Source organism: Nycticebus coucang, chromosome 13 (genome assembly GCF_027406575.1).
Source record: "Nycticebus coucang isolate mNycCou1 chromosome 13, mNycCou1.pri, whole genome shotgun sequence".
Taxonomy (NCBI): Eukaryota; Metazoa; Chordata; class Mammalia; order Primates; family Lorisidae; genus Nycticebus; species Nycticebus coucang.
This window is the reverse complement of record NC_069792.1, coordinates 76,297,243-76,369,331: the sequence shown is the minus strand read 5'-3', so window position 1 is coordinate 76,369,331 and position 72,089 is coordinate 76,297,243.

The window sequence follows — 72,089 nt, the reverse complement described above, 5'->3', positions numbered from 1 at the left end:
ATCCTGTTCAGAACATCTTGTTTCACCAACTGTCATGCATAATAAAAATCAATAGGAAAAATAATACTTGTCAAGAAATTTACTCTAAATCAAAATTATAATTATCAATAACAATAAGATCAAATAGTAAATGTAGAATTAGTCAAACATTAACGTAAAGAAGATGTCAAGCTGTTCTAAAAAGATAATAAGAAACTGAGATAGGAGGAAGCGGACAGAGTTGACTAATAACCACCACCCTCCGGAAGCGGAACGTTAAAACATAACAATGCATGATAAATCACACTTGTAAACGCAAAGATAACCCACACACGTAAGCAAAAAGATTGCATTATGTAAGCTCTGTAAAAATGTATAAATACCAACATGTATACCCAATAAATTCACAGCTGCTTCCTTCATCACATGCAGTGTGCCAGACTGTCTTTCCTGCGCCGACCTCTCAACTTTCCTCGTTCCTTCTCCCTACACTCCCTCGGACTGAAGGCCCATCGACTGGCGGTCCGTTACAGATAATGAATAAAAATGGTAAAAGGTTACAATTTCCATGTGCAGAGTTTGTTAAGTGAAGTGGTATTGAAAGGGAGGGCGAAAGGAATCAGAAGGAAAAAAAGGAAAAAGAGGAAAGAAAAATACAAGGACAGGGAGAGGGATTGGGGGCGCTAGAGAGGCGCTTGTGATGAACATTTTTATATTTTAAACAGGGAGATTAGAATCGGGCTCACTGAGAATGTCGGAGTTGAACCAATATCTTAAAGAAACCAGAGAGGTAAAAATGCAGATATCTGAACAAGGAGTCTTCAAGGTGGAAATAATAGTTGATCCAAAGACTCCAAGACAGACAAATTTCCGGTATGTGAGAGAAGCAGCAACAAGGCTGATGTTGTCCCTGCTGTTAGAGGCGCTGGGGCTGGCCCCTCGACCTGTTTTCAGAAATAGGATTTCCATGTAACTGATTTTTGTTTCGTTTGAAGTTAGATTAGCGTTATTCTGAACATGATAATTTTCCAATTAAAGTCTTTGAAGTTTGTTTTTAATTTCTAAAGTAATTTTTTTGCAGGATAAACTTTGGATTCAGTTACTTTTTGAAGACAGTTTTTGAGATGAATTAAAATTAATACTAACAATATATACTAAGCTAGGCCAATATTTTATAATATTGGAAAATATATAAATATAATTCATAGAAAATCATTATTTCATATTAGACAATATTGGCTCAGTGCCTGTGGCTCAAGCAGCTTAGGCGCCAGCCATATACACCTGAGCTGGCTGGCGAGTTCAAATCCAGCCTGGGCCCACCAAACAACAATTACGGCTGTAACCAAAAAATAGCCAGGTGTTGTGGCAGGGGCCTATAGGCCCAGTTTCTTGGGAGGTGGAGGCAGGAGAATCGCTTGAGCCCAGGAGTTGGAGGTTGCTGTGAGCTGTGATGACACAGCACTCTACCCAGAGTGATGGCTTGAGGCTCTCTCTCGGGAAAAACAAACAAACATATGAGACAGTATTTTTTATACATTCTTAACATATCAAATAACCTTAATATGTCTTTCTGAGACTTTCAGTGGTCTTAATATTTCAAAAGGACTACATTTAGAGCTTTAATATGAAATGTTTGTCAAATACTGAGGGCTTAAAACATTTGTTTGAAAGATTTTAAGGATAAGATATAGTCAATTGGATCGTATATAAATTATTTAATAAACTTTTTATTATGAATTTATTTAATTATGCACAAGTAATTTACAAATATTCAACATTTTTTGGATTGCCTTACCTATTACTATTTCAAATAACTGCTTTATTTTAGAATAAAATTGATTATTTAAGTTTTTTTCACAATGCCATTTTCTTTTTTTCTCAATTTTTCTTACTTTTAAGAAATCATTTATCATAAAATAGGATTGCAATTTACTCTGAAGTTAATTATTTAATTGGCTAAACTGATAATTAGAAGGTTTAAAAGACAAGAATCTCATTTTTTGATAATGACTCAGTTTCTCAAATGATTTAAATAATCAAATTATTATCTATTACAATTGAAAGACAATTTATGGAATATAACATTCATACAGGCTTTTCCCACTCAGGGGTAGACAGGGACTCCCCCATTTCAGGCTTAGGTGAGCTTAGAAATCAGACTTCCATCTCTAGGTACAGACAGGCGGTAGGCTAAAGGCCACACCCTCTGAACTCTAGTTCAAACTTTTGACACTTAACATCTAAATTCCACATGTCAGTCCTGTAGTCTGATCCCCACACTATAGAAATCATGCTAAAACAATTGTGACAATGCTGATGTCATTGGTGTCAAGAATGATCAGTGACATAAGAAATACATATTATGAAAATGATCCGGCACATTTCAATTTTGAAAAAATTGTTATTTTTCATAAAAAAAAACTGATAGAAGAAACTTGAAGAAGGATTTTCAAAAGTTGGGATTAAGCTACAAGAAATGAAACAAATTTGAACAGGAGGAGTTAAGGTTAAATACAATGTAAGTGTTATAAATTTCAGGGATATGAAGATGATAGAGGTCCTGTCCCTGGAAACCACCAGCAGGAGAGCAGCCGTCTGTTCTATTGCTTAAATACCCATCTTCTACCTAGCAGGGCTTAGTTGGTCCCTTGAGGTTTTTCAGCTCTGGTTCACTGATCTATGCTTAGTCAATAACTCATTCCAGGGCTCCTGACTCGTGTTTGGGTTTGTAGTCTACATGGCTCAAGTCAATGATTTTTAAAAATGTATTTACACAGAGAAATTCAGAAAATCTATAATAACTGGATTACATTCCATTTAAAATTTTATTTATTAAAACTTCTAATTAAAAGCAGTTAAGCAGTTGTACCCAATTAAACTTTTAAATCATGAATGGCTCACCATATTTTTTTCACATGGGTAGTTACTTCAGTACATTAATACAGTGTTTTTCTATTGAAATAAGTATTCTTGTGCCAGTACTGGGCATTTATTTAAGCCTTTCATTTTTATAAATAAATGACCATGATGTTGGTAGCTCTGTACTGACTTTGGAGAAAATTTAAAAATGTGGAACTTCCTATGTAAAATGTACATTAAATACATTATAACACATGTTATCATCTACGTATCATCAAAATGACTCCACACTCTTCAGATCTTTTGACTTTTTAAAGTTTTGATTAATGATGAAATATTTGTATATGACATTTCAAATCGTAATGGCATAATTGTAATCTCAGAAAAGTGATATTTTGTTATATGTAATAGGACAAGATATTATAGTTTTGCTGCTTGTAAATTTTATATGATACATATTAATAGGTATCTATAAAATTTGTGTATATAGGGCGGCGCCTGTGGCTCAGCGGGTAGGGCACTGGTCCCATATGCCAGAGGTGGTGGGTTCAAACCCAGCCCCGGCCAAAAAAAAAAAAAAAAATTGTGTATATATTTTAAAATGTGAATACTGTTAGATTTTTTATAGTCAAAATTAAAAAAATATACTCTGTATCTGATTTGTCTTTTACGCTTTCAGAACAATTAAAGAAAGTTGTAAAGTTAATAATCAGAGGAAAAAGTTATTAGTCTACTAGTAAGCATTTGCAACTTCTTATGTTTGAAAATAACTGTATTTTCTCAATAGAGTAGACAAAACAAAATATACAATGGGACTGAACTTCATAAAAGATTGCACATTTCATTAATAGGACTTCATATCAAATGTTTGCTCTCAAAAAGACTTACTCTTATTGATTTACTGTGATTGTTTTCTGCTGCTACGTAAATCATTACTGCAAACTTCATGGCTTCATGCAACTCTCATCTATTTGCTCATAGTTCTGTGGGTCAGAAGCCCATGGCAGCATGACTGTTTTTTGACCTAAAGGTATCACAGGATAAACCCCAGTTTGTAAACCAGACTAAATTCTCACGTAGACTCTCTGAGGAAAATCCACTTCCAATGCAATACTTGCTATTTGCAGATCTCAGTTCCTTGCAGTTGTTTGATATCTCTGATGCCTTGTTGGGTGTCCATAGGCTCATCTCGCAGCTCCTGGAAGCTATCATGTTTCTTTGCCCTCCTCATCATCAGAGCCCACAATAGATAATCTTCTATGTCAAACCCCACTCATGATTTGGTCTTTCTCCGGGAGTATTCCAGTCCCTTTTCAGGGATTACACAATTAGGTAAAACCCAGTGAGGATTAACTTCTCTATTAAGGCAACTGATTTGAGGCAATAATTGCATCTCTAAAATCCCTCCACACAGAGCTAGATTAAAATTTGATTGAGGAAATGGGAAAGGTGTATATATACCAGAGCATGGGGAATCTTACGGGCTCTTGTAGACTTCTGCCACCATTTTTTTTTTAATTTATAGAAATAAAATTATGCATGTTTACTCATAAAAAGAACATTTTTCTTTCTGTGTTATATTTAATCAAGTGTGCAACTGGTTTAAAAATATTTAATAGTTACATATTTTAGGAGATATTTTAATAAACAATTTAGGAGAATACTTCTGTTTGGAAAAAGAAAATATGTCAAAATACTGATCTACTTCAGACAGCTAACTCGTACAAATGTTAGTGATTAGTCTACTATTAAATTAATGACCTTAAGCTCACATTTTCAATTCCCAATATTTTTTTGCTCTTTCAAGGCTTCCATCCCTCCTAAGTCTCTAATTCGTTGAGCTTCAGTCCAATAATGTGAATCAATATTAATTATTTTTTATCAGAGTTATAATTCTTAAGGATTTATATGGTAGTCACATCTTCAAAAATAGTAATTTGCTCCAGCAAATAATTTATATATAAAAATATTAGATTTACAGAAGAGTTACAAAGATAGCAAAGAGATTTCTCAGATATCCTTCACCAATATCAACTAATGTTGCCATTTCACATAACCATGGCTTATATACCAAAAACCAGTAAGTTGATATTGGTACAATTCCAATTAGACACTCTATTCAGACTGCCCCAATTTTTCCATGTTCCATGATGGTCTTCTCTGTTCCAGGATAATATCCTAAATACTAAGTTGAATTTTTTAGTTGTGTTTCCTCATCTTCTTCAATCTGCCAGAATTTCTAGATCATTCCTTGTTTTAATGACCTTGACACTTTTGAAGAGTAAAGATGAAACATGTTAAAGAATGTCACTTAATTTTCATGTTTTCTAAGGTCTCATGATTACACTGGAGTTATGAGTTTGTAAATCCCTTTTATTATTTATTAGAGGAGTACATAATATGAACATAAGTTTTAATTTAACTTAGACCATAGGCTTAACATGCTGTTAGAGGGTCCTCCTCTCTAAAACTGTGTTTCCCTCTCCGTGATCTATGCTTTAGAAGACAGTCACTAAATGTAGCATATATTCAAGGGGGGGAGTGAAGCTCTACCTCCTGATGGGAAGAGCATAGAAGAATCTGTAGACATCATCACAGTGATTAATAAATATTTGTGGGAGATACATTCAAAACATGCAACGATCACTCTTCTCCTTAGGGTTTCAGGCCTGCAGCAATTCTTACTGTGCTATTTAAATTGTGATTTAATATTTTCCCTATTTCTTCTAAATCATTTCACTAAAATGTTTCTGTAAGGCAGATTTCATTCTTCTCTCCAATTTATTTAATTAGTCATTCCTGTTTGATTAATTATTCTTCTTCTCATATATTCTCAGATATTTAATTATTCATTTATTTTCATTTTCTCACATAATCCAATACCGTCATCTGTTATCTTTTGTTCGTTTTGTTCTAGCACAGGTCGTTGGTTGTTCTTCCAAGGAGTGTCCTTATGCCCCATTTCCGCCTCCTTTTTGAGCACTTCCTCACTTTCTGGTCCTCAGAGATGTTCCAGGCTCCTCACTCCTCCTGAGTTTTACTTTTCCTAATCTCAGAATCACCATTTATCCAAGGAGACCTGGACTCGTGGTGTACTAAAGGTATCCACAGCAGCAAAAAACTTTAAATCCAGCCCAATTCTAAGTACATTACCACAAACTCTTACACTACAGGAATGGAATCATTTGCTAGAGTTTGTTTTCAATTTCTGCCACTGAATTGTCTTGGGTCTCCCTTTTCCACCAATAAAACCTATTGCTTGCAACTCTCAGACCTACGATCCACTTGTATTTTCTTTTTTTTTTTTTGTAGAGACAGAGTCTCACTGTACCGCCCTCGGTAGAGTGCCATGACGTCACATGGCTCACAGCAACCTCTAACTCTTGGGCTTACGCGATTCTCTTGCCTCAGCCTCCCGAGCAGCTGGGACTACAGGCGCCCGCCACAACGCCCGGCTATTTTTTTGTTGTTGTTGTTGCAGTTTGGCCGGGGCTGGGTTTGAACCCGCCACCCTCGGCATATGGGGCCGGCGCCCTACTCACTGAGCCACAGGCGCCGCCCGATCCACTTGTATTTTCACTTGATACAGTTAACATGGTAGTGGATGTGCGACTGGGAGAAGGTGGTGTTCTCTGACGTTCAGATTAAGCCACAGTCTTAGGCAGGGTCTAGGAGCCTTGATCCCAGGCATGTGAGCTTCATGAGTGTTCCTGCCCCCTATCCAGGTGGAGTGGTCGGCCTGACACAGATTCCAGCCTCTCAGTAGCCGTAGCACTTTTCCCCCTCTGATGTCTACTGCCAACTTCTCTGTATTTCTAAGACAGTATCTGTGTTCCTCTCCCTAGAGGAGAAAGGGTCAGAGTGGAGGCTCTGATGGGCTGCTGTTTCCCTACTCTCTCGGGAACCAGAGAAGCTTGTTCAGAATGCCCTTTGTAAGTCCCTGGTGGGCTCCTGAGTGTGTCCCCTAGTGGCTTCACACTCACCTAGTCCACACCTTTAGCAATTTGTTAAAAGAAAAGTTTGTTGCAAAATCTTTTGCTAGTTTATTTGCATCCTGTAGGCATCTGCTCCAGGTAAGCAGATGTTCAGGTCCCGTTTCCCTCTTGAGCTGCCCATGTCTCACTGGACTTCTGGTGAATCTGATGAGACCTCACTACTCTGAAGAATTTTAGAAAAGTCATTAAATTGCCATTTGTTCAACTTTTCCTTGCTGTGAGTGTGGGAAAGATGCTCTTTTCAGCTCTGCCTCTTGGAGCTAAAACAGCTCCAAAATTTATTTTGAACAAATAATCTGAAATAAGGAACAATAGGATTACGATATACAAACCGTGAATCAAATAAAAATGTCTGTAATATGTAATTGCCTTCCATGTATTTGATATGGGTGATTATAAGATTAATAGCCTTGTATATCCTTAGTATCAGTACTTGTAAGTGCCCAGAGTTAATTTTCTAATATCCTAAAATTATACAATTTGGAAGACTTGGAGAAGGCATTATTTTACATTTGAAATAATAATATACCATTGCAACTATTCATTGAAATATTTCATGAATGTATTGATTCCAACGCAACTTCCAGTACAATTATCCAATTATTAAATTGCCTAGACCAATCTCAATGATATTCATATTGCAAAACCATAAATTTTATCGACTATCAAAAACATATAAAATAATGAATTAAAAACTTCTGAAACTTTACCGACCTCATGTATTTAATTAAGATCCTATTTCATCAAGTTGTAAGAGAAGGAGATACTATTCATCTGAATCCAGATTGCTCGAAAGTGTGATTTTAGCGTTAACCATTGAAAATTAAAGAGAACATCACACATGTAAATTTGTATCTTCGTAATGACAACAGCTGCTATGAACTAATGATTATTTAGTACCTATTGTTTTGTGGCCGAGCATTTTTATTAGTGGGTGAAAGACTGGAAATGAGCATGCTTAACTTGCACTAATGTAATTTCACTGAGCATTTGCACACAATCGCCATCGGAAACCAACTGCAACTGCTCTCAACTTCAGTACAGTTCTCTCTTTTATCTCTGCTCCAGCCAGTAAACACAGCAGATCAAAGCTCTCAGAACTTTTGCGCATGTAGCAACCCCTGACAGGTTGGTGGAGTATGAAACAGGTCATCTAACAACCAAGATAGAGACTACTGCATTTGAGCCAGAGTTTGAGAGAAACTGTCAGAATTTTTTTAATCCTTCGGATATGTCTTTTTGCAGAAATAGAAAGCCACTGGACTGTAACCAGTCAAAAAAAGGATTAGTTTTGAATTATGACAATGTTAATCCATGACAACCAAAAAACTCTGACATTTGAAGCACGAAGGAATTTCATCATTTTGAAGCCCAAGTTAAAGAAAAATGATAACCAGAAAAATCACTGTAAAAAATCATAAACAAATCAATGTAATATATTTCACATTGAATTTTATTTAAATCTTTTCTTTATTTTTTTCTCCAAAGAGGTTAAATTGGAAAAAAATAGGACTTTTCCTATAATTGTCACAAGCTAATTAATATATTCAGTATTTTCTTCCCCAGCATGGAAAACAGTTATTATCGTGAAATCAATGAGGCAATAATTTTGCTTTCAAGAAGATACAAACCTTAAGAGAAGAAAACTTCCACATGTTTGTTTTATTTCATATCTTGCAGTAATAAAAGATATCACTATTTTCCTTTGACTAAGATTTTAGTTTTAATATTTCCTATATTTCTTTTTTTTTTTTTTTTGTCTTGGACTCTCATTTTCCACTTAACTTGAAAATTTGCATTTTCAAATTGCTTACCTCCTTTGTGTTATGGATGGTGTGAAAATATCTTGATCTGGCATCATGATGAATTCATTTAGAATCCTGCAAATTCTTTAGTTGTTTTCTGGGGCAAAATTGTGCTGTTATATTACCATTCCACAATATTGGAATGGAGGCAATAATTTCAGAGCCAAAACTTCTGAACTAGAAGATAAATTCTATAGCACAAAGAAATCAAATAGATTCCCTGCAGAAGTATATTGGCCCTTATATATGTTAGTGGTGGTAGAATGCTGTTATTTTTCATTACGTAGGATCAGAATATAATGGCTAATACAAAAAGGAGGATCAGATTTAGTAAAACTGTGCCCTTTTCACATGGGATGTTTCCTTAACTACTGGGATATATCCACAGAGGTACGATTTCCAAGGCAATTGCTATGATTTAATTATTTGAGGGTCAAGTGCTTCACCACCAGAAACAGATAATTATATTTCTAAAGACTAGTAATTAATTTTGGTAGATTCTAACATATATTTTGTGCTATCCGGAACACATGTGTTTAGAATTTTATAATAAATTTCAGTACCACAAGTTCATCTACCAATATGCTTGAGTCTCCTCATTTTCAAACATTGGAAATTATAGTATGCGATATGGAAAAATGTACTCATATTTCATTGTTCATATAATATTATTTTTTTATTTTTTATTTTTATTTTTTTGTAGAGACAAAATTTCACTTTATCACCCATGGTAGAGTGCCATGGCATCACACAGCTCATAGCAACCTCCAACTCCTGGGCTTAGGCAATTCCCTTGCCTCAGCCACCCTAGTAGCTGGGACTACAGGCGCCTGCCATAACACCCCGCTATTTTTTTGTTGCAGTTTGGTCAGGGCCGGGTTTGAACCCACCACCCTCAGTATATGGGGCCGGCACCCTGCCCAATGAGCCACAGGTGCTGCTCTGTTCATATAATATTCACTGTTCTGAATATTTCACTTTTCTATAATATATATACAATTATGACAAATTAATACTAACACTTTAATAATACAAAATAAAAATATTTATGATCAAAATACCCACCAGTATGGTGCTTTATGAAGACATAATTTCTTTTTTTTTTTTTTTTTTGGATACATAGCTTTATTTATTTATTTATTTTTTATTAAATCATAGCTGTGTACATTGATATGATCATGGGGCATCATTCACTAGCTTTACAGACTGTTTACCAAGTTTCACATATACCCTTGTAAGATGCACCACTGGTGTAATCCCACCAATCCCCTTCCCTCTACCCACCTCCCCCCTCCCTCCCCTCCCCTTCCCTGTTCCCCCTATTCTTAGGTTGTAAGTGGGTTATAGCTTTCATGTGCAAACCCTAAATTAGTTTCATAATAGGGCTGAGTACATTGGGTACTTTTTCTTCCATTCTTGAGACACTTTACTAAGAAGAATATGTTCCAGCTCCATCCATGTAAACATAAAAGAGGTAAAGTCTCCATCTTTCTTTAAGGCTGCATAATATTCCATGGTGTACATGTACCACAATTTATTAATCCATTCATGGATCGATGGGCACTTGGGCTTCTTCCATGACTTAGCAATTATGAATTGAGCTGCAATAAACATTCTGGTACAAATATCTTTGTTATGATGTGCTTTTTGGTCTTCTGGGTATATGCCCAGTAAAGGGATTACAGGATTGAATGGCAGATCTATTTTTAGATCTCTAAGTGTTCTCCATATCTCTTTCCAAAAGGAATGTATTAATTTGCATTCCCACCAGCAGTGCAAAAGTGTTCCCTTTTCTCCACATCCGTGCCAACATCTCTGGTCTTGGGATTTTGTGATATAGGCTAGTCTCATTGGAGTTAGATGGTATCTCAAAGTAGTTTTGATTTGCATTTCTCTGATGATTAAAGATGATGAGCATTTTTTCATATGTCTGAAGGCCGTGCGCCTGTCTTCTTCAGAGAAGTTTCTCTTCAAATCCCTTACCCAGCCTGCGATGGGATCCCTTGTTCTGTTCTTGCTAATGCGTTTGAGTTGTCTGTGGATTCTGGTTATTAAACCTTTGTCAGAGACATAACCTGCAAATATCTTCTCCCATTCTGAGGGCTGTTTGCTTGCTTTACTTACTGTGTTCTTGGCTGTGCAGAAGCTTTTTAGTTTGATCAAGTCCCAGTAGTGTATTTTTGAAGCTGCTTCAATTGCCCGGGGGGTCCTCCTCATAAAATACTCGCCCAGACCGATTTCTTCAAGGGTTTTCCCTGCACTCTCTTCTAGTATTTTTATAGTTTCATGTCTTAAGTTCAAATCTTTGATCCAGTGAGAGTCTATGTTAGTTAATGGTGAAAGGTGTGGGTCCACTTTCAGTCTTCTACAGGTTGCCAGCCAGTTCACCCAGCACCATTTATTAAATAGGGAATCTTTTCCCCACTGAATGTTTTTAATTGGCTTGTCAAAGATTAAATAACGGTAAGTAGCAGGATTCATCTCTCGGTTCTCTATTCTATTCCAGACATCTACTTCTCTGTTTTTGTGCCAATACCATGCTGGTTTGATCACTATTGATTTGTAGTATAGTCTGAGGTCTGGTAGCATAATTCCTCCTGCTTTGTTTTTATTTCTGAGTAATGTCTTGGCTATTCGAGGTTTTTTTTCTGATTCCATATAAAGCGAAGTATTATTTTTTCAAGATCTTTAAAGTATGACAGTGGAGCTTTAATAGGGATTGCATTGAAATTATATATTGCTTTGAGTAGTATAGACATTTTAACAATATTGATTCTTCCCAGCAATGAGCATGGTATGTTTTTCCATTTGTTAATATTTTCAGCTATTTCTTTTCTTAAAGTTTCATAGTTCTCTTTATAGAGATCTTTCAGGTCCTTTGTTAAATAAATTCCCAAATATTTCATCTTCTTTGGCACTACTGTGAATGGGATAGAGTCCTCAACTGTTTTTTCAACTTGACCGTTGTTGGTATATATAAAGGCTACCGATTTACGAATGTTGATTTTGTAACCTGAGACGCTGCTGTATTCCTTGATCACTTCTAAAAGTTTTGTAGTAGAGTCCCTAGTGTTTTCCAGATATACTATCATATCATCTGCGAAGAGAGAAAGTTTGATCTCTTCTGACCCTATATGGATACCCTTGATCGCCTTCTCTTCCCTAATTGCAGTGGCTAAAACTTCCATTACAATGTTAAAAAGCAATGGAGACAATGGGCAGCCTTGTCTGGTTCCTGATCTGAGTGGTAATTATTCTAATTTAACTCCATTCAATATGATATTGGCTGTGGGTTTGCTGTAGATGGCCTCTATCAGTTTAAGAAATGTTCCTTCTATACCGATTTCCTTGAGTGTTCTGATCATGAAGGGATGCTGGATATTATCAAAAGCTTTTTCTGCATCAATTGAGAGAATCATATGGTCTTTGTTTTTTAATTTGTTTATGTGCTGGATTACATTTATAGATTTACATATATTGAATCAGCCTTGAGATCCTGGGATAAAACCAACTTGGTCATGATGTATAATTTGTTTGATGTGTTGCTGGATTCTGTTTGTTAGGATCTTGTTGAATATTTTTGCATCTATATTCATTAGTGATATCGGTCTATAATTTTCTTTTCTTGTTGGGTCTTTTCCTGGTTTGGGGATCAGGGTGATGTTTGCTTCATAGAACGTGTTGGGTAGTCTTCCTTCTTTTTCTACCTTTTGGAACAGGTTGAGTAATATAGGTACTAATTCCTCTTTAAAGGTTTGGTAGAATTCAGACGTGAAACCATCTGGTCCTGGGCTTTTTTTTTTAGGGAGGTTTTGTATGGTTGATGCTATTTCCAAACTTGATATGGGCTTGTTCAACATTTCCACTTGATTCTGGTTAAGTCTTGGAAGGTGACATGCTTCCAAGTATTGGTCAATTTCCTTCAGATTTTCATATTTCTGAGAATAAAGTTTCTTGTAATATTCATTAAGGATTTTTTTGATTTCTGAGGAGTCTGTTGTTATTGCATCTTTGTTGTTTCTGATTGATGAGATTAGAGATTTTACTCTTTTTTTCCTGATTAGGTTGGCCAAAAGTTTATCTATTTTATTGACTTTTCGAAAACCAGCTTTTTGATTTATTGATCTGTTGTATTATTCTTTTGTTTTCAATTTCATTTAGTTTAGCTCTAATTTTGGTTATTTCTTTTCTTCTACTGGGTTTAGGGTTGGAATGTTCTTCCTTTTCCAGTTGCTTGAGATGTCCCATTAAGTTGTTAACTTCCTCTCTTTCCGTTCTCTTGAGGAAGGCTTGCAGTGCTATAAATTTCCCTCTTAGAACTGCCTTTGCAGTGTCCCAGAGATTCTGCTAGTTCGTGTCTTCATTGTTGTTTTGTTCCAAAAAATTGGCGATTTCTTTCTTAATCTCATTTCTGACCCAGCTATCATTCAGCATAAGTGCGACAGCCGTCTTTTGGTGACAATACGGCCAGGCATAAAACTGTGTAAAGCTCTGTGTGTTCTCTGCCCACAACCCCAGGCTCCCAGCGCTCCCCGCACTCCCCTCTGCTGTTGCTCCAAGGTCTGGAGGCCTGTCCCCAGGGGTCCGGACTCTTGGGCGATTGTTTGAGGGGTGTAGACAGTGCTGGGCTGCAGCCTGTTGGTGCAGACTCTGGGGTACGGGAGCGGAGAGAGGACTATTGGCCGGAGGGGAGCTACACGGGAGCGGCCGTTGCCTGAGCCATAAAGCAGCGGCCCTCTTTTGCTAGCAATACGGCTCACTACCGAATATTCTGAAGCCAAACCCCCTTGCCCCTTGCTCTTCATCATAACTGGTCTTGATCATATCCAATGGTCTTGAGCATTCTCTTAGGTTGTTTAGTGTATTCCATATCTAATAATTATTTTTAATATGGTTGCTGAGGAGAGCACAGAAAGATTTTGATGTGCATAAAGAGATATGCTAATCTTCTACTTAGAGGTTTTCAAATTGTGCTCAACTGCAAGATATCGCATTGATGCAGGAACTATGTTATGATGATAGGCTTCTGTATGAAAGAAAATGTCCATTGTAGTCAAGATTTTAAAACCAGCAAGTATGGGGATAATATCAAATGAATTCTGCAGCTCAGAGGCAAAGGGCTTCTCTTCTTTCTCCTTTTTGTGTATTTTTCTCCTCATCAATGTCTTCACATCACTTGCAATCCTGGTTCTCTTCATATCTTGACTTTCTTTCCCAGTTAAATTCAACCTGTTTAAGATTGTCATATAATACACAGTAAGCTAGCATTAATAGAAGAATTCTTTTCTCCCTTTCACATGCCTTTATCTAAGGCATGCCACCTTAGATAAAATGGTGAGCACCTGGATCTTTGCCAAACTTTACACTTTTCACTTATTCTATGGTGAAATTCCGCTCACCATCTTTCATGTTTTGTTTTTTTCTCACAGTTGATAACAAGTTTCACAGAAAGAGCGGCAAGATATTAGTTAAACTCGGGAGGCCCTTGGCACAGGTCTGTGGTGACCTCTTCTCCTGTATGTTAAATTGAATGGAATGAGCTTTGTGAATTTTTGTAACTGAAGTATTTGTTTCAAATATGGCAGAGCAAGCTGTTCATTTGTTACAGGTTTCCTGGTCACTTGACAACGTTTCTTTAGGCGGAATTGGCTTTGCCTCTTTGCATAAACTCTGATAATTCTTCTAAAACTCGGCCTTGGTTTAATTTTTTGCACCAGTCCTCTTCAGCAAGTAGAAAAATTTCAAAAGAGCAAAAGCAGAGAGATCCTTGACTGAAACATTCCCAGTGGTCTCACCCTCCTCATCCTACATTTACTGCAAGCTTCTTGCCTGCGAGTTATATAGAAACAGCCGTGTCTGACAGTAATCAATACACAGCAAGAAAAAGCATGATTAATTAATAAGATTAAAGATCATTTTGATTCTTAGTTAAAGCTCATTGTGTTCATATTTAAATTTTAATTTCTTTATTACCCTGAAGTAGCAATTTACAACATTCTGCTCAGTGATCTAGAAAATATTGTTTAAAAAGCCTATGTTGTCATTTTGTGCCCAAGGAATAACCTTTAGGGTTAGTGCTGTAATTTCTGGGTGGACTATTTAACATAATTATATTTGTATTCAATAGGGAATCTTTCAGAAAATCACTCCCTGGAATGCAGTTCTATAAATGTTGTATCTGGAGCCAAATTAAACAAGTAAAATGCCAAGTTCTCAATCTAAGGAAAAACGTTTCCATCTGCTCTAATTATATGGAATGGGAAAGATAGTAAATGTATCCCCATTTATTGAACACAAAAGAGATACTTATTTTGAGACAAATTACTGGGCTTTGTTGGTTCAGTTAGTGGTATTTTTGCTCAAGCAGATTAATGTGTGCATGTATTCAGAGTTACATATTAGGTAGTTAGCTGTACTTACATTTTACTAAAACCATGTAAATGTTCTCTGGCCAGAGAGAGCAATGGGACATTATTCTCAATCAGTTACAAATACCCAGATTGGCAGTTTGTTTAAGTGAGAGTTTATTTGGGATTTAAACATTTCTCCAGTGAGGTACAAAGGCAGTTTCACTCAATTCAAAATTTATACTTAAGGAATTTGCACTTAAATTAAAAAATAATGATGCCTTTTCTCCATTTTTCGAATTCTGAAGCAATATATGCAGCACATGTTTTTGTAAACTAGTCTTAAATTTCTTTGATTGACAATGTCTTCCTGCAAAGATGGGAGAAATGAAATATTGGCTGAATTCAAATAATACCTATCTATATATAAAAGAGTTAGACTTTATTAGGGGAATATAAATTATTCAGACTTTACTAAAAATAAAAATAGTAAAAGAAAATCACTACTCGTCCCAACCCTGAAGCAGGCCTCTGATTTACACACTTCCCATATCAAAATGAGGAATGGATCTCAGCAAATCCACTGTACTTTACTCTGAATGCCACCTGGCATTTCTTTCTTAGCAATCTTGGCTGTTTTCATTTAATAATTATATCTGCAACATAGTGTTTCTCGCTTTTATACTATAAGATGCATTATTTATGTGCACACCAATTCTGTTGTTGGAAAAATAAGTTAATTTTTAGAGTTATTGATTTTACTTTGTCAAACGTATGTTGTTTTCTTTTTTGTAACTAATCCATAAAAGAACACATGAAAGAAGACAAAGGGAATCAATGTCCCTCTTTTAACTATGTCATTTAAAAATTACATGGTTTACCAAAAAAAAAAAAAAAATTGGTTCACGGAAATGCAGGAAATGAGGTAGAATAACATGAAAATCCAATGTTCTAGGCTCCTTCCTCCAAAGTTGTCCATACCCACCAAAACTCTGCCTCTGATAAGTACCCACGCCTGAGGGCTCCAGCCTCTCACATTGCTTTATGCTTACCTCATTTATCCTGATTATTACTGTGCACACGTCTTCACTGTTCTGTTTATTTATTGAGGTTGTTTGCATTATTTATATTAGAATATACTATCCTGAACATAAAAGAAAGAATGTTTGTTCATTGTATTTGTGGTGAACTTTTGAATTCAGTCATAATGGGTATATTATTTTAGTTTCTTTTTTAGATTGATTCTTACTGCTTTTCTGTATGAACTTTGTTAAGTCAGAATTTCTTCCTACTACTTTAGTGTAGGAAGAAAGTTTTGAAATAACTTTAGGGAATTACAGGGACAAAAGGTGTGGGAAACACATCTTAGACTGGTCTGATACAGGCTGAGGAATAAACTGCAAAAGACTAATAATAAAAAAAAAATATATAAAAGTTCCTACTGAGTACTTACCTTGAGGCAAATGGCTGTAACACCTGTTGTAACAGCCTGTTCTGGTTAGATGATTTAGGTTGAGGGCACTTCCTGGTCGCTTCCTGGTTTCATCACTGGTCTGTGGAAGAAACAGCAACTTGCTTCTTTGCCTTTGGGATCTGCTACATTTCATCCTGCAGAGAACATGAGTTCCCAGTTGCTCTGTGCAAAATCTTTAGTTTCAGGACGGAAGGCAGTAAGTTTAATTTAGGGAAATATTAGCATGTGATATAGTGGGCTGAAGATTTTAAAAAACAGAAAACAAATCAATTTGTTAACAAAGTAAGGGGAAACTTGATCTAGGGGAGTTTAACTTTTAGCAATTGTTTAGTAAAAGTAGAAAATGCAGGGTTTTTTACCTTTGCATTTTGCAAGGCCAGTGCTGTGCCACAACTATGTTTAGAGTCATTCTTTTGTCCTACCTATCACAGACTTGGCCAGTGACTCTAACAAAGGAGAACCTTACCTACACATGAGAGGTTATTTTTACACAGGTGAATATCTATTTTTACACAGACATTGGAATTACTAGAAACATAACAAGTTTATCAAAAGTATGGGTCTTAGTGTGTGAACTGCTCTGCTTGACTTGAAACTGTTTAAGTGTAGTCATTAAAATATATATGTGTGTGCTGAGATTTGCTAGTATGCCAAGGAAAGTCTAAAAAAGGATTTAAGTTACAATGGGAAAAAAAATGTTATTCCACATTTTTAGACATTGGGAAATGCAACAATTAGTTGCTGCTTTATTTTGTTTTTCAGTTCAAAATGCAGACAGGTACACTAGCTGGTTTTTATTCCCTGAGCACTAGTTTGTGATATTTTGAATTCAGGTGGAGCTGGAACACCTGAGTGAAATTCCATTCAAATTTTGAGGAAAAAGAGGGGCATTACTAGGGCATGTTTTACCCTTAGTAGCTTGTCCAGAGGCATCCCTCCTTCTTCTATAAGATCAAGTTGGCTTTGGGTTGTCAGCTAGATATGTTAGGACTCTTGCCCACAGCTATGGAATTTGGCAACCTAAATTATACAGTCTTCGAAAGCATGAGGGAGAACTGGACATATGCTTTCAAAACAGCCCAAAACAAAAATATTAAAAACAATTTTACTTTAGGAATCTGCCAAAGATTATTCCAAGCTGATATATTATCCAATGGATAAGAGTGAGCCTTTATCTTAAAGGCAGGCTCCACACACCTAATTATGTACCAGAAGGAGGGGCATATGAAAAAAAAATTACTAAAAGAAACAGTGCTATGTAGATAGACTGAGCTTATGCTCAATTTGATTATGGAATTCTAGAAACATAGAGAAAAGCGAGGCAGTGGATATTAACATTAAGTGATTTCAACCAGCCACATAAAAAATAGAGTCATTTCAAATAAGACCTGGTGTTTGGAGGATTCTACTGCTTCCAAACTGTAAAATTTTCCAGGAGGCAGCCATCTCTCAGCAGACAGCATCAGAATTTTCTTATATGGTCATTAAGTGATGACAAAATCATTATTTTGATGGGAGATTGACTTAAATGTATTAAAGTACAGTAGTCATGGGTCCAGGTAACTGACAGCAACTGACCAAAGGCCATCTATAGTGGAGAATATGACTTTGTCTTTCTTTCTGGGTGAAAAGGAAGCAATAAAAGAAATACCCATAATTTTTTTGAGCATCTGAAAAAATAAATAAATAAATAAAAAAGCATTATTGTTCTTCTACCAAAGTTGGACATCTGTTTATCCATCAGCAGTGCGGATTATCCCTCTATTACTAAAGCATTCCAGAGTAAAGATTCCAACACTTGAAGACATTTCACTGTTTGTCATCCTCCCAATTCAAACAATCTCAGAAGTATTTTTACACAAGCAGAAGAGAGGGACGGAACAAATATACAAGCCACTTATGTGCTGCAATGTCAGCTACCCTTGCTACAGGACCTTTGTGTTAAGCATTGTAGAAAAGTGAAGTTTAAACCACAAATAAAATTAGAGTTTCAAAATAAAATCCTCCGAAATTTAGAAGCATAATTAGACTGTTGTTATAAATAAAGTAACTGCAAAGTATGATACAGGGCTGAAATATTTTTAAGAGAGACATTATATAGCAATAATTTTAGTGTGGCATAGTAGTGGGTGAACTTTGGAAAAAAATAAGCCATTGTATTCATATCTAAATGAGTTCCGAGACCTCAAAAGGTAAAACCTTCTGGTGGAAGTTTATAGTGGATCTAATTATGTATAAAAGTCAAGTCGTCCATTCTCTTTATGAAATTCAGAAAGAATTCAAATAAGAGGAATTATTCATTTTGAACTTTAAAATAGATGAGAAAGTTTGTTTTTCACAAAAATCATACCAAAGCTTACAAAAGGTAAGAAAAAATAAAATAAGTTGAAGCAGTTTGGAGAGCTGTGAGGAGATAAGGGGTCGCAACATCATGAATGTTCTTTTGGGCCATATTATTTGACAACTCTCAAAGACAACGGAGAGTAACCGAAAGGTTTAGAACTGGAGGGTTGAATGTCATGGAGAGATATATAAAGTGTTGATGAGGATGAGGTATGGAAGTGACTCCCAGAGAAAGAATGGGTGAATTATTAAGTGGATCTATTCTAGACCACAGAACAGCAGTAGGAAAATGGAACAACAGAAAAATCTGAGGTTATAAGCAGGCAATGCTAACGTAAATAACATCTCATACACTGAAGGAGCCTAGAATACAGACTTGGCATATGGAGAACAGAAAGAAAATTAAATGGGGGTTCTAGAATATAAAGGACTTGGTCATAAATTATTGTGCATTTACGAAGTGCTAAGCCATGCACTAGAGACTTTATGTAGATTATGATCCCCCAATCTTCACTTCAGCCCCATAAGGTAAGCAAGCATGCCAGGAATTTCTGTCCCCCTGTGCAGATAATAAACTTTCGCTCGGTTACTTTAAATGGCTCACTTGTGTCTTTTGCCTCATAAAAATATAGTGAAGCTTCAAATTGTCAATGTTCTCATCAGTGTAAAAAACTGTAGGAGTCCTAATCTGAAAAATTGCTTTAGACCAATAAGAAGACCAAGAAGAAAGTATGATTAAATACAACTTTGAGCAAAACATTTTAAAATAAATTTTGTGATTATTTATAAGTGGATATTGATATGATCATCAATGAAGTAACAGCTCTCAGGGGAGTCCCGATGCTCTGCTGCGAGGCGGTTACAAAACTACAACAATTGATATTATCATTTATAAAATGTTTCTATTCAAGATTATAAATTATTTTTTTCTCTGCTAAAAGCATATTTTTGCACAATATCATCTAAAAATCTCATAAAAATAATAAAATGCTTAGTAATAAATGTAACCAAAGAGGTGAAAGATCTATAAACTGAAAACTATAAAATACCAAGAAAAATTGAAGAATACACAATATATTAAAACCATATATCACGCTCATGGATTGGAAGAATTAATATTGTCAAAATGCCCATACTACCCAAAGCTGTTCCAGTCACTGAGCAAATTACCTATTAATAGCTATTAATTCACTATTCATTTAAGGATCTGCTGTGTACCATGGACTACAAAATACATCTGGTTTGTCTCTACCTTCAGACATTTTTAATGAGTAAAAGGTGAGGTCTCCATGTGTAACACATCTTGTACCCTCAATGTATCCTCAACAATAAAAAAAGAAATTAATATGTATATGCCAACCAATATAACATCAGCACCTAACACCGAAGAAACTGTTAATAAACTAAACATACACTAGGTAATCGAACAGTAGCAAGAGTCCATTTTTCTTATTTGAATAGAGAAGGGAAACAACATACATTTGTTTTTTTTTTTTTTTCTTTTTTTTTTTTTATTGTTGGGGATTCATTGAGGGTACAATAAGCCAGTTACACTGATTGCAATTGTTAGGTAAAGTCCCTCTTGCAATCATGTCTTGCCCCCATAAAGTGTGACACACACTAAGGCCCCACCCCCCTCCCTCCCTCCCTCTTTCTGCTTCCCCCCCCATAACCTTAATTGTCATCAATTGTCCTCATATCAAGATTGAGTACATAGGATTCATACATTTGTTTTTTAAAAGATACAGAAAGTGCAAAAGATATATGCAAGAAAGGTCAGTAGTTTAAGTTTAACAGAGAAGGGAGATATAGTATACGTGCATGTTAAATGCAAAAACAATTTAACATGAAATCTAAGAATTATGGGATTTTTGAGGAAAAATATGAATAAAGATATGGTTGTTTGAAGCTTTTGAAGAGAAATTGATGAAAAGAAGACATACAAATGGCCAAAAAAGTATATGAAAAGGCTCCACATTATTATTCATCAGAGAAATGTAAAACAAAAACAACAATGGGATATCATCTCACCCTAGTTAAAAAGGCTTTAATCAATAAAGCAGGCAATTATGAATGCTGGTGAGGATGTAGAGGAAGGGGAATGGAATGGGGGTGGGAATGAAAATTAGTGCAACCACTATAGAGAAAAGTATGGAGCTTCCTCAAAAAACTTAAACATTGAACCATATGAGCCAGCAATCCCACTACTGAGTATATGACCAAAGGAGGGGAATTCAGTGTATTGGGAAGATATGTGCACCCCTAGGTTTATTGCAGCTGTATTCACAGTAACCAAGATTTGGATTCAACCTTTGTGCCCATTGATGGATGGTTGGGTAAAGAAATTGTGACACACCTATACAGTGGAATATCATATAGCCACAAAAAGAATGAAATGCTGCCCTTTGCAACAACAGGAATGGAACCAGAAAACTTTCTATTAAATGAAATAAGGCAAGCTAGAAGGAAAAGTCTCACATGTTCTTACTCATATGTAAGAACATAGTAAAAACAATTGATTTCATGAGGAGGACAGGTTGAATGATGATTACTAGTGGCTGAGAAAGGTAGCATGGAAGAGGGGCTAATGAGTACAAAATCATGGTTAGTTAAATAGAATGGGCAACATTTGATAGCACAACAAGAGTAACTACAATCCACAATAAATTAGGGTATACTTTCCTGTTCTCTTAGGAACATTCCAATTCCACTCTCTTAGGAATTGGAATGTTCCTAGACAAAGGAATAATTAATTCCTGAAGTATTAAATGTCCCAATTACCATAATTAGATTAATTCATATTGGGTTCTTCAATGAAGACAAAACATAAATAATTGACTTATATTGCTTGTTATGCAAGGTACATAAAAATAACTAAGCATAGACAAATTCTAAGATTACACAGCCAATGTCAACTGAATATGTCATTTTTTTTTTAGAATTTGGAAAGGTGATAGTGAGCTCCTCTTTTTCCTGTTGTTCCTTTAAAATTAATTCCAAATAAAGAAAGTGGGTGAAAGAGTTTAGGCAAATTAGAAACTCTGTGTTCAAATCAGTGTCCCTGTTTTATGACTCACATAACCTTGAGCAACACTTAACCCAAATTCCATAGAAATGTCCTCATCTATAAAATGGGGACAATAATTCCCATTTTAGGCATAACTCACAGTCTAGTTGTAATATTTAAGTTGCAGAGATAAAAGCCTGACCTGTTTTCCTTTGCAAATATTTGGTTTTATTATCCAGATTAATAGACAAACGGTCTATTTTGTCTATTTTTAAAAAAATGTATTCAGTGATAAGCCTTTTAGAAATGCAATCATTCTTCTTTTTCCTAAATGTCGGTTTAAATAAATTGCATACAATCTGAAATATTTTCTGCTGTAACAAGTGGAAGAATGAAAATGACTTCTAAGCAAAGTTTAAAATTTAATAAACATATATGCTTTTAGGTGACAATTAAAAACATATAACCTAATGAGACTGGATATTTTTCTCAAGTAACACATATATGTATACACACACACATATATACCATATATATGGTATAGACAACACATAAATATATATATGTACATATATAAATGTAGATATATAATTTTTCTTAGCTACAGGGTCTCATTTTGTTTCTCAGGCTATAGAGCAATGGGCATAAACCTAGCTTACAAAAACAGCAAATTCCTGGGCTCAAGAGATCCACCTAGCTCAGCCTCTCAAGTAAGTATGACTATAGGCGCACACCACCATGCCTGGATCATCTTATTATTTTAGTTATTGTTATTGAGACAAAGTCTCAGTATGTTGCTCAGGCTGGTCAAACTCCCAACCTCAAGAGATCCTCCCACCCCAGCCTCCCAAAGATGATAGCCATGAGCCACTGGGCTTGAGCAACTGCATATATTCTCTTTTGGTTATGCAGATAAACTTGCCTTTCTGCGGTCTTCTCTTCCTTTACTCAAGCTTTCTTTTATGTGATACACCTAAATAAGGGAACAATTAATTGGCATGAAAAATAGGTTATTACTGAATAGCATTGACCTGTACTCGATAGCGTCTTTCTTTTTATGAATTTTATTCTTACTTTAGATCATAAAACATGATTTTTCTTTACTAGTTCATCCAATAATCTTTAATTTTAGGGTAACTTCTAGATTTTACTTCCAGAAAATGTCAAAAAACATAGCATTACTTTTTTTAGCATTAAACTTACTTCAAATTGTCTCTTTGCCTGAAAATCCTCATCCTCAATAACATGACAGCTATCATTAAGATAATTTCCACATGTCATTGTTACACAATCTTTTAGTGAATTTATAAGTTTCTTTCTGTGAAGGAAATTTCTAAATGTATTTCTTCTGGAGTTATGCATGTATAGGGTTCATAAAATATTTCCTTTAAAGTTCCCAAAATCTTCCTTAAAAGAGAAAGCAAACTTTGTTTAATGGAAGCTATCAGGAGAAGTTAAATAAACTAAATGAAAATTTAATTTGATTAAATATTAATTAAAGTAGAAAGTAGAAAAATAAGTGAAAAATGTATGTGTTTACATGGTTACAAAAAGTTAATTTGGTGTGTTGTTAAAAATCACTTAACCTTCTATTTAATTTCATAATTAAAGCATCATATAACTCTGAATAATGTATTAAACAATCCAGAACCCTGTTGGAGAGTTTCCATCAATTGGAAAGAAATGTTTAATGAGGTAGATCTAATTCAATTTCAGGCAGACATTTAGCAATTGTAATCTTTGAAGAATCTTTGTTAGTTGGTAGTTTAATTGTGATTTGGTAAATTGTTATTTCTCTCTCTCTCTCTCTCTTTCTCATGAATTTAGCGTCTTCTGTACTCCATGAACAATTTTCTGGGGATATCCAGATAAAATATACAACTATTAGTTCAAGAAGCTTAGCGCAGTTGTGAAGATGAACAAATAGCATAACATGTTATCTAGGTCACATTGTTCTTTAAACTCTCTCACTGTCACCTGGCCTGTGAAGTGGTGGTAGAAACCATATGCATAACGTCCCAACCACTTTCTTTCTGGTCTGTGTTATTGACCTGTTTAGGGTTTTACTCTACTGTGTCACTGAAGAGCTCTCAGCTATGCTATGTCTATTGGGCCTTTGAGATTTTGTCTTGACAGATCCTTAGACATACCCTAGACTCACTTTGATAAGGGAAGACGGACAAAAGACTAAAGATATGGTGAAATCTCTAATAGAAAATAAGGCCTGGAGGATCCCAAAGTCCAAACTAATGGATTTGTTGGGAGTGGTGCTGGGAGACTAGAGAAAGCTTATGAAAAGTCTGAGCTTGAGTGGAATTTTAGAGTGAAATAAAGGTTCTTCAACCAGAAGAGGAGCTTAAATAAATACAAGAAGGCCAGAGAGAAGTTCGAGTGCCCAGGCGGTGACACAGGAAAAGAACAGAGAAATAATGATTTAGTTTGTTTGATAACCGCTTTATATAACTGGGAGAACCATTCAAAACCACGTCTGAAAAACAAACAAACAAAAAACCCAGAAATGCGTTATAGTACTAATCCATGGAAACATAAAGATCAAATTTAATGATCGAATTTTTAAATAAATTTTTCTTTCCTATCATAAACAAAAGTTTAAAGTAATTCATTTAAATGTAATATTTCCTAGGCATCAAGAGAAACACATTATATGAAGGAAATTATGGTATGGCAGATAATTAGCATATTTTAAATATCTGGGCCTGTGCTAGGAAGGTTCAATTTCTGATAGTTCAGATGGGTGAGAGAATGTTTACTTTTCTTACCTTTGTTATTAAATTTTTCAGAGCATCATCTATACATTTCGGTAGAGAAAGAGATTTCAGCTGTATGGATTAAAATACTCTGTACAGGTTTGACTAGAAAAACAAAGGTGGAAAAGACAAATAGAAGAGAAAAACATTCAACATTAGCAATAAAACATAAGAACAACAAAAATGAAAGAAGAGAAAACTATTCGGTGATCAAGGACAATTGGAGGGGCAGACATAAAAGACTACTTCCTCCATTTCAATTGCATTTATTCATCTGTTTATGCTCTTAATGAACACGACATAAGATAAATACGATGATCAGTGAAGAAAATCACTCATGGTCTTAATATATCCACCATCAATCAAGTACGTGTTTAAAAAGGGCATGCTTCCATACATGCTGAAAATGTATTCAGCTCTTATAATTTTTAGAAGAACATTTTACCACATCACCAATTACAAAGTGAATTCTTCAAACTAAAGGTTTGAGGGTAGCTAAAACATACCCATTTATTTCAAAGAGCTCATTAAACAAACCTATGTTATTTTTCAGAGTAACTATTTCATAGCAAAATGATATACAAAGCATATTTTAAGTTGGCTGAAGCATAGTAGGGTTAGGGAAGAGTAGCAGGGACAGTTGGAGAGATCTCACTTTGTTTGCTAATTTGTTATAAAAAGTGGAGGCTCCCAGAGCATTGTATTGAATAGAGGCAAGATCAAAAATGTAGACAAGTCACTAAAGAAAGGCTCATATATAGCATATTTTATATGTCTGGACTTTTGCGCCCTCATTTCTTCTGATTCTTGTGGGAGAGCTTTCTCTTTATTCTAGTTTTCATCAAAGTAGTCATTTTTAGATACTCTGTACTTATGCAAACTTTTATCAGCTGTTGACTGTTAACAAAGAAAAATAATGTCTGTTTCCACATTTTTGAGGCGTTTCGTGTATTTAGTGGTATGAGCATTTTGGCATTTAAATTTTTTGTTTTTGTTTTAAATGCAGAGTTGTGTGTATGTTAAGTTTAAGTGTCAGGAAGTCAGGGCATCTGATTTTGATCTAACCCAGTAAAGGTGCGTTCCATTAGGTTAATTTTCTGTACAGGTCATCTTGACAAATAGTTTCCAACGAAGTTGGAGAAGATTTTATCTTTTACATTTTATAATGATAAAAATACAGATGTTTGAAAAGAGTAAAATATTTTTTACTCTACATTTGAGAAAATTATATAAACAAATATTTAGTCTCAGTTAAACATACCAAGTATAAAATTTAAAGTTATTTGGATACAATGGTCAATGATAATACCAACTACCAGTTTGTAGGTTACTTGTGTGTGTGATGTTTTATATGGTATAAAGCATCTTCTCAATTACAATTTCAATCTGTCTTTCAAACCATCATGTCCATTATTCTATTTATAATATCATATCCAAGATTCAAATATGTTAAAACGTTTTTCAAATACATATCATGAATAAAGGGCAATGGTGAGATAGGACCTTCATTCTTCCATTCTGAGTGGCTTTTCTTTCCATTGTTACACAATTATCTCATCTTGGGATTAAATGAAGAAGAAAACTCCTGAAACAACCAAAGTAAAAGGATGTTTAGCAAATCCACATTAGTGAATCCTGACAGGTTCAGATATGACTGATGATAATGACATGTTTAAACTTTATTGTTCATGATGATTCTTAGTTGAGGTCACAACAAGAAACCAGTGAACAGAAATGCTCAGAGAACTTCCTGGAATAAATCAACTTTATTTTTTGTTATAAGGGCAGCCTTGGGGAAGTTTATGAAATATAGAAATTAATCAGTGGCATCAGCAGCAGTAGTAGCAGCAGCGGGAGGACCAATATACCCGCCTTGCTGGAATGTCTCTCTCTCATTTACGTCTCCATGACCTCAGCTATGTCTCATCCCGTCTTGAATTCTCTATTCATGCCTTGCCACCCAGCAACATGCCACATCCACCATCTCTAGTTCCCTCATTCCTAAATTTCTGGAGCTCAAACTGGGTACAGTTGTTTAAGCCTGTAATCCTAGCATTTTAGGAGGCTGAGGTGGAGGAATCGCTTAAGCCCAGGAGTTCAAGACCAATCTTTGCAAAGCAATGAGACCTTATGTCTACAAAAAATAAAAAAATGAGCTAGATGTGGAGATGTATGCCTATAGTCCTAGCTTCTCAGGAAGCTGAGGCAGGAGTATGTCTTGAGCCCAGAACATTAAGGTTTGATAACACCACTGCAAACTAATTGGGCAACAGAGAGAGACTCTGTCTCAATAAAATAAACGAACAAAAAAAATCGAAAAATCTGGAGCTCATTTTGCATTTATAGGTATTAGTTTATAGAATGAACACCTTGAGAGTCTGCTTTCCATTATCCAGAATAATAACTAGTGTTGAGAATTCTTTTCATCTCTTATCTCCATTCGAATTTTGGATTTTTTTTTCTTATTTGTTATCATCTAGGGGCAAGAGAACTAGCTAAAAAATTTTTATAATAATAGGACCTGTAGGTTCACAAGTCTAGAGGCATAAGTGTCTTAGAGCAAGCAGGTGGCAGCTTGCATGGTTATCTGTTATAATATGAGAAATATAATGACCTCCAGAAAAAACACTACCAATTAATAAGAATAATTTGTTTGAAAATGTATCATATAGTGATTACGTAATATTCAGAAATTTATTCCATGTATTCAGAAATTCATTCACTATATTGAGAAATTCATTCATCCGTACACTGTGGTTTACTGTTATGACTACGCACAGTGCTGGGCCCATTGCCGAGGGTGATCTAGACAGACATGTAAACAAGATGCTGAGTAAACTGACCCAGACTGAATTCAGTTCTGGCTCTACTACTTCCATGATCCGGTCTCTTTGAACAAATTGTTAACCTTCCATGAGGTTTTTTTCTTTTATGCACAAAATAATGATTATGTTAGTGTCTTCCTTGAATACTGCTTCAAGGATTTTGTGTGTATTATGTAAGGCAGCAGTTCTCAACCTTTTGGCTTTGGCACCAGTTTCATGGAAGAGATTTTTTTTCATGAACTGTGGGTGGGAGGGGTATTTTGGGAGTGATTCATGTACATAACATCTCCAACTCAGATCATCAGGCATTAAGTTCTTTTAAGGAGCACACAACTGGGATCCCTCACATGCACAGTTTACATTAGGGTTATGCCTCTAAAAGAATATAATGTCACCACTTATGTGACAAGAGTCAGAGCTTCAGTGGTGATTCAAGCAATGGAGATTGATTGGCAATACAGATGAACTCTGCCACCTAGAAAATATTTGACCTCCATTAGTTATCATTATTTTATTTTCTAATACATGAGAGTATATCAAGATTCCCTTCATCCCTTTGGTTTCACACAATATGTTTAATCTTGCTTCCTTAGTCATATTTTAGTGAAAAGGAGAGCTAGGGGGCAGATGACAAGATGCATACTTGTGCTAGAGTTTGCACATTTGGTTCCTGACTATTAGAAAGACCATTATGCCTAATACAATGTACAGGAGGCCTCCTGTAACACCTTTGAAGATTCCTAATGCAGGCCTGAAACCTTGGATAGTACTGAGCCCTGTGTGTACCACGTTGTCTTCCTATGTGTACAGACCTATGATAAAGTCTGAGGTATGGCAGCAAAACTTGCACACATTTTTTATTCTGTCTTCACAATTTTCCAGATAGACAATTTGCTCTTAATGCTTAGTGATGTCAACATACAATCACTTTCTTTGCTTATTGTGAACTTTCACCTTTTCAGTTTAAGGAAAGCACTTTAAGGCTTTTGGCATAACCAAATTGCCAGCATCAGTACTCTTAAACTTTACAGCCATTATTAAGAAAGGTAAGGGTTACTTGAACAAAAGAAGCACTGGGAGACCCTGACAATTGATTAGGGCAGTTGTCTGATCACCGAGTGGCTCCTCACAGGCAGGTGGCAGCACACAGCATGGATATAGTAGTTATAAGGGTGAGATTCATGTTCCCAGGGGACAGGATTCCATCATGCTCCTCAGAACACTGCACAATTGAAAACCTATGAACTTATTATTTTTGTCATTTTTTATTTAAAAATTTTCAGTCCACAACTGAAAAGAGGTTAACAGAACCCATGGAAAAGGTAATCATGGGAAAGGGGGACTGCAGTAGTCCATGATTTTCTGTGTGTGTAGAGAAAAAAATAAATTACCAATATAGTCTTGTAATAAATATTGATTTTCAAAATAATTGCCAAAACTCCTTGTCAATAGCACAGTACAGATATTCAACAGACATGTCCATTTTTAAAATTCATTTATATCTTGATATGTAAAAGATTTTACATTCTATTACCTGCAATAAGCCAAAGAGACTTCTTACACCCTAGCCATTCTACAATACAAACAGAAACTTATAATTGCAAATACTTCATGACTGATGATGAGATCATCTTCATCTCAGAAATTCGTATTCTAAACACTGAATGGTGATTAGACTTATGAAGCAATTGTCACTTGTCTGCACTTTAATTCAGGACAATATTTAAGAACTCATAAACTTCAAAGTGCCAAAATTTATTATTTTTATTAATCTAAATTAACTCAAACTACACCTAAATTTTATTTTGTTTGTTAAACATTTTATAAGGAAAATTTTTAACCCAGGAACAAAAGTATATAGCTGATAGTATATTAATATTGGGAATAAATGAGGGTATAACATAGCTATAGAATATTATGTTGTATTCTTAGATAATATTACTCAAATACAACAATTAGTAATTATCAACCATGGTCCAATTTAATCACATTGATACCCCCGAAGACACAAATTATTTTTTATCTAATCTCATCCTAAAAATTTTGTTTTTCTTTAATCATCTAGTAAATAACTCTAAGTGATAGACCTTTAAAAATTAAAAGAAAAACAGAGTCTTAAAGCTAAACAAGAGTAACAATTCTTAATATCATCAAATGTTGTCTTTGTTCAAATACCTATAACAAGATATTGTTTTAAACAAGACCCAGAGAAGGTCCATGCATTGTAATTAGTTGATAGAGCTCTTAAGTCATACTTGATTTGGGAGTTCCCCCTATCGCTTAGTTTTTACACAAATTTATTTGTGAAAACATTTCAGAAATTGTATTCATCCTTTTAGACTTTTGCCATCGTAGCTAACTGAGTTTTCCACAACCATCCACACCCGTATGTTAATATCATCCCACATGCTCATTTTACAGTGTTTTACAATCCCATTGTGAGGTGTGATTTATGTTTCCTTCATTCATTGTGGGAAAAATTTTGGATTGTTCTGACCAATGCATTGTGGTAGAAATGTTGCTATGCATCTTCCATGGCTATTTTAAAAATGTGTTACACTTTATGGGGGCAAGACATGATTGCAAGAGGGACTTTACCTAACAATTGCAATCAGTGTAACCTGGCTTATTGTACCCTCAATGAATCCCCAACAATAAAAAAAAAAAAAAAAATCAATTACCAGGCTTGGTACCCATAGCTCAGTGAGTAAGGTGCTGGCCACATACCCGGGCTGATGGGTTCAATAAAACTGCTATTTCCTTTTTTGGTGCAAAAAAAAAAAAAAAAAAAATTATACAGTTTTGACTTATGCGCCCCTCTCCCTAGAATCTTGATGTTGTAACCTAGTCACTATCACCATGTTTTGTGGAAGCAAAAGGCACATGGGGATGGCAGCATGTAGGTGTGCTGGTTGACAGCCCCCTAGGGCCTCACTAACAGCCAAAAATCAATCACTAGACCTGTGAATGAGTAAGCTTTCAGATAATTCCAGCTCCAACCTTCAGACCTTCCTGCTGAGGTCTCAGATGTTTTGGAGCAGAAACAAAGGAAACATGCAGTGCTCTGTCTGAAGTCACACTCATAAATTCATGAGACCTAATAATTGATGATTGTAATTTTAATTTCATTAAAATATCATCAAAACTTAACGGTATAAGACAAGCTTTAGGTCGTTTGTAGAGAAACCTTAGTTCCTCTTCTGTATTAATCTAGTCATTGTTTTATTGCTTAGAAATTAGACATGAAAAGTCTTAGCCCATGGAGGGTGTGCATGCGATACTTTTCATTAAGAACTGTTTTTCAGAAGAAAAGGTATTATTTTATGACTAGGCAAATAAAGCATATGACACTGCAATTGTTTTGCTAATTTGAAGAACATTTAATTATTTTTTAAGAAGGAAAGTTTCAAATGAGGTGCGCCAGATTGTAGAGAATGCTACTAGAAATACATGTATAAATTAAGAGGTGATATTTAATAAGCATACAGAGAAATCAGCACTTTTAACTATTAAGTCTTTATATGCCATGTATTTTATGTTCTATATGCCAATGTAATCAGAAGGATTTTCTTGAAATAGTCACTAGATCAAAGTAAAATTTAAATTATTTGACTTGAGTCATTTGAATAACTGCCTTAGATTTTTGTGGGGGAGGGGGAGGGAGTCATCTTTTTAATACTGCAAATAGTAACCAGACTAACTGCTATTTGTTAATGAACTTTCTTCAAAATTGGTCTTAATTTTTTTTTCACAATATAGTATAAATAAAATAAATCTTTGCTGAACTGTCAAATGTCAAGATTTATTCTCTAAGAATATTAGGGGAAATGTGATAAAGATGGCCTAAAGACAATGTGGTATTTTCTGGTACTTTCCTTCAACCATCCTGCATGGGTCACAAATTAGTTTGGGGTTAAAACTTTTTTGTTGTTTCTATTGTGGTTATTCATTTAAGATTGATTCATGTGCATTTCGTTGAGTCCACCTATCTTTGTCTTACTTCAAAAATGGGTAAGATATATGAAGAAACAGTTCAGGAACTTTTCTTTGTAGATATATACTGAGTATTGAGTTCATGATTTGACTCTCAGTTTGACTGCTATTAGCATATAAAATGCTATTGATTTATGTTACACTACTTTTGTAAACTGAAACACTATGAAATGTTTTTATCAATTCTGGGAGTTTTGAAGGGGATCTTTTAGTGTTTTGTACATATCATTCACAAACAGGAAGACTTTGAATTCCACTTTCCCAATATGGATGCCCTTTATTATTTTCTTTTGTCTGATTACTCTGGCTACCCTGTTTTCCCGAAAATAAGACATCCTCCGAAAATAAGACCTACTTACAGGAAAGATAAGACGTCCCCTGAAAATAAGACCTAACGCTCCTTGGGAGCACACCTTAAAATAAGACACTGTCTTATTTTCGGGAAAACAGGGTAGTACTTCCAATACTATACTGTGAGTTGTTACATTTCATGTGTTTTTACATTAGGGGAAGTTAATTGTCCTTTTACATGTATTCAGCACTTTCAATCATTTCCTATGGGGCACTTCTAGTGATGACATATTCCCCAATGTTGGCTTGCCTGGGAAGAATTTTATTTTTTCCATCATCTATAAAACATAGTTTTGTAGGGCACACAAGTTCTTAGCTGGTGATTAGTATGTTTAAAAAGACTAATTTGTGGTTCACTTTTACATTACAAAATCCCAAATTTTCCTTTTTTCCCTTTCTTGTTGGCACTTATTTGCTAAAGAGTTTTTTGTCCTTTCTCCATCCTATCTTTTACAGAAGGTCTCAATTTCAAAGACTGTCCTTTACCTGACCATATGAATTTTACTTGCTTTAAAATTTCTTTGCCCATAGTCCATGCTTTTATTTGCATAGACGTTTTAATATTTTAAAATTTAGGCATTTGTTTAAGGCAGTAGCAAGGCTTATTAGTGAGTATCCTTCTCCTGTCTTTCCCAAACTTTCTTGCTCTGCCTTTGTATTTTATAAAATCCTTTAGAAGACCAAATTGATATGGGAAATTAAGAGATCGTTCACTGGGTTTGATGATTTTTCTATTTTTACTTAAGGCTATTTTGAAATTTTAATGTTTTCTAAAAATCTAATTATGGTGAGAATGTGATTTTCAAGTATATATATTTTTCTTTCTCGTTATTTGCATGGTTTCAGAATAATATATGGAATGTACGTCAATAATTAGCAGCCATTATTTTCAACAATGCAACATCTTTGAATCTCTTTCAAAGGTTTGAAGTTCTTTATTACATTCTATAAAAATATATTTTCCAGTTCTTTATTACATTGTATAAAAATATATTTTCCAGCATCCCTAAATTCATAATATTTTCTTCAAAACATAATTCTTTTTTTTTTTTTTTTTTTTGTAGAGACAGAGTCTCACTTTATGGCCCTTGGTAGAGTGCCGTGGCATCACACAGCTCACAGCAACCTCCAACTCCTGGGCTTAAGCGATTCTCTTGCCTCAGCCTCCCGAGTAGCTGGGACTACAGGTGCCCGCCACAGCACCCGGCTATTTTTTTGTTGCAGTTCAGCCAGGGCTGGGTTTGAACCCGCCACCCTCGGCATATGGGGCCGGCGCCCTACTCACTGAGCCACAGGCGCCGCCCCAAAACATAATTCTTGATAGGTCATCTATCCAGACCCTCTGTCAATGACAAACATAATATCACTAATGCTCTTGTAGAATCACATGTCCAAAATTGAATAAAAAATTCAAATGTTCACATTATTAAAAACCCAAAGGATAAAGAAATGAATAGCTAACGTTAGATATTTAATGAGTAACATATTCCTTTGTATTATCCTTGTTAATAATCAAAATAGTTCTATGTTATTATTCATACATGATTTTATCTGTTCGGAAACAACCAAAGGGGATTAAATGAAGTGCTACATGGCATAAATTTGTCAAGGATCAAAACTCAGTTTTACACTTACAAAAAAAAAAAAAAAAGAGCTAATAGAAAAAAATTGTATTTTATTCCCTTTACACACATTATAGTGCATTTGTTATAATTAAGGTAATAATGATATATTATAATTAGCTAAATTCATTATTTAGATTTCATTTGTTTTTGCCACCATTTGGTGTTGTCGGGGTTTTAGATTTTAACCATTCTAATAATGCTTTGTGCTGTCTCATTTCCCTTTAATTTTAATTCCCTAAAGACATGAGATATGAGTATCCTTTTACAGATTTTGCTATCTGCATATTTCCTTTTGCTTTATGTTGAGACCTTTTGTCCATTTTTTAATGGGCCTTGGGTTTCAGTGCATATTTTTGAATTTTGTGAGTTCTTTATATATTTTGTGTACCAATCTCCATTAAATATGTTTTTGTTCAGTTAGATGGCTTGTACTGTGTCTTAGTTCCTCTACAGGTTCATAAAAAGTCTTTGGTTTCCAGTATATTCATCTGTTTTTTGTCATAAAGAACAGAGAGATGACTTCCAAACTTTATTTTTTCTGAGGTGAATCCAGTAAGTTTTGGTCTTATTTAAATTGGGCATGTTAAGTGGGAAATGAGAATTTCCAAGACTACTTAAGTGGTTAATTTATAACAATAAAGAGTACAAGGTGCATCAAGATTCTGTAATTAGTTAAGTATAATATGTATTTGATGCACGTGTGTACACACTACCACAGTCAACACTTAATTGTCTAGTGTGTGCTGTGAAAAAGCTGATGGGTGCTGATTATGAATCTTAATGAAATATTTTCCCCATAATACCAGCCATGATCAATGTGAAATTAACAATTCAATTTGTGCAATAAGCTAAGAGATCAATATTTAGATAATGCTTTCTTCTTAGTTTCTATGCTGGAAGACAGCCAAAGCCTATTCGCATCTGTATGGATTGTGATACATGTTTACTGTGATCCCACAAGGATATGTGGATGTTCATATTTATACCACTACAGCCTGAATGAGTCCCTTCTTTCAAACATTAAGTTCCATCCAATATAGACCTGCTTTTCTCACTCTCCTGAGCTTTCAGACTATCATTCTTTTGTGATTTTTGCTGTTTATCTATTGTTTGTGTCTGCATTTTTCACTGTTATTTGTTTGAAGGTTAAATGCAGCGGAAGTTTGTTCAGTTATAGCAAAAGCAGATACTCTCCCTTATATTTAACATTTGTAAAATTTTACACCTCTCTCTTTCCTCCATGTTTAGGTTTTTGTTTATTTGCTTGTTTTATTATTCATAGGCAGAGAAAAGACAGTTAATTTTTTCTACTATGCAAGAAACTCTCCTTAGATTGATTATTACATTAATTAGGTTTACTTCCTTTCCTCTATACTACTGCCACCACTTAACATGGACTTCCTATGATTCTGGCAATATTTATCTCACTTTCTTTTGAGCCTCCACGTACAGCTAACTTAAGGCTGTAGGGATCAAGGACACTGTACTTTCAGCTTCTGTTGTCTGTCCAATTGCAATGCCAATGCTACATGTTATTTAAAAATGTCCCCAACATTGAGTAGCTTAAAACAACAACAATGGTTTTATTTTTGTCAGTCATGTTTCTGAGCATTTATTGCACTCTGCTAGATGATTTTTCCCTATTGATTTTCTTTTCATGATTGCTGTCAAGGAGTGGCAGAAATTGGCGTGATCTAAAATGCTCTCTCATTTACATGTCAGGTGATTGATATAGGCAGCTAATTTACACCTTGGCTGAGTTTCTTGGATGACATACCTACACAGGTCTTTTCAAACTTGCTTCCTAAACTATGGTGGCACAAAAGTCAGTTTTTCAGATATGGAAAGTAAAAGCTGACAATTTATAAAAGCCTGGCCTTCAAGCTCACCAGCATCACTTCTGCATTTCTTACACAATCATTAAAAATGACGGATTCAAGGGGGAGTAAATAACAAGCACAATTATCTCAATGGTGGAAATGTGAATGTACTATGTAGAAATATCTAAAAATGTTTATACAGGTGTCCATAAAGTCCATGTGCAATTTAAAATAAACTATTTAAATATTTTAAAATAAAATAGTTTGGGTGAAAATGGATATAAAAACTTGGATTCAAATTGCATTCCTGTGACAGAGCCCAACTGCTATGTGACATTGCCTGTGGTTGTTTATTTTCTCTATTTTTTTTTTTTTTTTTGCCTTCCAGACAGAGTCTCACTCTGTCACCCTGGGTAGAGTGTTGTGCTGTCATAGCTCACAGCAACCTCAAACTCCTGGCTTCCAGCAATCATCTTGTCTAAGCCTCGCAAGTAGCTAGGGACTACAGGTACTGACCACCACAATGCCTGGATAATTTTCTTATTTTTAGGCTCCTGGCCTATTTTTTCTTTCTGTAGCTCTCTTTTTCTCTCTCTTCCTTTCTCCTTCCTTCCTCTTTCTCTGTTTCCTTCCTTCCTTCCATCCTTCCTTCCTTTTTTTTCCTTCTCCTTCCTTCCTTCCTTTCTTCTTTCCTTCCTACCTCTCTCTCCTTTCTTTTTCTCTTCTAATTTATTTACTTTTACCTATTGTAAAGCAGAAAAATTGTGCTGTTTTAATTTTATTATTTTAAGAATAAAGTCCAATGCTAGTTTTGAAGTTTGCATATACTTTAGTACACACACATACATGCGTATGCTTGATATTCTTTTTAATAAGCTCTATCTCCTCCAAGGTGACATCACAACTTAACTCCACTTCTCACCTTATCTGTTTCTATAATGTCCCTGTGTTAAATCTAACACTTTTGTGGTTACTTTTTTCATTAATTGTTCATCAGCTTCAGACATAGTTGGTAAATGAATTGGTTTATAGATTCTTGCTTATTTTTCATAAAGGCAGAATATTCTTTATTTCTCTGAGATAAATTATTGCTCCCTACAAAATCCATTATTTATGTTTTTGTTTCATGATTTGTTATTTTTGCTGTCGTGTTAGAAGTTTCCTCAAATAGCTAGTGATCTTTGGATTCCTACTAATACTTAGGATTGAATCACTAGTATATTGACTGTAAGTGCTGTGTTTATAAGTGGTACTCGCCACCTCACAGGCTTCATTTGTTATTATCAGGGAGAGATGTGACCATATTTTGAGAAACCTACAAATCTTAATATATGTGCAGATCTGTTTTGTAACTACTATTTTTCCAATAGAAAAATAATTTAATTTCTAATGTGAGCCTGGTCTTTCCCAGCATTCAGAGTCAGAGGAATGGAAAGGAGTTGGAGATTTCTCCGTTAGATTTTGGGATATGATTTATTCTACAAAGGCTGCTCATTCCCAGCTTGTGGGGGTTTTCCATTCCAGACCCCATATGGATTGAATTCCTGAAAGTCACCATTTTCTTAGTTTTGGGAAAGATATTAGTTACCTGTGTTCACTGACTGGTGGGGTGGGAGCAAATGTTTTATATGCTCCTTAACAAGATTTTTATTCAATTACTTTCTTTTCTACAACCTTCAGAGATAACTTGGTCTCTAGTTCTGATATTACTGCATGAATCAGCATTCTGTTTTGATTTCCCAATTCCTGGCATAGAATTTACCTCCTGTAATCACCTAAGCTGATTACCACTTATCCTTTTAATTATCAGGTTTCAAATTACACTGATCTACCCTATCTGATATCATTTTGCTGATTAAAAAAAATGTTTTTAAAAATAATGTCTTCCTTTATATTCTGTATACAATATTAATAGGGGTGCAGGAATAAATAGAGATAAACATCTACATAGGTCCTTTGGGTTTTCATTAATTAACCACTATTAAAAACTCCTGAAATACAAAAATGAAATTTTATTTATTTTGATAATCATAAACTTTCTTCATAAAAGTAAATTCTAAATATTTTAAAAAATTGTTTTTAAATTGTTTAAAAAATAAAAAAATTTGTTTTTAAAATGAAGAATTACCAAATTCCACTTTGAAATTTGAAACGTTTTATATGTGGTGTTGTTGATCTATTTCAGATTTGTTTTGATTTTATATTTAGAGGTAAAGTATGATTTTAAATTTAATATTAGGTATCTTTTACCCTAAATTATCCTTCATTTGAAACATAAGAACTGCAATGCATATTCATATATGAAGCTACTCAACAAACAATGTTTGAAAATAGACATATATACATATATTTTTTAAATTTTCACTTAGTCAATTAATACATTATGTAATAAATTGCCTGGCACATAGTAAAAAAGTCAATAAACACAGTAAATTTACTTTAATTAATTTTTTCTATAGAGCTAATGTCAATTTGCAAAGTCATAAGAATATTCTAGCAATATTTAATATTGATATAAATATTAAAAGATTATTTTCTTTGAAAGTCATGATATTAGATGACTTGCTGTGATTTGAATGAATTCATATTTATTTATATGGTCTTTGGGCTTAGAAGAACCTATCTCTGATTTCATATTCAAAATTAAAGACAATAGAGTCAAAGCTTGCTTTTCTAAACTATCTCTTTCTTTTTTATTTTATTTTATTTTGGGCAGGAGAAAAGGGAAATGAAATTATTGTTGGTTGGGAAACTACTCTATGAAAGGCTCTATGTTGTTCAGTGAGTTCACGGAAGAAATTATTGCCTTGACTATATTGTCTATTTCAAAAATGAGAAAGTTGAGAATCTAAAAGTTCTTTTCAGTTCAAAGTTTATGAAATTATACCAAGTATTTACCAAGTTTTGTTTTTCTTTTTTCCTTTCCTTCCCTTCCTTTCTTTTCATACTCTTCCTTTTCTTTCTTTTCTCCTCCTTTCTGTCATATACTACTTCTGAATTAAAGCAAAGCATTGTACGTATCTATTCATAAATTACGTTTGCATGATGATGGTGGTATGCTTTTACCCCTGTCTGTTCAGAATCTATATATCCTTCATAATTTATATCATAAATGTTTGTTATGAAAGTTCCCTTCATTACACATGGTAGATTAATTTATTTCCTCCTTCTCACAAAAACTATACTCATTTCTAGTGAACATGTTTAATTTTAAATATAATTTGTGTTCACCATTTATCTTCTCTACTAGACATTTCTTAAAGATAGTCACTTTGTATTACTTTTCTTTGATTTTATTTTAATCTTCAAATAAATATTCCATGAGTAGAGAGTCAAAGAAATATTCTAAAATGAAATTACTATATTTTTCTCTTAAATACAGAGAAAAATTGATATATTAGCGATATTTCAGGGATTTTCGACCTGAATGTGCACTGAAAACACTCGTGAGTTCTTTTAAGAATGGAGATATATTCCCCTCTCTCACAACCGTCACCTCAGTTTGTACAGTGATCATACTGGGGAGAACCATTCAATAGCTTGTGTGGAATGTTGTTGTTAGGTTAAAGATGTCTGCCTAATGCCGATTTCTGGTCCAGTCTCCTCTGGTCATAATCCATTTATGGTTCTATTCACTTTTGTGTACAAAAGTTCATAAGGGTCTTTTCTTAGTTCTGGCTACTTACTATACGGTGGCTTAGTCAAAGCACATTTATTTTTCATGGTACTAGAATCTAGGAAGTCCAAGATCAAGGAGTCAGCAGATCCTGTGTATATTAAGACAGAGCAATCTTTCTTGCCTACAGACCTCTGTCTTCTATTGTATCCTTCCTGGCAATGACCAGAGAGAGGAATCTCAGAAATCTCTCATAAGAGCATTGATCTCATTCTTTGAGCTCCAGCTTCATGATTTAATTATCCTGCAAAGGCCCAATATCCTAATTCCATTACATTGGAGATTAAAATTTCAACATATACATTTTAGGGGGACACAAACATTCACTTCATAGCAGGGCTTTTGTAAATGTCAATCCCCATAAGGCGTCTCAGAAGTACTGAACATATTTTGTTTATCCAATATACAGTCATTTACTGATTTTTTGAATTATATATACACACACACACACACTCCTACACTTATATGTTGTTATTTAAATATCAGCAATTACTTTCTTGTAAGATATTGTCAAGTGAATTCTGAATTATCTTGGTGAACACAATTATATTTGGTGATACATTTATTTTGAATGTTGTTTTAAGGTAAACATAAATGATAGTGTGGTCTTTTTTTTTGTCCCCTTTCTTCCAGTAGGTTTTCTACTCTAACTTTTAGTTTATCCTAGAATTCTTTTCAAACCTTGAGGGTTCAAGTGCTGACTTAATCTTTGAAACTTGTTTACTGTTGTTGATAATGGCACTGGGATTTATATGTCTTTTTGGAGAGTGGATGGGATTCACAAATCACCTTAAGTTTCTTCAGTAATAGGCAAACTTTTATTGCATTTTCTCTCTTGACATCAACAATTGGCTGATGCCAATATTCTACCACATTCTTTTAAATTATACTCTGTATTTTGTGCTGCCAGATGGAACCACTTTAGCAAAAAAAGAAAGGCTGTGTGAGATGTTGTTTGAGACCAGTGTTTAATGGAATAGTTGGAGGATGGTTTGAATATGGATAAAATAAATTGCTTGCTTTGGTAAGGTTTCATACCACATAAATAGAGAACAACTTTAAAACAGGAAGAAAAATCTTGATAATACAACTTTTATTTTATTTTCCCAGGTAAGAGAAATACTGACAGCCCAAGAAATATTTTAATGTGATTTTAAAAACTGAATTATGATACATTACCTCTCTAGAATTTAAGATTTCAAAGATTTGTAACGATTTAAAATTATAATCAGGTATTCAGATTCAGTTTCTTTAGGATTTTAGCCCAATAAAAACAAATTCAATGGAACATGCTATGAAACAAAATGTTTTTTTATCTGAGGACTCTATTTTTTATTTTTCTATTTCCAGAGTGGTGTTTCTACTGCTACTCAATTTGGGTGGGGTTTATAATCTTAGCTAGAAAAAAAGGAAAATATACAATTTTCTTGAATATTATAGGATTTAACATTTTTATGCACAGAGGTAGGAGCAAAACGATCCTTCTCATCTCCCTCGATTGAGCATTATATTTAAAATTATCATTGTTGGGCAGCGCCTGTGGCTCAAGGGTTAGGGCACCGCTCCCATATGCCAGAGGTGGCGGGTTCAAACCCAGCCCCGGCCAAAAACCAAAAAAAAAAAAAACAAATAAAATAAAATTATCATTGTTAAGTAAATTTTTTTCATAAGAGATATGCAGCTTTTTAAACAGTAATAATATAAAACCATCATTTTATAGGAGCCTGAGCTCAGATGATGCCTGGATGAGGGCTTCATTCATCTAAATGACTGGTTCGGCAGAAACTCTAATTTACTGGAAATAGGCCAGCACTCTAGGAAGCTCAGTGTGATGTAAAAGTTCAAGGCTCCTTTAGTTTGTGGAGCTCTGCACAAAAAGGGGAAAGAGATGAATTGTCAGAGGAGGGACAGCAAAGCCTCAGAATCCAGTTAAGCAGAAAGCAAGAGAGAAGACCAATGCAGAAACAAGGCTCCTACCCGCAGACTCTTCATGGTATACAGGGTGTTTTGGGAAAACCGTCTAAAGCAAGTTCAGACTCCACCCTAATAATTAACAACAACAACTACAAAGATGACAATAACAATTATGCTACTATTAAGAGAGCATAATAGTAGCTCTCAAGGGGACCTTCCATGACATTTATATTTAATGTTCCAAGTGCCCTTGTGAAATAGGCTTGACTAACACATGAAGGAACTGAGGCTTCCAGAGGTTGAATATCCTGCCCTGCTAACTAGAATGTCATCAGAGGAAGTGGTGTTCTGCTACATTCCCCTAGGTCTTTGATGAATGAGAGATAGAAAAATACATCCAGTATCATGTTGACTGCACTATGTTACAAGTTGCAGATTGAATCTCAGAAATCAAAGCCGGGAGCTTGGTATCTGGTGAAGAAGAGGCGGGGACTGATCTGTACTCCCCAGTTCATCGTCGCAGTGTTCACAATAGCTAAAATATGTCCATCAATGGACAGATGGATAATGAAATGGTAAAAAATATACTTAATTGAATATTATGCTTAGTACATCTGCAAAAATGGATGGAATTCTGCCATTTGCAATAGCACAGGTATAACTGGAGGGCAGTATATTAAGTAAATTAAGCAAGTAATTAAGGAAATTAAGTAAATTAAGCCAAGCACAGAAAAACAAATCTTACATGTTCTTACCCATATGAGGAGGGAAAGGATTAAAAAATATTAATGACAGAGAATAAAATGATGTACTACAGGAGCGTAGTGAGGAAGTAAGGATGAAATGGAGATAGCTAGTGGATACAAAAATATGCTTAGATAATTAGATACAATGTATAATATTTGATGGCACAACAAGGTGGCCATAATCAAAAATAAGTTAAGGTGAACTTTAAAATAATTAAAAGAGTAGAATTGGAATATTTCTACCACAGAGAAATGATAAATACCTGAGATGATATATACCCCATTACCCTGATTGAATTAATTCACATTGTATGCCTGTATGAAAAATCACATATATCCTATAAACATACACAGCTATTATGTAGTCATAATATTAAGAATAAATAATTATACGCCAAGAAGGATATTATAAAATGTCTATAAAACAATAATTTATTTGTCCAAAGATGTTAAAGAAACTAAAATGATCTTTACTTTCATTTCTTTATCTCCTTTATAACCCACTCAAAAACAAAAATGAAAGGGTATTCAAAATACCCCCAAAGATGTAATCTTTTTGAAAATTAAATTTCCCAAACTTCCATAGATAATTGTTGTGATACGTGATGTATGAGAAATTAGAAAAATAGTATAAAATCTCCCGAGATACCAATATGAGGGTTATATGATATTGATCCAATACCAGACATGTAAAATAAATGAGTAAGTAAAGAAATAAGTAAATAAACAAACAAAAAAACTATGTATAGCTAATTATATATAGTAAATAGAGCAAATTTTATTACAATGAATATTCAAGAATTTTATCAAACTCAATCATATGGTGTATTCATACAATATTAGTGATCTAACAATAGGTGACAGGTTATAGCTGTTTATGATCAATTCTTCTAATGAGAAACAAAATAGACAATTTAGAAAAACTATACAAATTTGCTTAAAGCAGTGAGCAAGATATAAGGGTTATGAAGATTTGAAGAGCCAAAATGATAAAGAATGAAAGGCAAGAGAAGTGAGGTAGATAGACATTTGAGAGTATTAGCAACATTTAAGAGATCAGCTCTGATTCCAAACATAAAGGGAACACCTGAAAGATTGAGAAGCTGAGGAGAACGTGTGGCTTCTCATAGGGCTGAAAAGACATATATTTGGGCCCAGAGTTCAAAAGAAACAATCAGAGCTGGAAAACAATAGAATTATATTGTCAAAATGTGAAAAAAGATACTTGCTACTCTAGATTATGCCATCAGTAGCCTAAACATAAAAGAATAAGCCAAGTTTTTGCTTTCAAATTCAGTATCATCTATCATACCATTCAGCAGCTGCAATGTAACTGAGAGTTAGAACTGCCTGCTGCAGGCACAGCTGAAGTCCTACCATAGAGATGCTCTTCTTCAAGGACGAAGAACCATCTTCCAGGAAGCAGTATATAATAAAATCAAAAGCATTCGTAGTATGCTCTGGCCCAAGTATGAAAACAACACAGGACCAGGTACTAAAGGATCTGAGTAGGTATTGCACTGTTTGTCACCATTCGCAATGATTCATCAGGGAACATTTTGCTTCCCTTCCTATAACCCTGGACTGTGTAGAATTATAGCTTCTGGTCCTGAAATGGATTTTTCCAGGGTACACAGCAAGAATTCATCCTTTTGAAAGGAAGTATGGAGAATCTTCAAAGAACTCAAACTAAACCTCCCATTTGATCCTGCAATTCCATTACTGGGCATCTACTCACAAGATAAACAAAATCTTTTTATCATAAGGACATTTGCACTAGACTGTTTATGGTAGTTCAATTTATAATCACCAAACTGTAGAAACAGCCTAATGGATTAACGAGCTGTGGTATGTGTACACCATACAATACTATTCAGCCATTAAAAAGGATGGAGAATTTACATCTTTTGTATTAAACTGGATGGAGTTAAACACATTATTATTAGTAAAACATCATAAGAATAGAGAAATAAGAATGCAATGTACTCAATTCTGATATGCAGACAATTGATGTATATCAATTGGAACCTAGTATATGGTTGGGGTGGGGGAACAGGGGAGTGGAAAGTGGGAAGGTGGTGTGGGATCATGATGTGTGGCACACCTCTTAGAGGCAGGACATAGTTATAAAAGGGACTTTACCTAACAAATGCAATCGGTGTAACCTGGTTCTCTGTACCCTCAATGAAGCCCCAACAATTAAAAAAAAAGAAAAAGAATTCAACTGATTTATAAAGTGTGGCTTCTGCCTGGAACTCTGGGATTCTTAGGTATGAGTGTTATTAAAACTGTAAAGGAATTTCTAACCTCTCTGTGGTTACTCAGGGCACGAGACAGCCATTATTGGGACAAGAAGGATCGCCAAGGAGAAGAGAAAATTTAATGTGAAAATCGTCTTCTTTGGAGAATGGGAGAAATAGCCTTAAATCCATCTCCCAACTCAGAGAAAGTAGTGGGCTTTTAAGGAGGGTAAATTAATGAAGGGCAAGGTACAATGGGGCCGGTGGTGGTAAAATGGTGAGTCTTAGTGTCTGGGCAAGGGCCTTCACAATCTCAACTCTTTTGTCATGTACAAAATATCCCACTTCTGGGAAGTGACTCAAAAGATTAAGTAGTTAGTTAAAAATTACAGGATTCTGATCATCTAGCCCTGCTGGCCTGAGAATCTAAAACACGAGAGGAGGAGGATTATTTAAAAAAAAAAAAAAAAGTCTCATTGAAATTTGTTCGTAGCGCTAGTTACATAGGAGCTGATGGGCAAAAGGATGTACTACCATATTGACAGATGAAATAGACCTTGATCATTAGGAGGCTGCTGATAGGATGAAAACAAACATTATGGTAATAAAACATTATAGAAACAAACAAAAATGTGCAAATCCCAGATGTTTTACTCAAATTCTTCTGGAAATCGCTTGTCCAATTGTGACTATAAATGAACACATTTAGCAAATCCAAACATGGAACTTCATGATAACTTCAACTCCTTTTGAGAGCCAGGGCACCCAATGAACCATAGCAGCCATAGCTGGAGGTTGGCAAGCTGTACAATGGGTAATGGAGGAAATTTAAGGACAAATATTAATTGAAAACCTGAAATAAACTATAGGAGGTGAATTTCAGTTTTTCTCCTTAAAGTTGTCTGTTAATTTTCTTCTGAGGATGAAAAGGGCACCAGAATCTTGCAGGGTGACTATGACAAGCACTAAAGGCAGTTTGGGTAGACACAGAAGAACACCATTCAACTTCCCGTTCAGAGGAGCACTTGGTACCCAGCCCTATGCAGTGAGGTCACAGTGAGCCTTCCACAGGCTGCTTCAGCTCCGGACAACGGCCCCATCCAAGGTCAAGGTCTGGTAGTTTGCAGCTTTAAGAAAGATGGATATAAATGTCTGTCATTTTAGACTGAGGTGAATACTGTAAAGAGAATTTGTTATTAATTTTTTAATCCATAGTTCACACCAGGTGGAGTGAGGCTTTGGTGGAGCTGTGCTTCTTCCTCTGTCCAATCTCGATCTCCTTTCCTTTGATAGCTTTGATTTCTAATAAATATCTAAAACCACAATCTCTTGTATATAATAAGTGCTTTGGGAGGCTCCAACTTTATCTGAAAGTCTGATTTCAGAATTGTGATGTTTATCACAGGATAAACACAGGAACCATAATTAACATGTTTATTTACATTAAAAATAAAGACAAGACTTTTCTAAAAAAAAAAAAAGTCTGTTTTGCTGATAGATTTGATAATGAAGAAAATGCTCTCCATAAATTGGAGGAGTTAATTACATAACAAAAGTCTATTGATTTCAATTTATTATTTGTGTGAAAACATTTTCCCCAAAAATGTTTATAGAGTTAAACATTGTAATATAGAATTTGATGATTAAAGTTCTGGAATTCTATTAATAAATTATATTAACTGGATGTTTCAACTTTTTTTATTTTTTATTTTTATTTTATTATTTTTTTTATTTTTTGAGATAGAGTCTCACTATGTCACCCTCAGTAGAGAGCTGTGGCTTCACAGCTCACAGCAACCTCAAACTCTTAGACTTAAGCGATTCTCTTTCCTCAGCCTCCCAAGTAGCTGGGACCTCAGGTGCCCACCACAATGCCCAGCTATTTTTTTGTTAAATTGTCATTATTGTTTTAGCTGGCCTGGGCCAGGTTCAAACCCACCAACCTCGGTGTATGTGGCCAGCACCCTACCACTGGGCTACGGATGCCACTAATTCTATTAACAAATTATATTAACACTGGATGCTTAAACTAAACTATTTTTCAAAAAACATCATCCATTTCCATAGACTATGCATTTCTAATAAAATTTTATATTTCATGTATACTAATTAGTTATAACCGTTTGTAATACATGTATACTGTCTTGATCAATATATACTACTATTATATTTAATTGGAAATTAAACTTTAGCAAAATAGCACTTAACCTAAAATTAAAAATATAAATAAATTTTTAATCTATACATATAAAAAAACAAGACCCAATAGGAGATAGTTCCTCCTCCCTCAATTGTGATCAATATTTCATAGGAAAAAGAAAAGCCAATTTGGACTTAGCCAAGGACTAAAGATGGATTTAGTTTGGATTTTTTTTTTCTTTGCAGTTTTTGGCCAGGGCTGAGTGTGAACCCACCACATCCGGTGAATGGGACCGGCGCCCTACTGTTTTGAGCCACAGGCGCCACCCTGGTTTGGATTTCTTATAAAGAAAAACAACATATCACATACCTACTTTTAAAATGAACATCAAGTGCATAAAAATCTACATATTAAAAAAGAAAAAAATACACAAAAGTGTTCATTGGGTTTCCATACCAGTCATACAACTGTGGATAGGGGTGAAAAGAGGAAAATGAAAGACAGATTCAAACATTTTCTCAAATTGTACATATCAACACAGGGCTAATTTTATAGACATATTACTGCTTTTTATAAATATAAGGACTCATTTTTCTAACAACATTTATTGACTCTGCTTTGAAAATTCAATAATTATTTTTTCTTATTTTAAAAAATGTTGAGAAAAGAAATCTAATTTCTATTTCAGAAAGTAAAAACACTAATCTTATTCTGCTGGGGAAAAATAGTTTAATGGAATTATCTTCATGATGTGCTCCCTTTGTGTATTATAATTAAAATTTTAGACACAGTTTGTTTGGATAACTGAGTATAATTGCGGTGTCTCGGAGTGGAGGGAAGAAATAAGGATGAATTTGGCATTTGTGTGTAAATCCCCTATTCTTTCACGGAGGGAAGCTAAATATATGCCAAATTACAACAGAAATAGAATAAAAAAATGTAAATAGTTGCTGAAGGAAGATGAATAAGTGGATAATGAGGGGTTCTGGGGAACAATGGAACTGAATGAAATTATACCATAGTGCTGAAACTGCCTTTTGTTCACAGAGAGTTCACATAAAATAGTTGAGCAGAGCTAAGTATGAATAAAAGGATGCAGTATTGAAATAAATTAGTAAACGCTGAGGGGAAACTTATTTATAGTTGAGTTTATATATGATTTATAGTTGAGTTAATTAGGTGAAAATTCTAAGAGTAGATTGGATTTTAAAACAGTTTTGTAGCAGAACAAAGGAATAAAAAAGGGAAAAAGCAGAATTATTTATAAATAAAGTAAGTTGTTTTATTGGTCCCTTGCGACAAGGCAAAGAAGCTAAAGGATTCTTAGCTCTGAAACTAATGTAACAATGTTAAGCAATATTGAGACAAAACATATTTTTCTTTCTCCATGTTCACAATACTGGAAAGAAGTATAAAATGGTCTGAGAATAGGCAAATTTGGCTTAACTTTTTGCATTAGGAAATATTTATTCCAGTAAAATAAAATAATGAATGAACCAATACAATTTATTTATCAAAATTAACAGATTACTTGTCAAGATTTTTTTTGAAGACCCACGCCTGGCTCTGCCCACTAACCCAAAATTAATACACTCTAGGATACGTCCAATCCCAACTTGCTCTCTCTTCTGCAGATTTCGCCATAAAATCACGCAATCTTAGACATAAATCCTGAGGTGTTTTCAAGATGAATGTCTCTATTACATCCATAGTTTTAATAAACAGTTTTGCTTGCTCAGCAGGTTTTTTTATGGCCTTTTGGGATGTGGACAGTTGAGAATTCTGAGGTTTAGTAAATTAAAACAAAACTAAAACAATAAAAAACTTAATACCTTTCCACATGTTCTTTTAGGCTACTTAATAGTTTATTAATGTGAAAATAATGAAAGGAAAAATATAATCCAAATAGATGAGGCTACCTGTATCTTGAGAGACGTCTGAGACTATTCCCATGGTTTTATACTCTTAGTATGTTAACACACAAAGAGACACCATATATTGTTTAAAAGATAGTACATTTTAAGTTTTACATTTTAAAATGATAGACAAGGACAGAGGAAATTATGAGGAAATAGCATATAGGTTGATAAAGATGACCAGTCACTGAGTGGCAGTGTGTAATACTTGTTTGTTTATAATTTCAGGAATTCTGACTACCCTAGTCACTTATTGTCTTAAATTGGGGAAATAAACACCCAGTAGTGTTTTGATGAACTAGTATTAGAACCCTAACCCTAAATATTGTTGCCCAAGTTGATTCACAACAGAGATACTTCTTTATATTTAATAGTACTTTTAAATTTTCAAATAGCTGATTTTATCTTATTCATATAATGATATCCAAACCAACCTGGACTTCTGAGAACTGTACTCTGGCCCAGGCAAGAAAACCAGTGGAGGAATTAAAACTTTTCTCAGATAGATATTTTCCTATTTTTGTTCTACTGTCATGAGCAGAAAAGCAAAATCCTGCTTTACCGCTCCAGTATTACAGGCAAATTCTCTCTTGTCTGTTCTCTCCAAGGATTTTGAGATCCTTTCATATTCTAATCTATTTGCTTCAATTCAAATTTCTGTATTCCAGCATCTCAGTTTTTATGTAAATATTATCATCTTTCTTGGGAAAATTCATTAGCAGTCATAACCTATTAGTGAGCTTATAGATAGGCCAATTGTTCACTTGTTGCCCAATCTCTTTTGTGGATGTTTTTAAAAATAGGTGTGATCCAAAGGGTCAGAATATAAAAAATCTTTTTGCGTAATTGTAGGTTGTTAGTGTCCATAGATAACATGTAAAGATTATACAAATCCCCGGGAGTAGGAGTTTGCTGTGAGCTATGACTCCATGGTACTCTACCCAGGGCAACAACTTGAGACTCTGTCTCAAAAAAAACAAACAAAAAGGGTGGCACCTGTGGCTCAGTGAGTAGGGCGCCGGCCCCATATGCCGAGGGTGGCGGGTTCAAACCCAGCCCCGGCCAAATTGCAACAAAAAAATAGCCGGGCGTTGTGGCAGGTGCCTGTAGTCCCAGCTGCTCGGGAGGCTGAGGCAAGAGAATCGCGTAAGCCCAAGAGTTAGAGGTTGCTGTGAGCTGTGTGATGCCACGGCACTCTACCTGAGGGTGGTATGTGATACTCTGTCTCTACAAAAAAAAAAAAAAAGCAAACAAACAAAAAAAGAAACCATAAATAAATAAAAATAATACAAATGGCTTCTTCAAAAAACAGCTATATGAAGACAAATAATTTTCACAAATAGTATCTTAATGGATTTAGATAAACAGACACTAAGTGAAAACTAGAAAAACAACACATAGCCATGTGAGGTTCATAAATGTAATAATCATTGGGCATATAGCTCATGAAATAGGGAATAACTTTGAGGGAATTAATTCTAAGAATAACATTAAGCTTTAAATAGACCAGTCATCACAGGAACTTGAAAACATGGCTCAAATTTATTTAATATCTGATAAGATTAAGATGATTTATGATTGCTACTGCTCATAGCCCGGTTACTAGTACAGTGCAAATGTAAATCCTTTCCCAACAAGGAGAACACCATCTGGATATTGCGCCTGAGTTCTTTGTGTGTACAACACAACCTATGTAGGTTGTGTCTGAGGAGTCTGGCGGCAACCACATTAGGTCTGCGCTGCAGCAGTTATTATAACGTTATAAACACAGATTAAGCTAGAATTAGTGAACAGAAAGAAAGAAATGAAAAGAAATATGAAGAATAACGCATAGGTGCAAAAGAGAGAGAAAATAGAAAATAAGTCATAAGGAGTACAGAAATGTTCTAATACTTATAGAATTTAAACTCAAAAAAAAATAAAGGGAGTGATACCATTATGACTTTATTATTTTTCAGCTAGCTAGACGATAACATTACCTTCATCTTGTTAGTTTTTAATATGGGAATGTCACGTATACATATTTTTGTAGCCATTCACTATCTAACCCTAATAATTAAATTTCAGCATAATTTCTCTCTGATAAGATGCATAACCTAGAAAAGAGCCTTTTCCTTAGTCTTTATAACTGATTTTGCCATATTTCTGAAAAAATATATATCATCTCTGAAGGAAAAAAGTCACATTCCTAACAGTTCGAATGTAATTGAGGGGATTCACTTACAAATACCTTATGAAAAAAAAAGAAGTAGAATGTAAAAAACGAAACATTTGGTTTTAACTAGGGATGTTGGAGAAGGCTGAATATTGAACATGTGAATGAAATAGTATCTTAGGCTTTTCATGAATTACATCTTGAAGAGTGGGTGGTTTTTGCCTGTGTATTAGGGGAAAAATGACTTCCAGTTGGTGGTTATATACTACCAGTTTGTATCTCTTTATAATTGTACTAAATAAATTCATGACTAATAAGCATATCTATGCATACATAAAAGATGAGTGCACCTAAGTCCTTACGTTATTCACATTATCTTCAAAATCAAAATACAGTGTATTTATAATTAATATAGTTCAGGTCTATTCATGTGGTTTGACAAAATTACAGCATTTCTAATACATTATATTTTAAAAATGATTTATGATGTATAATTTGTATTGGTTAAAATCTAAAATGTACCTTGCTCTAGTACTGTAGAACATAATTATTCTAGAGCTACTAATCAAGCCTGTATTAAGGCATGGAAGAAGCTTCTTATGATTTGTACTTCACGTGAGGACTCATTAAGTATTTTTGCAAGAAGCTATCTAATTAGCATCCTCTAGAAATTATTTGAAAGGCAAAAGCAAGTTTATCAGTCTGATCAGCAATAGTACAGTCTTCATTTTTAGCTATGCCGAGTGCCTTATGCATTAAATAAATGTAACGAGTTAAAATAACTTTTTGTAACAAAAAGCTAATCAGTTAAAAGACTCAGTTATTTTAAGCATCAGTATAATTAAAGACTTGTTAAACCATGTAATGATTCATCTTGTCAATGATGAAATTTAGTATCACATATCTTTTGGCAATATTTTACTTAGCAACAGCCATTGTATAGAGGAAAGTAAAATTGAATAGCAGGGGGAAATTATATACACTTAATTATAAAAATATTTTTTCTTTTGTAAACTATAATTATGAGCATGAGTTTATTGAATTAATTGCAGAATAGAGATTTGCTGATGAGTTAGATTTGGGGAAGAGTTAGGCAGCTTTCCAGTTTGTCCATATGATAATCTCTCTAAGAATAGACGTTTGCTGTATTACTGTTCTGAAATCATTTGTTTTCATATCTGTCTTTCCTATTAAAATGCAAAACCCTGGATTGGTTCATTTGCCACTTGTCCCTTAGTATATAATTCTTCACATAGTGTCAGCCAAAGTCTTCAGAATCAAAATCTCCTATAATTAATCAACTTTGCAATAATATAGGCAGGAGGTGATTAGTCTTTGGAGAAGTCAAACACTTCATTGAAATAGTTGATTTTTGTAAGCTAGAATTTAGAAAACCACAACATTTATTCATTTCCTACTGAGACAGTTATCTTGGCAAATATTTTCAAGACACACTGGGATATTCTCAGTTTGTGGCGTAATGGTTGTTATTGTTTATAGACAATGAATTTACACCTTGTCTCCTTTCTCCCAAAACTTCATCTATAAACCCAGGTTTGTCTTATTCTAGAAGCAGTTTCACTGTCCTCCTCTCTAAAGTTGAGTACGAGAAGAAATTGTCCATTAAGCCCATGTTAACTAAGGGAACATTTAACAAGGGGACATTTAAACAAATAAGGGGACATTTAAACAAATAATAGTCCTATAAAATCAGTGGATGATGTCAAATGGAAACTCATGCATGTTTCGATAATACCCATTCTAATAGGTATGAGACACTGCAGCTGCAAGAGCCTCAGCCCACCCCACCAATCGCATAAGACTCTGCTGCCATCACCGTCTTGGGAACAGGCACGCTGACAATGGAGACATGACAGTTAGCATTGGGACCTCAGTGAAAGGAAGGCAGAAATGGCCACCCAGTGATACCTCCTTCTCTTGCTGTAGGTGTGAGATACAGAACAGGCTGCTGTGAAGAAGCTGGGAGCAAGCCCAGGTGGCAAGTGAGAGACTTCCTCAAAAATGTTACCTACAGCCCATCCTCATCCCTACATCCTCCCACTTCCCATTCCCATCCATCTCTGTCTGTTGAAATGTGACCACAACCGCTCCACTGAGAACCCTGGTGGGCTTATTTCCTAAGAAACTTGGTGAGGGGCCAGGGCAAGCCCTACCTGCCCCAGATTCCTGATGGTAGAGCCTTGTCCTTTCTGGGATGACTCATCTCTTATTAAGCTGGCACCAATCTAAGGTGCCCAGAACACTACACAGAGGAGAAAGATCCCTGAGCTGGAGTCTGGGAGACCTGGATTCTGAGATCCCATTATCTTAGTAGCCTGTTCTTGTGACCTTGGGCTTCAGTCTCACAAATTTCTGTCTGCAAGGGCACCTGGCAGTGAAGCGTGACAGCTCCAGGGTACCTGAGTCTGTAGATTGTAATTTTCAGCCTCTGACTTGTCCAACCCCCCACAGTGTGAGCTGGTATTATTTCCCAAACTTACCAGTAGGAGGAACCATATAGGATTTGTACAAATGGAACGGAAACCCAGGTCTTTCTTCTGGAGAGTTGATTGATGTGGTGTATTTGGGTTCAGGAGTCTAATCGTAACCTGTCCCTTAGGTAGGTAACTTGTAGCATTTACAAGTTGGGAAAGTCTGGTGTCATTCATTCTTATGTTAATGAGTGTCCAAGGTCTGTATCATTCAAGGAGGTCACAGTATAGTCACTAAACAGAAATGTGAATGCAGAGCACTTCACTGGGGAGTCATCAGTGAAGGCTCCTCCTCATCATGGTGTCCCAGGGGCTCGGTGTCAGAATGGAGCCAGCTGTGGAGTGATGAGGCAGCCCAGAAATGGCAGGAATCTACCCGGGGGAGCCTGGAGCAGGCAGGGATGCCACTGACTCCTCAGACCAGCTTCCCAGGAAATAAAGCCCACCAAGGTTCTCAGCAGAGTGGCTGTGGCCATGTTTCCATTCATGGGCACATGCATTAATAAGAAATGAGAGATGGATGATGGTGGGCCAAGAAGGGATAATTGGGGGAGCTTGTGTGTCATATCATCAGACCACCCTCACTTGCCACATGGGTGTGCTCCCCAATCCTTCACGGTGTCTGGTCCATGCTTCATGCCCCTCATAAGAGAATAAGATACCACTGCATGGCCACTTTCATATTCTTTTAATAAATTAAAAGGAAAGATTGTTTTTCCAGAAAGTTTGTCTTTCTGGAAAGTTTGGCCAAAAATCATGGGTACGCATGTATAAAACATGGGTGTATATTATGCATGGAAAAATATAGTATATCCATACAATTTAATATTATTCATTTACATAATGAAGTAAATTACTGGTACATTCTATAACATGGATGAATATTGACACAGTGTGCTAAGTGAAAGAATCCAGACACAATAGGCAAAGTATTATATGATACCATTTATATGAAGTGTCCATATCGGTAAATACATAAACATGGAAATAAGATCAGTAGTTGTGAAGGGCTGGGAGGATAAATAGGAAGTGACTGATAATGGGGCAATGGGTCTATTATTGGGTAAAAACATGTTCTGCTATTAGATAATGGTGATCATTGCACAGCCTAATAAATATATTAAAAGTCACTGAATTATAAAACTAGTGTTATATTATGTGTGTGTGTGTATAGATACACGTGTGTGTATATACTTAATCGTATGTGTATACCAAAAAGAAAAAAAAAAGCCTGTGGAAGATAAAGATTGTCATGCTCAAGAATTTGAAAGTAGACCAATATAACTGGCATTTTTATAATAAATAAGAAATGTAACAAAACAATTTTTTGAGATAACTGAAAGCCAGGTTATAAACGATGCTATAAATTATGTTATAAAGTTTCAGTATAATTTGAATCTCATTTGGAAAAGATTCAAGTGATCTAAAAGGAGGATAAATATGAGTATCTTCATGCTTGTGCAGATTACTCTGGCTTCCTTTTGGAGTTTGGTGAGAGAGAGAGAAAGATGGCAGCAGAAGGATCACTTCCAAGACCATTAGAGTAGTAGACAAGGTCTGAAAATTTGTCATCGTGTTTGCAAACTTGCCATCATGCACTTAATGTTTGCAGCTCTGTACAAACAACTTGGTGAGGTTTCAAGATCTTGGTATGTCGATGTCTCACAGCTACGTTCATGTCGACATGTGACGGTGTCTTGTGAGTGGCGTTCATCATTATTGTTGCACGCTTTTCTGTGCCATCCTGAGAAAGTCAGAGCTTGAATGAGAGAAACGAACAAACATTAAATTTCTTATTAACCTTGGCAAAAGTGGAAGTGAAATCAGGGTCATGTTAGTCTAAGTGTATGGGGATAATGCAAGAAAACACCAGTGTACAAATGGATTAAATGTTTTTTGGGAGAGGAGATAAAGTATCCCTGATGAATAGAAGTCAGGGTGGCCAAGAATGAACAGAAATGACAAAAATGTGGCAAAAAATTATTGAATTGTGTCAAAATCATTGGCTGACTGTGAGAAGCATAGTAGACCATGTAAACATCAATAGAGAAGCAATGAGGAAAATCTTAACTGATTTCGACATGAGATAGATGTGGCTTTTGCATCATGACAGTCACCAGCTAGTATGGCACTGTCTGTGAGTGAAGTTTTAGCCAGTAAACAACTCTATTGGAACACCCTCTCCACTCAGCTTATCTGGCCCACAATGACTTTCCTTACCTGAAGGTAAAGGAAATATTTAAAGGAAAACATTTTGTTGGGATTCAGGACATCAAGAGTAATACATCAACAGAAAGAGTTCCAAAATGTCTTTGAAGGGTGGACTAGGTACTAACATGGGTGCATGGGTGCATGGCTTCCCAAAGGGAGTACTTAGAAAGTGACCATAGTGATATTCAGCAATGAGGTACACGGCACATTTTCCGGATGAATTCAGGAACTTAGTTGTCACACCTCATACGTGAGATGATATAAGTGACTAGGTTGTAGGCGTAGAAAATAGATAGAAAACAATGTGTTTGGACATGTTTTATGGGTAGCAGTGGTGAAATAATTAAACATAGATGTTCAGAGGGTAAGAATTAAGAATGATTCCTAAATCTCGGGCTGGAAAGGCAGAGAAGATTTTGTTATTTTTAACTAGCACAGAGAAAACAGGATTTTGAAGGAAACAAAATCAAGCTTAATATAAGTATGTAGCACTCAAATAAATATGTCAAGCTGCCAATTGAATCTCTGAGGCACTGTGGTGAGTCTCTGCCTTGGTTGCTATGCTGTGTATTCCCATTTGCTGTAAGCTTAGAATTATACTTTGGTAGGCTCCCCCAAGACATTTCTTTGGGTGGGTTGTGTCTTTGATGTATCCAAGGCTACAGAGGTAATAAGCGATAGTAAAGTGAATTATATTATCTGGAGCTTCAATGGCCAAACCTCCAAACTTATCTAACTTTAAATATTATGTATTATCTATATCCCTTACTTCTGATTACTTCAGATCAACCAAGCATGCTCAGGTGATGATCGTAAATTAAACCTGAACTTCACTGACATAGTTTCATTCTGTACATTTAATTCAACTACATTTTATTCATTTAACAATTATTTACTAAATTCTAATGTATGCCAAGAGTTTAGCTAGAGCCAGGAATTTGGGATTGATTAAGAAATAAGCACCACTCTAACCAGAGATGAATCATTCTCACTAATCCAAAGCACCCTACGTATCCCTTGTGAGCTATTTAGACATCATCATAAAATATTTCAGTCTTAATACAATTACACTCAATTAAGTGTATGTGAATCTTCAGAAGAAACTGGTTTATTTTTTCACATATGCATTTACTATAATCAAGAACTCAGATCCAAGCTGTTCCGAATCAAACACTTTGTTTGCCATACACAGTCCTAAAATGCTGCAGGCTGTCTTTAGATTACGATTTAGTTTAGTTAGGTTCCTTAAAATTAAAAAATATATACAAAATTACAATCCTGAACCTTATTATGTTGCCACTATGGTAGATAACCTTTAGAATATGACATACATTCTGGTATTAGCTCCAGAACAAAGATTAAAAATACAATGTAGAGAATATTGGCAGAACCAACAGAAGCTGAAATTGATTAAAATACCTATATATTTTATAGAAATCTGTGAGTAACACTGCTGTAGTTCTTAATTAGCATGATAGTGATAGGCTGCTATTTGAAAAAGATGAATGGAATTAAATAATTATTAATGTGTTTTAAATTTAATAAAAATAGGTATTTGTCTTTTCTACAAAATAGAGATTCTTCAGATGTTTTCACCTATTATTCCATTACAGTTCTGTAAAGGTAGAGATCGTTTGAATCTCAATACTGAAGATTCTTCAGTATGACTTTCAAAGTACGTTGAGGAATTATTATGGTCCTTTATTTATTTATTTTTTTATGTGGACACAGACTAAATTAGAAATCAATTAGTATTTGTAAATTTATTATTTACATGGGTAGTTCACAAATACTATGACAAATTCGTCAATGATTTGTAAATATATACGGAGATTGATAAACTTAAAGATGATTCCATGTGTATACAGCAGCTGTGAAATTCCACATATAACAAAAGGAAGCTGTTCTGTCAACATGGATCAAATGGTGTAATTTAAGCTAGTGACATTGATGTGTGAGATTTGATATTTTCATTCAGTTAACAATTATTTATTAAAGTTTAATGTATGCCGAGAGTTTTGCAAGATGCCAAGAATTTAGTGTTGTTTAAGAAATAGGCCACTACTTCAATGGGCTCATTATTAGTGAAAAAGACAAATGCAAACAAATAATTACAGCACAGTGTGATAAGTGCTAAGAAGTAAAGCATCCTATAAGGAGCAGCAGAAGCACAGAGGAAGGAGCCACATGCTGTGCCTGCTTTTTTAAAGGTCAGAAAATCATTCCTTTAGCTTAACAGTTCTCATAAGGTCTTTTTGCAGGCAGTGTAGGAAGCAATCAATCAATGAAGATAGAGTTATAGCTTATGTTTAAGATAATTACAGCCTAGAAAATTCACTAACTGCTATATGATTTAAATGAAGATGTGTGTTTGCAAAACAAAAAAGCATTGTCTATGAGTCTGTAGGTGGAGGTGTAATTTATATATGTGATATTGCTTTATCAGTACAGAAAATTGATTTGAAGACAAAGGTAAGAATAACATTGTATGAACAATGACTTGCTTAATGACACAATGGTTGGAGTATTTGTACTTTAAGTTATTTCCATCATAAAATGTTTCCTCTTTTATCATATTTTTTTCTTTCTTTCTTTTTCTGTTTTCTCTCTCTTTTTTTTTTTTTACAGTTCTTGACCGGGCGTGGGTTTGAACCCACCACCTCCCATAGATGGGGCCGGCACCCTACTCCTTTGATCCACAGGCCCGGCCCTCTCTTTTATCATATTTTAATCTTAATATGATTATCCCCAATAAAATTTTCAGAAGAAACTGATTTTATTCTTTGCATATGCATTTTCTATAATGGAGAAATGGCAAAGTATCAAAATATTTGTTGTTTATATGCACATACGCACGCATACACATATGCACAGAGAAAAAAAGAGATTTATATATACCAAACTATTAGAAGAAATGACTTCTTAATTGGATTGTACTTGATTTTTTTATCTTTATATTTTGTCTTTATATATTTTCATAATTAAGATAGTTTGCCTATATAATATAGAAAAAATAAAAAAAGCAAAAAATAAAAAGTATTTGTTGTAAAACTTGAACTGGATGACAAAGATGCCGTGCTTTTGGGTATTGAATACTTGAGTATGACAAATAAAATCATGAAAATAATTAGATAATGATTATGTTTTTATATATAGCCATCCTCAATTTTTATTTATTTATTAATTTAGAAACAGAGTTTCACTCTGTGCCCTAAGTAGAGTGCCCTAGCCTCTAGGTTAAAGCAACCTCAAACTCTTGGGCCAAAGCGATTTTGCCTCAGTCCCCCAGTACCTGGGAGTACAGGCACACATCACAATACTGGCTAGTTTTTCTATTTTTAGAACACATGGAGTCTCCCTCTTGCTCAGGCTGATCTGGAACTCCTGAGCTCAGGCAATCCACCTGCCTTGGCCTCCCAGAGTGCTAAGATTACAGGCGTGAGCCACCACACTTCACCCCATCCTCAAGTTTTAGTATTTAAGCTTGTCAGTCTCACGGCATCACCATCTTACCACTCCTTCCCACTAAGGAAGTTAGGTGATAGCAGAGCCAATTATTCTTAATTTTTATAATTAATACAAAACAGTTTGCTTTTTTACGTTTCAAAACCAGTTCATATTTGACTGTGTTGATTACATTATCTCTAGTTTTCTTTCTGTCAGTATGTACTCTTATCTTGAATACTTTTTAATATACTTCTTTTCTGAGTTAGTACAAAAGACAATATATTATAGTAAGGTAGCTACCAAGGAAAAGGTCTTCACTGTCAATTTTTAACTCTTCTAAACTATTGTCCTATTGGAAGCACAATGTCCCTTCAACGTATGCTAAATTAGAAATTATATCCACTTCATTCTTATTTTCTCTTTTGCATTTTCATTTCATCTTCTTTTCCCACTGAGTTTAACTTAATTTTCTTAGAACTAGCCTAGAGTTTACAAATCATCTTTTCTGTGGTATATCATCTAAGATTTAATTCATCCAATATATTTTAATTTACAATTAGTATACTTTGTATTGTTTTACTATACTGTCCATCAGTGGCCTGCTCTCAGAGTTAATTCCATAAAATGTATTTCTGACATCCAATTCTCTGTTTCAAAGCATTGACACCACCTTCTCTTATTGATCACTTACTTCCCTCATATAACTCTTTAAAAAAAAAATTATCCAGAGTTTATAGTTACACCTGCAACAGAGCCAGTCTGTTGCAGCACTGTATTATTTGAAATATATTGGAAACTGTTATATTTCATCTAATGTAATGTATTTCTGGAACTAGATATCATATAGTGATCTTGAAAGGTCAAGTTATTTTACTTGATGTAGACTATTTTCATATAAATATTATTATTGAATACATTAACTATATCATTTTAGATCTCAGGGACCCCATTAGCAGAATTAGTTGATAATCTGGTATTATCTCAAGGTAGTCCAAAGAGTCTATGAAAGTCATTGCTCTCTGAAATATGCTTTGGCTACATTTTTAGATAAGTAAAAAGCTGTAAATGAAAGTGTAACTGGGGATAAGGAAAATTGATAGATCTCTGCTAATATAATGAAAATAAATGTGAATAGAAAAAAAAATCCAGCTGTGCATGTATAATTTTGTTCAGAATAAAATCACATTATATTATCAGAATGATGACAAGTAAAATTTTCATTTATGGACTTACATAATTCTAGAAACTATCAAATCTTTAACTTTATTTAAAGAGGACTACTTCAGTAAATATGATTTAAGAACAAAGCAAATAGCAATATTCCTTAGATGATCTGTGAATCACTACAAAAATAATGAGATAAGGTATTATAAAAATTTGTTTAACCAAACTAGCATTGGATTATAAAGAAAATCAGAACTTAACCTATGATTCAGATGATAAATTTATGAATATCAGTTCAAAAAAAATAAGGATTATGAAATTTATAGTGCACATACACCTCTTAATAAAAAGACACAAAGCGACATAAAATATAACATTCTGACTATGGTGTTAAATTCCTAAGAAAAAAGAAATTAACTTGATCATAAGGTCAACATTATATAATTTTTAAAATAAAAAATGATATATTTTATTAGGTGGAATTTTTAGTTAATGTATTTTTTGTCTAATAATTTTGTATTGTATGTATTTTCATATTTTCTCTTTTATATACTGTAATAAATTCTAATAATTATTTTATAATACAAATACTTCTAAAAATCTTTTACTATTTCCCACATTCAAACATATATCAGCATTGTTCTATATATTATAAAACATATCTAAACATATTAAAATAAGGAAATCAAGCTACATCAGTGGAAACTATTGATAAAAGTAAAGCTGTTTTTGTGATCGTGTTATAAAAGCTATTTATATCACAAGGAAGCAACCGACCAATTCTAGTATTTACTTCATCATTCAAATAAAACAAAAGTATGAACCAAGTAAGATGTTCAGAATATAAAGGAGTCATCTTTAAGTTTTTTTCAAGCTCTGTAAGCAGATTTATTCTCTTATGTAATACTTTCATATTATGGTCTTCTTTAAGAATTAAAAGTTTATTCAAGATCCATCTATATGATACTTAAGTATTTTCAGTGAATGGTTTCAAGATCTTTTACAAATAAGAACTGATGTACATTTCATATCAGTGGAGTCAATTATCTATTATTCCTACCTTAATTTGGGAGATCAGAAATTTGGGGCTCATAGATATTAAATAATTCCTAAAATATCATAGCTAGTCAGTAGGAAATCTAAGATTTAAACAGTCTGTGTCTGGAATCAATTCTTAAACACGGTGAAATATTGCAAATTGTTTTTTTCTGCCAATCATGCTATTAGTCCAGGGACATGCTATCAACAACCATCCTGCAAGTTCCTGTGTTCATTGTCACTGTACACCTACCTTCTCTTTCTTTATTTGCACTTCAAATGCACTGGAAAGGTCTATTTTTAATGTGGATAAATTGTATTACTGAGTGGATTGGAATACTATGACAGTTTCCCAAGGACTGTGATAAATCAAAATTCCTTAGCACTAAAGAATTCACATCCATTGACAAAGCTAACGCCCTTAAAATGGTGTACATAGCCCTGAATGAGCTGGCGGCTCTCAATAAATAATTTTAAAGGAATGACATGTGAATGAGTGGGCAAATTAATGGACTAATTCTATTTGTTTATTTTTAAATATGTCTGCAATACATAATGTTTAGATATTTGGGATATAAATGGGTGAGTTTCACACTCAGCAATGAGAGAAGTACAACCCGTACTTCCTGCTGAAAAATCAACTTAATTTAGAAAGACACTTTAGTAACTATAAATAAAGGGTTTAATCGATCTTTTTAAATCTTCTTACAGAATTAAACATTCTTCAGTAATGTTATATTGTTGTTGCTTGATTTCTCAGCCTCCACATTCTTCCTTCTTATCCTTCCTTCCCTTTGATTCTCATTGATTCATGAAGTTGGGGTAACAAACTATGTTCAGTGTTGAAATGGAACATGTAACCTTGTATTTAGAGAAATATTACACTATGCTTGTAATTAATTGTTCTACATTTCTTGAGCAATTCCGATTTTCTACTCTTAATATTCTTAAATATCTAAGACACTTTCTACTTGTTCACTTTCCCATGTTATTTACAGTTTCATTTGTTAATTTTCAGTGAATGGTTTCAAGATCTTTTACAAATAAGAACTCATGTAAATTTCGTAACAGTGGAGTCAACATTATATAATTGTTGAAATTATTGTTTCAAAAACTTAGTGCAAGTGATTCTGTTGAATTGATGATGATACTGAACTCAGGCTTTTAATATCTGTGAACTTTTAATACAATAGTGAACATTTTACCTGATAGGTATATTTTTATCCCTCAAGTCTCCTTTCCCTCTTCTTACTTTCAAATGACCTTTACTAAACTGTCTGAACATGTACACTCATCAATTACTTCTCACTTCTTGATGAAAACATGCAGTGTGTGTTTTTCCATTCCTAGGATGTTTTGCTTGTTCTCCAGTTCCACCTAAGTTGCTGCAAAACGCATCATTTTATTCCTTTTTATGGCTGAGTAGTACACCCTGGGGAGTGTATGTGTGCTTTTCCACTCATTATTTGATAGACACTTAGGTTAATTCCATGTCTTTATGATTGTAAATTGTACAGTGATAAACATTTGGGTACAGGTATCTTTTTGATGTAATGATATCCTTTTTTTCTGAAAAGTTACCTAGTAGCAGGATTGCTGGATCAAATGGTAGCTATACTTTGATTTTTTTTCATACTTTGATTTCTTTAAGGAATCTCCATACTGTTTTTCATAGAACTTACACTAATTTACAATCCCAGAAATATGGTATAAGAATTCCTTTTTCATATCATCTTTACAAAAATCTCTTGTTTCTTGATTTTTTAATAATGGCCTAACTGGTAAAGGTAATGTCAGGGAATTAGTTTAGGTAAGAGTGAGGGTGGGGCGATGGACTATTCTGCGTTGCTGTTGTAAAAGCAGAAGTGACTAAGACTGTGGTGGAAAGTTTTAAAATGAAAGAACTATTTAACTCCTAGAGTTACCACGGAATACTGATCAAAGGGAAAGTTGGTCAACATCTTATAGTTAATCAATATCTTATGAACATCTTGGGATCTGTCCAAGTCAGCCAAGAATAACATAAAGTCGATATGAGCAAGACCCTAAGCACAGCAATCAGTGAACAGAAGAGGCAAAACGGACTTTACAGAGAGCAGTTAATAGTCCCCCAACCAAAAAAAAAAAAAAGTATAAAAGTTAAAAGCTACATTATCCACAGGGCCTACAGCCATTAGGGTGAGGCCCTGCTTATTGTTTAAGTTGTTGATAATTTTTTTATTTATTTATTTTTTGCTTAGCTTTTATTTGTTGTATTGCCAATTGTTTCAGTGATCACCTCCTTGAACCACTACATCACTCTACAGAGATGAAAGTAAGGTTTCATCTCACTGTCATTCTAGTTGGAATTTCTCTAATGATTGATGATATTGAATTTTTTTTTTCCGTGGGTTGGCCATTTTTCTAATTTCTTTTAAAAGACTCTGTTCATATCTTTTGTTCACATTTTAATAGAGGTATTTGATTTTTTCTTACTTATTTCTTTGTAGATTATGGATTTTAGTCTTTTGTAGACATATAACTTCTGAATATTTTCTCCCATTCTGTAGGTTATCTATTTACTGGGTTGATTATTTCCCTTTTGTGCAGGAACTTTTAAAATTTAATTAAGTCTTAATACTGCATTTTAAATTGTTTCTATATTTGACATTTGGGGTCTGGTTACAAATTCTTTGCTTAGGCCAATGCCTAGAAGAGTTTCTCCCACATTTGCTTGTTTTTAAGGTTTCCAAATTTGGATGTCATTTCTTTTTCTTTTCTTTTCTTTCTTTTTCTTTTTCTTTTCTGTTTGATTGCTCTGCTTAGGACATCCCATACAACGTTTAGTAGAAGTGGTGACAGTGAACGACCTTATCATGTCCCAGTTCTTACTGCGAATGATTTTAAATTTTTCCTATTCAGGATGATGTTGACTGAGTCATATATTGCTTTTATGAAGTGTCATATATTGCTTTTATGCCTAGCTTGTTGAAGGTTCTTACCATGAAGATGTACTGGACTTTAATGAATGATTTTTTTTCTACATCTATTGAGATGATTAAATGTTGTTTGTTTTTATTGAGTTTTTGTGTGGCGAATTGCATTTATTGGTTTTTGTATATTGAACTATTCTTGCATCCCTCAGATGAAATCCACTTGATCATCATGAGTTATCTTTCTGGTGGCTGTTGAATTTGATTCGCTTGTATTTTGTTAAAAATTTTCAAATCTGGGCAGCAACTGTGGCTCAGTGGGTATGGCGCCAGCCCCATGTACTGAGGGTGGCGGGTTCAAACTTGGCCGCAGCCAAACTGCAAAAAAAAATAGCCAGGCATTGTGTCTGGCACCTGTAGTCCCAGCTACTTGGGAGGCTGAGGCAAGAGAACCGCCTAAACCCAGGATTTGGAAGTTGCTGTGAGCTGTGTGATGCCACAGCACTCTACTCAGGGTGATAAAATGAGACTCTGTCTCTACCAAAAGAAAAGAAAAAAAAAAAAAGATTTCAAATCCATGTTCATAAGAGTTATTGCTCTGTAGTTTTCTTTTCTGGTTGTGTACTTTCCTGGCTTTTACATCAAGATCAAACTAACTTTTTAGAATGAGTTAGGGATGACTTCCTTCTTCTTGATGTTAGGGAATGGTTTCAAAAGAATAAGTGCCTATTTTTTGCAGGTCTAGTAGAATGTTGCTGTTGAATCCCTCTGCTCCAGGGATTTTTATTTTAGGAGATTTTTATTACTGTTTCAATTTTGCTGCTCATTACCTACCTATTCAGGACTTCTATTTATTCCCAATTCAGGCTTGGGGAGTTGTGTGTTTCTGAATATGTGTCCATTTCCTCTAGGTTTTCTGGTTTTCTGCATAGCAGTTTTCATAGTAGTCACATATAATATTTCTACTGTGTCAGTTGTTAATGTTTCCTTTTCCACTTTTAATTGAGTAATTTTAATTATTTTTCTTCTTTTTCTTGTTAAGATAGTTCGTGGTCTACCAATTCTGTTTATCTCCTCAAAGAATTAACTTTTTGTTTCCTTGATGTGGGTGAACATTGGGAAGTTAGGATTATGGGAATAGAGTTAGATTGATATAATAAGGAAATGATTGTATGAAAGGTTGTGTGATTAGGGTCAGGTATGCAGGAGAAACAAAACATTGTACTGGGAACTTCATGAAACAGCTTGACCTGAACACCAAAGACTTCAGGAAAAGGACTGCAAGGACCTACCTGGAGTCAGAAAGGACCCCAGGAAAAGGTCTGCAAGGGCCTGGCTGGAGGCCTGGAAGGGCTTGGGAAGACATTTTAGGACAACACGTGCACCTGACTCATTGAGTAAGATAGAGTAGTTCTTATGGGTGTGAGATAAGAGGATTAAGCTTTGTTCCTGGAGGCTCCTGAAGATGAGTAAGGCATCAACTTATCTGGTCCATGGGAAACATAAGATTAACCGAGTGGCCTCTAGCTCCAGAGTCTATGATCCTATTTCCTTTGTTTTCTGTAATCCTGTGTGTGATTGATAAGTATCTTAAGAAGTAAAAGTAATAAAAATAGCTAAAGAGTTATTGGGTGGATTCTGGTTATTACACCTTTGTTGGAGACATAACCTGCAAATATCTTCTCCCATTCTGAGGGCTGTCTGCTTGTTTTACTTACTGTGTTCTTGGCTGTGCAGAAGCTTCTTAGTTTGATCAGATCCCAGTAGTGTATTTTTGAAGCTGCTTCAATTGCCCGGGGGGTCCTCCTCATAAAATACTTGCCCAGACCGATTTCTATATGAACACCATGGAATATTATGCAGCCTTAAAGAAAGATGGAGACTTTACCTCTTTCATGTTTACATGGATGGAGCTGGAACATATTCTTCTTAGTAAAGCATCTCAAGAATGGAAGAAAAAGTATCCAATGTACTCAGCCCTACTATGAAACTAATTTATGGCTTTCATATGAAAGCTATAACCCAGTTATAACCTAAGCATAAGGGGAAGGGGGAGAGGGAGGGAAGAGAGGGGGGGTAGGATGGGCAGAGGGAGGGGGATTGGTGGGATTACACCTGCGATGCATCTTACAAGGGTACATGTGAAACTTAGTAAATGTAGAATATAATTGTCTTAATACAATAACTAAGAAAATGCCAGGAAGGCTATGTTAACCAGTGTGATAAAAATGTGTCAAACTGTTTATAATACCAATGTAAGGTGCCCCATGATCACATTAATGTGCACAGCTATGATTTATTATTAATAAAAAAAGAGTTATTGGGTGGGTAATCCAGAATTAGGGCAGGAGAAACCACAGAGCTGATGTATGTCATTGTTGCAGCAAACACCCATTAACTAATCAAGAGAAATAATAAAAACTGAGTGCATCCAGAGTTTTAGGTCTTCACTGTTTCTTGCACGAAGGGTGTTGACTTCCTGGGCCCACTCTATAAATCCTACTCTGTTTCTATTGTCTTTCCTTATTTTCTTCATTTCCTCATCTCCACCAAGCACTGTGGACACTCACAGTCACGTGGGGCTGGCTCCCTGCAATTTATCCTTTGTATTGTTATTTTGGTTTCCATTTCATTTAGTTCTCCTCTGAGTTTTGTTATTTTTCTCCTTCTGATAGCTTTGCATTTCATTTCTTCTTTTTTTAGTTTCTTGATGCATGATATTAACTTGTTAATTTATGAACTTTCTAACTTTTTTTTTTTTTTTTTTGTAGAGACAGAGTCTCACTGTACCGCCCTCGGGTAGAGTGCCGTGGCGTCACACGGCTCACAGCAACCTCTAACTCTTGGGCTTACGCAATTCTCTTGCCTCAGCCTCCCGAGCAGCTGGGACTACAGGCGCCCACCACAACGCCCGGCTATTTTTTTGTTGCAGTTTGGCCGGGGCTGGGTTTGAACCCACCACCCTCGGCATATGGGGCTGGCAGAGAACTTTCTAACTTTTTGTTGCAGGCATTTAAGGCTCTGAACTACCCATTAGCATACTTTTTCTATTATGCTAATGATTTTGAAAACTTCTGTGTGTGTGTTTTGTCATTTGGTTTGAATTTTTTTTTTTTATTTTCATCTTAATTTCATCATTGACTCAAGGATCATGGAGGTCATTTAGTTTTCATGACTTTGGGTAGAGTGAAGAGTTCCTCTTGGAATTGATTTCTAGTATTATTCCATTTGATCTGAAAGGATGGATTGTATAATTGTGATTTATTTAAAATTAGCTGAGACTTGTGGTCTAAAAGATGATCTATCTTAGAGAATTTCCCATGAGTTGATAAGTAGTATGTGTATTCTGTAGTTTTGGAGTAAAATGTTTTGTAAATATCTGTTGGGTTCATCTATTTTCAAGTCCCAATTAAATACAATGTTTCTTTGTTGATTTTCTGCCTTACTAAACTGTCAATTTCTGTCAGTGTAATGTTCCCAGCTGTCTGATGCTGTCATTCATTTCTTTGATTATAATTAGTAGTTTTCTTTTATGAATCTCAGAGCTCCTGTATTAAGCATAGATTTCTTTAGAATTGCAATATTTTCTTGCTTAATTACTTGCTTTATCATTAGATAATGACCGACTTTGTATTTTTTAACTATTGTTGACTTACATTCTATTTTATCTCATATGAGGATAGCTACTATAGCTCATGTTTGATTTCTATTTGCATGTAATATCTTTTTCACCAATTTATGTTAAGTCTATAAAAGACCTTTGGAGATGAGTTTCTTAGAATGGCATATGGTTAGGTTGTGTTATTTGCATCCACTTTGCTAATCTGTCTTTTAAGTGAAGCAGTAAGAACATTTACATTCAATGTTAGTACTGATGTATGAGATACTGTTCTGTATCATGTTGGATGATACCTTTTTGTTTTGTTTTCACCCTTGTGTTACTGTTTTAGGTGTTTTTTCCACACTGGTAGTTATTGATCATTCTGTTCGAAGTTTAGAGCACTTTTGTGCATTTTTAAAATTTCTTTAGTGTTTCCTTATCTGGGAAAAACTTTGTGTTCCCTTCATTTATAAAACTTAGTTTTGCAGCACACACAATTCTTGGCTAAAAGATATTCTATTTCAGAAGAGTGAAAATGGGAGCTCATCCATCCTAACTTGCAAGAGCTCCTGTGCTAAGAATTCTGCTGTGAGTCTGATGGGTTTTTCTCTGTAGGTTAGTTGCTGCCTTCATACTGCAGGTTTAGGATTTCCTCCTTTATTTAGACTTTGGCCAGGCTGATGACTATGTGCCTTGGTGATGTTCTATTTGCTATAAATATTCAAGGAGTTCCAAGATCATCTTTTATGGGGATATTTATATTTCTGATAATAATAGAAAAATTGCTCTTCATTATTCTCTCAAATAGGTTTTCTGTACATTTTACATTTTCTTCACTCCCCTCAGGGATACCAATCATTCTCATACATAGTATTGGCTCACTTTACATACACCTGTATTTCTCTAAGTGTTGTTAAATCTTCCTGCTATATTCTGAATTTCCCAAAATGATTTGTTCATTACCTTATGTACTTTTATATCACTTCTTACATTATTATTTCTTTGGAGAATGTTTCATTCATGTCCTAATTTTTTTGTTGTGTGTGTGTTGGTTTTGACTTTCTCATCAATGCCTTTCATCTTATTTGCTATCCATATTCTGAACTCCTATCTGGCAATTTCTCAATTTTCTTTCTGTTGGGTTTCATTACTAGAAACCTACTGTTATCCTTTGGGGTGTCAAAACTGTTTTGTTTGTTGGTTTGTTTGTTTGTTTTCATGTTTTCAGAGTTCTTATGTTGGTTTCTTTTTATCTGGCTCCCTTCTCTCCATTCAAGGCAGATAAATTTGTAGTGCACATGTATTTCTGTGTTGGGAACTCTTCTGGTTAGTGAAAAGGAGAGATCCCTGGATGGAGCACTTGTACCCTACTCTGGAGGTCTGACCTAGCAGTTAGGCTGGATGCACTGGTATTACATAGTGCAGCCCCTACACCTGCATCTTCTAATTCTCATGTGTTTTTCACAGTCTGGTGCTGAAGAATATTGGACAGAGTGGTGGGTTGTTTCTAAGATCACTGTTGGAAGCTTGGGCAGGGAGCTGGGGAAGTCCCTATTCACAGAGGAGGTTGGTGTAGGACTTTGCTGTGCCCAGATCTCCCTGCAGTGATGGCAGTGAAAGCTACGTGAAGGTATTTATGTGATGGTTAGAGTATCAAGTCTGTGAGTGTGTTCACTCTGCCCAGGTCCAGGGGCAGTGGTGGTACACAGTGTGTGTGTAGGAGGGGGATGCTGCTAGGGAGCAAACTGATGCTAATATAAGGGTCTGCTTCAGTGTGTGTGTGGGCGGGGGGGTAGTGCCACTGCATACAGGTAACGTGTGACATGGATGAGGTCTCTGAAGTTTATAGCCCACAGCACCTGGGTCCAAAAGGGCACAGGGTGCTCATGGCCCATGGCTTCTGGAGCACATGGCAGGTGGGATGATGCCAGCTTCACAGGTTGCAAGATCTTAGCTGGTGGCTGGGCAGGTGGTGGGATTACTGCTGGTGGTGGGATGACTCTTCAGGTCACTGACTCATGTCCTAATTTTTTTTTATGTGTGTCCAATAGAAGAGCACTTCCTCTGCTCAAGTCTAACTGCAGCAGCTGCTGCAATACTACTCAGCTGGCTGCAGCAGCCTATCCAGATGGCAGCAGAGATGTTGACAGTGTGAGTGCCTGCTCTGGGGGATCTGTTGGTGGGGGGGATGCATACAGCAAGTTATGATGTGTGTGAGAGCGTCTTCCTTCCCTACTCCTTTCTTGGCGAAGCAGAGCCAATGTGGAGGTGGCTGGGGTTTATATTGGGCAGTCTGAGGCTGTGAGCTCAGAATGGCATCAGTTGCATCAGCTAGGATAGTAACTCAAGACGTCCCCACTGTGGTCATTTTCCAATGCAATCCTTCTGCACAGTCTCCAAACTGTCCCCTGATCAGTTTGGAGCCCGGCTCTGGTGAGCTGTCCTTGCCGTTTGGGTTGCAGTTTTCATGGGGGCGCATGGAGCCCTGGAGTTCTTCCTGGACCCATCCACACGCGTAGGTGCTTCCCCCAGATGTCTTTGGTGCTTGCCTAGAAAACCACCCACCTCCCTCTCCTTCTCTTTGGGTATCTCCAGTCTACTATTTATGCCACAGCAAATACAAAACTATTAATTTGGAATTTTTTTTCACTTATAGACAATACATGTTTGCCAATTATTTATAAACATTTTCTAATCAATGGGCAGATGTCAGCTCCTACATAAGAGAACCATAGTTTTTTATCTGGATTAGTAAAGCTGTCTCCTCATTAGTAAAAAAATTATATGGAAAATAAATAATCTGATTGTTCAGGATGAATAAATGTAATACATCGATCATTTTATAATCCTAATGACCAATCCCTACAATTCACAGAACCATTTTTAAAGATCTGAAAATGTTTTTCTCAAATATTTTAGTTTATTTTTTATTTGAACATTGGCATATACCATTTTGCCAGGTATTCAATTCAGAACTTATATACATTTCCACAAAACATCTGCTTCAATATATTACACTGACCATCATTTATGAAGCAAACCTAGTTGTCCTGTTTCTTTGCTTCCTTCTTCTTGTGACACTCATCATTACTTGGAAAAAGGCTGTAAAATTAGCCATAGGTTTGTTATAAAACAAATGCTAAAGGGAATGTGGCATATAAGGCTAAAAAAATAAACAAAGGATACATTGTGGAAGGTATTAAATGTAATGTGATGCTGTGAGTAAATTTTTTTATTTTAGAGTTTATGACTTTCAGGACATTTTATTGTAGAGTTTAACCCTAGTGAAGGCATATTTTACCAATCAACGTTTTAAATAAATACACTGTCTACTGAACAGGAAAAACAAAAGCAAGCAAATAACTTTGGAGGATTTATTTAATGTATAATGCAAAAACTAATTTGATTTTTGAACAGTAGATGATGCAGAACAATTTAAAAGAAGGAACTTTGGGAAGTAAATGAGAGCTAATTTGATAGGAATTAACCACAGCCTTTAATACAAGGTACTAAGAATTATAGATACTAAATTTAGAATAGTACTGACAGAACATAAAATGCAAAAAAAAAAAAAAATAGGAACAATGTTCATAGAAAAAGCATAATGTAACACAAAATAGTATTAAAAATGATCTCTCATAATAAATCTAAAACTCAATATTCTAATGTGGAATAAGAAATACTAAAAATTTGACCCAATTAGGAAAATAATTATTGTTTAGTTTTGCCAATTGGCTTAAAAATAAACCATAACTTAAAAGCTTCTGTTGAAAGGAGTAGCAATATGTTAATCAACTTGAAGTAATTTTTACATATATGTGTATGTAATAAACATAATAATGATCATCTTGAAGACGGTACTGTTCTCAAGGAATTTGATGGAATGGGTTGAGGCCTACAAAGAATGAGATGTTGAAAAGGCAAAGAATCAGATTAAAGATAAATGTAGTAGAAGAATTTTAAGTTTCTGATGTTTTCAGTAATGACAAGAGTGTAAAATTATCTATTAATATGAGTAATTGCTAAATCAAGAATGAAAGTTTTAATTTCTAAAAAATTACTGAATGCAAGCAAAAAAAAATGGGAAGCTGGAATAAGTAATCAAAAAATTCAAGAAATAAGGAAGCATTGAACACAGAGCAGGTGGAACAAATTAAAAACACTTCATAAATAGCAGATTACAGTAAGTATAAATGCATGAAATGCTCTAACTATAATTAGACTGCTAAATAAATGACACCCAAATGTAATCTGTATATAATCAATAGAAACAGTTTTGTATGCAGAAACCTTGCAAGTGAAATAATTGAAATTTACTATCTAAAATAAAGGTAATGTATGTGTATTATGATAACATGTAAGAGATATGTATATTAAAAAATCAATTACTAGAGATAGAAAGATTATGTTGCTGAAAATGTGTCCATCTATTTAAAATTTCTATCTTCAATAGCATACTTTAAAAGTATATAAAACAAAAACAACAACAAAACATAAAACAAACGAAATAGAGGAAAAGAAGTAAAGGAAGAAAGGAAATTCCTGTAAAAGGTGATTTAAACACTTTTCAATCAGAGGTACACAGAACTTACAGATAAAATGTCAGTAAATACTTTTACAATTTAAAATATTTTAGTTTATTTTTTATTTGAACATTGGCATATACCATTTTGCCAGGTATTCAATTCAGAACTCATATACATTTCCACAAAACATCTGCTTCAATATATTACACTGACCATCATTTCTGAAGCAAACCTAGTTGTCCTGTTTCTTTGCTTCCTTCTTCTTGTGACACTCATCATTACTTGGAAAAAGGCTGTAAAATTAGCCATAGGTTTGTTATAGAACAAATGCTAAAGGGAATGTGGCATATAAGGCTAAAAAAATAAACAAAGGATACATTGTGGAGCTGAAAATATTACTAGTACAGTTTGCCTTATTTATATACACATAGTTTTACTGCAACTATATAATAAACACTTTCCAAGATGATAAAACTCTTAAAAAATTCAGCATAAATTGGACTAAGAACAGTAAAATAAATCAAAGATTGAAATCACTAGGGCAACATTCACTGATTGCGCTGAAGTTATATTAAATATAAAACACAGATAAATAAAAAAGATGTATAGGATACATATACATAACCTATGCTTAAAGAACACAACATAACAGTGAAAAGAATGTTCTTTTAATAATAAAAAAACTGTCACGTCTATGGGGGCAAGACATGATTGCAA